Source organism: Triticum urartu, chromosome 7, assembly GCF_003073215.2.
Source record: "Triticum urartu cultivar G1812 chromosome 7, Tu2.1, whole genome shotgun sequence".
NCBI lineage: Eukaryota > Viridiplantae > Streptophyta > Magnoliopsida > Poales > Poaceae > Triticum > Triticum urartu.
This window is the reverse complement of record NC_053028.1, coordinates 603,548,105-603,620,193: the sequence shown is the minus strand read 5'-3', so window position 1 is coordinate 603,620,193 and position 72,089 is coordinate 603,548,105. Positions and strand designations below refer to the sequence as shown.

Sequence of the window (72,089 nt, the reverse complement as noted above, 5' to 3'; positions counted from 1 at the left end):
AGAAAATCCTACCGAGTGGAGAGCAATCCTCCCACTCGGGGGCTTAGCTGCAGTCCAGTACTCGCCTAAGTTCTCTCACTAGGAGGCTTAGCTGCAGTCCGGTACTCGCCTAAGTTTGAAGAAAATCCTACCGAGTGGAGAGCAATCCTCCCATTCGGGGGCTTAGCTGCAGTCCAGTACTCGCCTAAGTTCTCTCACTAGGAGGCTTAGCTGCAGTCCGGTACTCGCCTAAGTTTGAAGAAAATTCTACCGAGTGGAGAGCAATCCTCCCACTCGGGGGCTTAGCTGCAATCCAGTACTCGCCTAAGTTCTCTCACTAGGAGGCTTAGCTGCAGTCCAGTACTCACCTAAGTTTGAAGAAAATCCTACCGAGTGGAGAGCAATCCTCCCACTCGGGGGCTTAGCTGCAGTCCAGTACTCGCCTAAGTTCTCTCACTAGGAGGCTTAGCTGCAGTCTAGTACTCGCCTAAGTTCTCTCACTAGGAGGCTTAGCTGCAGTCCAGTACTCGCCTAAGTTTGAAAAAATCCTACCGAGTGGAGAGCAATCCTCCCACTCGGGGGCTTAGCTGCAGTCCAGTACTCGCCTAAGTTCTCTCACTAGGAGGCTTAGCTGCAGTCCAGTACTCACCTAAGTTTGAAAAAATCCTACCAAGTGGAGAGCAATCCTCCCACTCGGGGGCTTAGCTGCAGTCCAGTACTCGCCTAAGTAAAAAAAATCCTACCGAGTGGAGAGCAATCCTCCCACTCGGGGGCTTAGCTGCAGTCCAGTACTTGCCTAAGTTCTCTCACTAGGAGACTTAGCTGCAGTCCAGTACTCACCTAAGTTTGAAAAAATCTTACCAAGTGGAGAGCAATCCTCCCACTCGGGGGTCTTAGCTGCAGTCCAGTACTCGCCTAAGTCCGAAACATACCCCTATCCGCAAGGACGACGAGGTGCAGGTCGACTTCAACCTTCTCCTTCGGAGCTACGACACAAGTATAATGTACGCTCCATCCCTATCCGCAAGGACGACGAGGTGCAGGTCGACTGCAACCTTCTCCTTAGGAGCTATGGCACAAGTACAACGTACGCTCCATCCCTATCCGCAAGGATGACGAGGTGCAGGTCGACTGCAACCTTCTCCTTCGGAGCTACGGCACAAGTACTGAAGGAAATATGCCCTAGAGGCAATAATAAAGTTATTATTTATTTCCTTATTTCATGATAAATGTTTATTATTCATGCTAGAATTGTATTAACCGGAAACATAATACATGTGTGAATACATAGACAAACAGAGTGTCACTAGTATGCCTCTACTTGACTAGCTCGTTGATCAAATATGGTTAAGTTTCCTAACCATATACTTGAGTTGTCATTTGATTAACGGTATCACATCATTAGGAGAATGATGTGATTGACTTGACCCATTCCGTTAGCTTAGCACTTGATCGTTTAGTTTGTTGCTATTGCTTTCTTCATGACTTATACATGTTCCTATGACTATGAGATTATGCAACTCCCGTTTACCGGAGGAACACTTTGTGTGCCACCAAACGTCACAACGTAACTGGGTGATTATAAAGGTGCTCTACAGGTGTCTCCAAAGGTACTTGTTGGGTTGGCGTATTTCGAGATTAGGATTTGTCACTCCGATTGTCGGAGAGGTATCTCTGGGCCCACTCGGTAATGCACATCACTATAAGCCTTGCAAGCATTGCAACTGATGAGTTAGTTGCGGGATGATGTATTACGGAACGAGTAAAGAGACTTGTCGGTAACGAGATTGAACTAGGTATTGAGATACCGACGATCGAATCTCGGGCAAGTAACATACCAATGACAAAGGGAACAACGTATGTTGTTATGCGGTCTGACCGATAAAGATCTTCGTAGAATATGTAGGAGCCAATATGGGCATCCAGGTCCTGCTATTGGTTATTGACTAGAGAGGTGTCTCGGTCATGTCTACATAGTTCTCGAACCCGTAGGGTCCGCACGCTTAACGTTCGTTGACGATATAGTACTATATGAGTTATGTATGTTGATGACCGAATGTTGCTCGGAGTCCGGGATGAGATCACGGACATGACGAGGAACTCTGGAATGGTCCGGAGATAAAGTTTGATATATGGGATAGTAGTGTTTGATCTCCGGAAGGGTTCCGGAATTCACCGGAAGGGGTTCCGGATGTTTCCCGAAATGTTTGGGCACGAGAACACTCTATCTGGGCCAAAGGGGAAAGCCCACGAGGCTTTTGGAAAGTGCAAAAGGAAGTTTTTCGGAGACCAGAGGCTAGACACCAGGAACCCTGGCGTCTAGGGGGTAGACGCCGGGAACCCTGGCGTCTAGCCCTGGAGTCCGAGAAGGACTCTTGCCTTTCGGGTGAAACCGACTTTGAGGAGGCTTTTACTCCAAGTTTCGACCCTAGGGCTCAACATATAAATAGAGGGGTAGGGCTAGCACCAAAGACACATTAAGAAACACCAAGCCGTGTACCGGCAACCCCGTCCCCTCTAGTTTATCCTCCATCATAGTTTTCGTAGTGCTTAGGCGAAGCCCTGCGGAGATTGTTCTTCACCAACACCGTCACCACGTCGTCGTGCTACCGGAACTCATCTACTACTTTGCCCCTCTTGCTGGATCGAGAAGGCGAGGACGTCACCGAGCCGAACGTGTGCAGAACTCGGAGGTGTCATGCTTTCGGTACTTGGATCGGTCGGACGTGAAGACGTACGACTACATCAACCGTGTTGATATAACGCTTCCGCGAACGGTCTAAGAGGGTACGTAGACAACACTCTCCCCTCTCATTGCTATGCATCACCATGATATTGCGTGTGCGTAGGAATTTTTTTGAAATTACTACGTTCCCCAACAGTGGCATCCGAGCCTAGGTTTTATGCGTTGATGTTGTGCATGAGTAGAACACAAGTGAGCTGTAGGCGATATAAGTCATACTGCTTACCAGCATGTCATACTTTGGTTCAGTGGTATTGTTGGATGAAGCGGCCCGGACCGACATTATGCGTACGCTTATGCGAGACTGGTTCTACCGACATGCTTTGCACACAGGTGGCTGGCGGGTGTCAGTTTCTCCAACTTTAGTTGAACCAAGTGTTGCTACGCCCGGTCCTTGCGAAGGTTAAAACAGCACCAACTGGACAAACTATCGTTGTGGTTTTGATGCATAGGTAAGAACGGTTCTTGCTTAAGCCCGTAGCAGCCACGTAAAACTTGCAACAACAAAGTAGAGGACGTCTAACTTGTTTTTGCAAGGCATGTTGTGATGTGATATGGTCAAGACATGATGCTAAATTTTATTGTATGAGATGATCATGCTTTGTAACCGAGTTATCGGCAACTGGCAGGAGCCATATGATTGTCGCTTTATTGTATGCAATGCAATCGCCCTGTAATGCTTTACTTTATCACTAAGCGGTAGCGATAGTCGTGGAAGCACAAGATTGGCGAGATGACAACGATGCTACGATGAAGATCAAGGTGTCGCGCGGGTGACGATGGTGATCATGACGGTGCTTTGGAGATGGAGATCACAAGCACAAGATGATGATGGCCATATCATATCACTTATATTGATTGCATGTGATGTTTATCTTTTATGCATCTTATCTTGCTTTGATTGACGGTAGCATTATAAGATGATCTCTCACTAAATTTCAAGAAAAAGTGTTCTCCCTGAGTATGCACCGTTGCCAAAGTTCGTCGTGCCCAGACACCACGTGATGATCGGGTGTGATAAGCTCTACGTCCATCTACAACGGGTGCAAGCCAGTTTTTGCACACACAGAATACTCAGGTTAAACTTGACGAGCCTAGCATATGCAGATATGGCCTCGGAACACTGAGACCGAAAGGTCGAGCGTGAATCATATAGTAGATATGATCAACATATTGATGTTCACCATTGAAAGCTACTCCATTTCACGTGACGATCGGTTATGGTTTAGTTGATTTGGATCACGTGATCACTTAGAAGATTAGAGGGATGTCTTTCTAAGTGGGAGTTCTTAAGTAATATGATTAATTGAACTTCAATTTATCATGAACTTAGTACCTGATAGTATTTTGCTTGTCTATGTTGATTGTAGATAGATGGCCCCCTACTGTTGTTCCGTTGAATTTTAACGCGTTCCTTGAGAAAGCAAAGTTGAAAGATGATGGTAGCAATTACACGGACTGGGTCCGTAACTTGAGGATTATCCTCATTGCTGCACAGAAGAATTACGTCCTGGAAGCACCACTAAGTGCCAAGCCTGCTGCAGGAGCAACACCAGATGTTATGAACGTCTGGCAGAGCAAAGCTAATGACTACTCGATAGTTCAGTGTGCCATGCTTTACGGCTTAGAACCGGGTCTTCAACGATGTTTTGAACGTCATGGAGCATATGAGATGTTTCAGGAGTTGAAGTTAATATTTCAAGCAAATGCCCAGATTGAGAGATATGAAGTCTCCAATAAGTTCTGTAGCTGCAAGATGGAGGAGAATAGTTCGGTCAGTGAACATATACTCAAAATGTCTGGGTATCATAATCACTTGACTCAACTGGGAGTTAATCTTCCTGTTGATAGTGTCATTGACAGAGTTCTTCAATCACTGCCACCAAGCTACAAGAGCTTCATGATGAACTATAACATGCAAGGGATGGATAAGACGATTCCCGGGCTCTTCGCAATGCTAAAGGTTGCGGAGGTAGAAATCAAAAAGGAGCATCAAGTGTTGATGGTCAATAAGACGGCCAGTTCCAAGAAAAAGGGCAAAGGGAAGAAGAAGGGGAACTTCAAGAAGAACAACAAACAAGTTGCTGCTCAGGAGAAGAAACCCAAATCTGGACCTAAGCCAGAAACTGAGTGCTTCTACTGCAAGCAGACTGGACACTGGAAGCGGAACTGCCCCAAGTATTTGGCGGATAAGAAGGATGGCAAGGTGAACAAAGGTATATGTGATATACATGTTATTGATGTGTACCTTACTAGAGCTCGCAGTAGCACCTGGGTATTTGATACTGGTTCTGTTGCTAATATTTGCAACTCGAAACAGGGACTACGGATTAAGTGAACACTGGCAAAGGACGAGGTGACGATGCGCGTGGGAAATGGTTCCAAAGTTGATGTGATCGCGGTCGACACGCTACATCTACATCTACCTTCGGGATTATTTTTAGACCTAAATAATTGTTATTTGGTGCCAGCGTTGAGCATGAACATTATATCTGGATCTTGTTTGATGCGAAACGGTTATTCATTTAAATCAGAGAATAATGGTTGTTCTATTTATATGAGTAATATCTTTTATGGTCATGCACCCTTGAAGAGTGGTCTATTTTTGATGAATCTTGATAGTAGTGATACACATATTCATAATGTTGAAACCAAAAGATGCAGAGTTGATAATAATAGTGCAACTTATTTGTGGCACTGCCGTTTAGGTCATATTGGTGTAAAGCGCATGAAGAAACTCCATACTGATGGACTTTTGGAATCACTTGATTATGAAGCACTTGGTACTTGCGAACCGTGCCTCATGGGCAAGATGACCAAAACGCCGTTCTCCGATACTATGGAGAGAGCAACGGATTTGTTGGAAATCATACATACAGATGTATGTGGTCCGATGAATGTTGAGGCTCGTGGCGGATATCGTTATTTTCTCACCTTCATAGATGATTTAAGCAGATATGGGTATATCTACTTAATGAAACATAAATCTAAAATATTTGAAAAGTTCAAAGAATTTCAGAGTGAAGTTGAAAATCATCGTAACAAGAAAATAAAATTTCTACGATCTGATCGTGGAGGAGAATATTTGAGTTACGAGTTTGGTCTACATTTGAAACAAAGCGGAATAGTTTCGCAACTCACGCCACCCGGAACACCACAGCGTAATGGTGTGTCCGAATGTCGTAATCGTACCTTACTAGATATGGTGCGATCTATGATGTCTCTTACTGATTTACCGCTATCTTTTTGGGGTTATGCTTTAGAGACGGCCGCATTCACGTTAAATAGGGCACCATCGAAATCCGTTGAGACGATGCCTTATGAACTGTGGTTTGGCAAGAAACCAAAATTGTTGTTTCTTAAAGTTTGGGGCTGCGATGCTTATGTGAAAAAGCTTCAGCCTGATAAGCTCGAACCCAAATCAGAGAAATGTGTCTTCATAGGATACCCAAAGGAGACTGTTGGGTACACCTTCTATCACAGATCCGAAGGCAAGACATTCATTGCCAAGAATGGATCCTTTCTAGAGAAGGAGTTTCTCTCGAAAGAAGTGAGTGGGAGGAAAGTAGAACTTGATGAGGTAACTGTACCTGCTCCCTTATTGGAAAGTAGTTCATCACAGAAACCGTTTTCTGTGACGCCTGACCAATTAGTGAGGAAGTTAATGATGATGATCATGGAACTTCAGATCAAGTTATTACTGAACCTCGTAGATCAACCAGAGTAAGATCCGCACCAGAGTGGTACGGTAATCCTGTTCTGGAAGTCATGCTACTAGATCATGATGAACCTACGAACTATGAAGAAGTGATGGTGAGCCCAGATTCCGCAAAATGGCTAGAAGCCATGAAATCTGAGATGGGATCCATGTATGAGAACAAAGTGTGGACTTTGGTTGACTTGCCCGTTGATCGGCAAGCAATTGAGAATAAATGGATCTTCAAGAAGAAGACCGACGCTGACGGTAATGTTACTGTCTACGAAGATCGACTTGTTGCAAAAGGTTTTAGACAAGTTCAAGGGATTGACTACGATGAAACCTTCTCACCCGTAGCGATGCTTAAGTCTGTCTGAATCATGTTAGCGATTGCCACATTTCATGATTATGAAATTTGGCAGATGGATGTCAAAACTGCATTCCTGAATGGATTTCTGGAAGAAGAGTTGTATATGATGCAACCGGAAGGTTTTGTCGATCCAAAGGGAGCTAACAAAGTGTGCAAGCTCCAGCGATCCATTTATGGACTGGTGCAAGCCTCTCGGAGTTGGAATAAATGCTTTGATAGTGTGATCAAAGCATTTGGTTTTGTACAGACTTTTGGAGAAGCCTGTATTTACAAGAAAGTGAGTGGGAGCTCTGTAGCATTTCTGATATTATATGTGGATGACATATTACTAATTGGAAATGATATAGAATTTCTGGATAGCATAAAGGGATACTTGAACAAAAGTTTTTCTATGAAAGACCTCGGTGAAGCTGCTTACATATTGGGCATCAAGATCTATAGAGATAGATCAAGACGCTTAATTGGACTTTCACAAAGCACATACCTTGACAAAGTTTTGAAAATGTTCAAAATGGATCAAGCAAAGAAAGGGTTCTTGCCTGTGTTACAAGGTGTGAAGTCGAGTAAGACTCAATGCCCGACCACTGCAGAAGATAGAGAGAAGATGAAAGATGTTCCCTATGCTTCAACCATAGGCTCTATCATGTATGCAATGCTGTGTACCACACCTGATGTGTGCCTTGCTATAAGTCTAGCAGGGAGGTACCAAAGTAATCCAGGAGTGGATCACTGGACAACGGTCAAGAACATCCTGAAATACCTGAAAAGGACTAAGGATATGTTTCTCGTTTATGGAGGTGACAAAGAGCTCATCGTAAATGGTTACGTTGACACAAGCTTTGACACTGATCCGGACGATTCTAAATCACAAACCGGAAACGTGTTTATATTAAACGGTGGAGCTGTCAGTTGGTGCAGTTCTAAACAAAGCGTCGTGGCGGGATCTACGTGTGAAGCGGAGTACATAGCTGCTTCGGAAGCAGCAAATGAAGGAGTCTGGATGAAGGAGTTCATATCCGATCTAGGTGTCATATCTATTGCATCGGGTCCAATGAAAATCTTTTGTGACAATACTGGTGCAATTGCCTTGGCAAAGGAATCCAGATTTCACAAGAGAACCAAGCACATCAAAAGACGCTTCAATTCCATCCAGGATTTAGTCCAGGTGGGAGACATAGAAATTTGCAAGATACATACGGATCTGAATGTTGCAGACACGTTGACTAAGCCTCTTCCATGAGCAAAACATGACCAGCACCAAGGCTCCATGGGTGTTAGAATCATTACTGTGTAATCTAGATTATTGACTCTAGTGCAAATGGGAGACTGAAGGAAATATGCCCTAGAGGCAATAATAAAGTTATTATTTATTTCTTTATTTCATGATAAATGTTTATTATTCATGCTAGAATTGTATTAACCGGAAACATAATACATGTGTGAATACATAGACAAACAGAGTGTCACTAGTATGCCTCTACTTGACTAGCTCATTGATCAAAGATGGTTAAGTTTCCTAACCATATACATGAGTTGTCATTTGATTAATGGGATCACATCATTAGGAGAATGATGTGATTGACTTGACCCATTCCGTTAGCTTAGCACTTGATCGTTTAGTTTGTTGCTATTGCTTTCTGCATGACTTATACATGTTCCTATGACTATGAGATTATGCAACTCCCGTTTACCGGAGGAACACTTTGTGTGCCACCAAACGTCACAACGTAACTGGGTGATTATAAAGGTTCTCTACAGGTGTCTCCAAAGGTACTTGTTGGGTTGGCGTATTTCGAGATTAGGATTTGTCACTCCGATTGTCGGAGAGGTATCTCTGGGCCCACTCGGTAATGCACATCACTATAAGCCTTGCAAGCATTGCAACTAATGAGTTAGTTGCGGGATGATGTATTACGGAATGAGTAAAGAGACTTTCCGGTAACGAGATTGAACTAGGTATTGAGACACCGACGATCGAATCTCGGGCAAGTAACATACCGATGACAAAGGGAACAACGTATGTTGTTATGCGGTCTGACCGATAAAGATCTTCATAGAATATGTAGGAGCCAATATGGGCATCCAGGTCCTGCTATTGGTTATTGACCAGAGAGGTGTCTCGGTCATGTCTACATAGTTCTCGAACCCGTAGGGTCCGCACGCTTAACGTTCGTTGACGATATAGTACTATATGAGTTATGTATGTTGATGACCGAATGTTGTTCGGAGTCCAGGATGAGATCACGGACATGACGAGGAACTCCGGAATGGTCCGGAGATAAAGTTTGATATATGGGATAGTAGTGTTTGATCTCCGGAAGGGGTTCCGGATGTTTCCCGAAATGTTTGGGCACGAGAACACTTTATCTGGGCCAAAGAGGAAAGCCCACGAGGCTTTTGGAAAGTGCAAAAGGAAGTTTTGCGGAGACCAGAGGCTAGATGCCAGGAACCCTGGCGTCTAGGGGGTAGACGCCAGGAACCCTGGCGTCTAGCCCTGGAGTCCGAGAAGGACTCTTGCCTTTTGGGTGAAACCAACTTTGAGGAGGCTTTTACTCCAAGTTTCGACCCCAGGGCTCAACATATAAATAGAGGGGTAGGGCTAGCACCAAAGACACATCAAGAAACACCAAGACGTGTGCCGACAACCCCGTCCCCTCTAGTTTATCCTCCGTCATAGTTTTCGTAGTGCTTAGGCGAAGCCCTGCGGAGATTGTTCTTCACCAACACCGTCACCACGCCGTCATGCTGCCGGAACTCATCTACTACTTTGCCCCTCTTGCTGGATCGAGAAGGCGAGGACGTCACCGAGCCGAACGTGTGCAGAACTCGGAGGTGTTGTGCTTTCGGTACTTGGATCGGTCGGACGTGAAGACGTACGAATACATTAACCGCGTTGATATAACGCTTCCGCGAACGGTCTACGAGGGTACGTAGACAACACTCTCCCCTCTCGTTGCTATGCATCACCATGATCTTGCATGTGCGTAGGAAATTTTTTGAAATTACTACGTTCCCCAACAAGTACAACGTACGCTCCATCCCTATCCGCAAGGACGACGAGGTGCAGGTCGACTGCAATCTACTCCTTCGGAGCTACGGCACAAGTACAACGCCCGCTCCATCCCTATCCGCAAGGATGACGAAGCACAGGTCGACTGGAGCCACCACCTCAGAGCTGTATCTCCAGCGCAAAGACTATTCCGAGCAGTGAGCAAAGTCCATTCGAAGGCAAACGCAAGCACATTCAGAGATAAACCAAATTCGGATAAATCCTAAAAGTTCCAAGCAGCAAATCAAAAGTACTCGAGCATCAAGCCCGAAGGAGTTCAACGGTTACAGCAATCACTCGGCATTCCGAGGCAAATTTAAAGCAGATTCAATTTTCATAAGTTTGTTCACTCGTCCAGAGGAGGGCTGGGAGGCTCCACGAACGAGTCCAGGTCGATCCCATCAGCGATCCGAGTGGCGGCAGCAATGAAAGTCTCCATGAAGGACTGGAAGTCATGCTTTTTGGTGTTAGCGACTTTGATCGCAGCCAGCTTGTCTTCACGAGCCTCCTTGCAATGGACTCGCACCAAGGACAGTGCCACGTCAGCACCACACCGTGCGGAGGATTTATTCCATTCTTGCACTCGGTCAGGGATCTCGCCCAGTCAAATCATCAAGGATTCCAGGTCATTTTGAAGCGTCGCCCTTGGCCAAAGCGATGAGTCGATTCAGGAGACTACCTCCTTCAGGCGCACGAGGTAGCTTGTGGCGCTGGCGATACGGGACTCCAGTCAGAGCACGTTCATTGCAGTTTCGTCGCAGACCAGAGAAGCGATAGGGTCCAGACCCGTCTCGACCCTTCCAGTTTCCTCGTCGAAGTCTTGGCAGAATTCTGCAGCCAAAAAATTAGTGAATCAACCGAGAAAGATCTGATCACAAGCATCAACACAGTCAGTTTAAAAGAAATACCTTCCAGCGTGAGATAGAGTTTCTTGGCAAGAGTCCTTAGATAAGCTTCCGTGTCATTCCTCTTGCGGATCGCAGACTCCAACTTTTCATTCAGGACAACCTTATCCTTCTTCAGACTGGTCACTTCGCGGTTATCTTCATTAAGACAAGATTTCAGTTTGTTCACCTCCCCTTCCAGCGTTCCGATTGAAGCAAGCTTCTGGTCTGCAAAAGCAGTTTTATCTTGGGCTGCTTTTTGCACGGCGGCGAGGTCCGAGTCCTTCTTCTCCAGATCCAACTTCATTTTCTCTGCAAAAGAAGAAATCGAATCAAAGAAGAGATCAAAGAAATATATTGAAAGTCAGTCGACAGTCAGTTACCTTCCATACCAGCGGCTTCACCTTGAGCTTTCTTCAGATTCTGCTGGGCCAATTCCAAGTCGAGGTTGAGTTGCCTCTGCTTCTCCTCAAGTTCAACAAACTTGAAATAAGAGTATAGGACTTCTGCAGAAGGCAAAAGACGGATCAGTCGATAAGATCAAAGGTTGTTTACTTCCAAGTGAATAAAACCTAAAGAAGTTCGCTTAGACCCCAGCCGACTGCACACAGTCGACTGCGGTCTCAGGGGCTACACCCAGCGGGTGCACTTGGCGTGCCCTCGCTGACTAAGACCCAACTCGACCGGTCCGCCCGGACCAAAAAAAAGCTGTTCAGACCATAGTCGACTGCTAGCAGTCGACTGCGGTCTCGGGGACTACACCCAGTGGGTGCACTTGGCGTGCCCCCATCGGTTCGGATCCTACTCGACCGGTCCGCCTGAGTCGAGTGTAAGAAATGAAAAAGAAAGGAAAGTAGAACTCAGACCCCAGTCGACTGCCAGCAGTCGGCCGCGGTCTCGGGGACTACACCCAGTGGGTGCACTTAGCGTGCCCCCACCGGTTCAGATCCCACTCGCCCAGACCGAGTGGAAGAACGAAACTACCAAAAACAAGAAAACACCCAGTGGGTGCCCTAATTTGACGCAAACAACAGGAGATTGTGTAGAAGAAGATTTTTCGGGTAACATATCCTCATAGAGCAAAAGCGTCGGAAAGTCTACTCACCTGGACATTGGCCCGAAGAGCAGCACTGGCGTCGTAGGCAGCCTAGCTGTTCTCATGCACCGTCTTCACCCGCTCCATCATCATGTCAGCCTGTCGGATGGCTTCCGCAGCCGCTTCCGACTGGTTGTCCGGGACGGGATAGCTGGTGAAAAAGTGAGCAGACGACCCAGGTGCGGCGGCTTGGAGCTCCGTGGCGTGGAGTTGGACGACTGAAGGAATCACAGGTGCAGTCGACGGTGCGGGGTGCTCACTCGACAAGGGTGCAGCGAAGGTCACAGAGGCCCTGCCCGCGTCTTTAGGTTGACGGATGGGAGGTGTCGTAGTTGGTTCTTGCCGAGACATCCTGCCAGCTGCTACCTTCTTGCTCTTCCTAGGCTTAAGAGCCACATCTTCATCGTCATCTGGAAGATCGATGACGTTGGGTGGAGCTGCAAGGCGGATCATTCGACCCCAAGTGAACCACTAGAACGCAATCGACCAAGGAATCAACAACAAAATCACAAGAGTTTATACCTGGGTTGGAGGTTACCGCATCTTCCATCTCCTTGTCCCGGTACTGGAGAGAAGAGGTTCCTGACGTAGCAGCACTGCAAAGACCCGCATTCAATCGGTTACGTCCGGTTAATCGAGTCGATGAAAAGGACAAGTCAGATGATTACCCGGAGATAGTAGGGACGGTCACTTTGATCCTGGGCAAAGCCTTTGGCAGTTTGGAGGAGGTGGCTTTCGGTGCTTTCGGCGCTGGAGGCGGCACAACTTTGGACTACTTTGGGGCCTTCTTAGTCGGCGTTGGGGAAGACGTCCTGGGACGCTTCGAAGACTGTCCAATCGGCTCGCCGGGTCATGAGCGTGTTTGGATCTCCTCTCCCTACGAGGAGGCGAGTCGACTTCTTCGTCATCAGTTGATTCGTCGCTCTCCTCGTCCTCCTCGGCATCCGAGTGCCCCTCGCCGCTCTCGCCCGCGCTCGCTTTTTCCTCGACGTCTTGCTCCTGCACTCCGTTTGGCATTGAGTACATGTCGATGAGGGCCTGAAAAGACAATGATCAAAAGAAATTCAGTCGACCATCAACAAGATGTCGCACAGTGAATCGGAAAGATACTTGATAAAATAGAATCATACCTGCTCCGGCTGATGTGAGTGGTCGAATGGAATCACCCTCCTAGACCCCCGAGGGTTGTCTTTGTTGCTGGTGATCCCCATCAGCCACTTCTCCAAGGTGTCCTCACTGACGTCCTCCGGGTGGATCCGAGTGGAATCCTCGAGCCTAAAGTACATCCACATCGGATGATCGCGTGCCTGAAGCGGTTGGATGCGTCGGCCGAGAAAGACCTCCAGCAGGTCCATCCCGGTCACCCCGTCGCGGACGAGTTGGACGACCCGCTCGACCAGCACCTTGACCTATGCCTTCTCTTCTGGAACCACCTTCCGGGGGGTGGGCTTCTCCACTCGAGCCAAAGAAAAGGGAGGAAGTCCGGTCGACTGACCCGGGGTCGGCTGATCCTTGCAGTAGAACCAAGTCGACTACCATCCCCGGACCGAGTCGGGAAGGATCATGGCTGGGAAGGTACTCTTGCTCCTCATCTGGATCCCTAGACCCCCGCACATCTGGATCACTTGTGTCCTCTCGTCACTTGGATTGGCCTTTTTGACCGACTGGGAGCGGCAGGTGAAGATGTGTTTGAAAAGACCCCAGTGCGGTCGACAGCCCAAGAAATTTTCACACATCGACACGAAAGCAGTCAGATAGACTATGATGTATGGAGTGAAATGGTGGAGCTGAGCCCCAAAGAAGTTCAAAAAACCTCGGAAAAAAGGATGGGGAGGCAGTGAGAATCCGCGATCTACGTGGGTGGCGAGGAGAACACACTCACCCTCCCTTGGCTGCGGCTCGGTCTCGTTCCCCGGGAGCCGTGCCGACTTGTGGGGGATCAGTCCCCCTTCCACCAGGTCGTCGAGGTCGTCATGGGTGATTGTCGAGCGGATCCAGTCGCCCTGGATCCAGCCCGGCGGCAGGCCGGATCTCGACGAGGATCCAGCCCGGCGGCAGGCCGGATCTCGACGAGGATCCGCCCCGGCTGGTCCGCTTGCCCTTCGCCTTCGCGGTCGCCTTCTTCGCGTGTTCCAGCGCCACCGTCTTCTCTTTCCCCATGGCGACGGGTCGAGTTCGAGCGAGGGTCCGGCGACGAGAGCGGAAGCGAGCGTGGCAGAGAGATCGGGGGAAGAAGAAGAGAGAATGGGAGCGCACGGGGCAGGGGCCTGGTCCGGTGCCTTTTATAAGGTCGTCCCCCGAGTGACTGACTGATGAACCCAGACGATCTAAACAAGTCCCGCAACAGTCGCGCGCGCAGTACGTGGCGAAAAAGGTGGCGCGGGGATCGAGGAGACTTGCCTAATCCGTCCAGATAACCACGGTTCCGCCCATCTGGCGCACTTCCCAAAATTCGAATCCCGCGAAATCCGCAGAGAGCAGAGCAACTTGCCAGACTGAAGACAAACTTCCTCTACATTATCATTTGGAATTCTACCGCGAAAATTCACTCGACAAAAACCAAGAATGGACCAAGGTGACTGCGAAAGGAGTCGACGGCGTTCCCTCAACTCACTGTTCCAGAACAAGATATACTCATGGCACAAAGAATGGGTCGGAAGTGTCCCCAACTCCTTCCTCACTCAAACCCTGATCCATTCGGGGGCTAATGATGAAGCTATGTACCTAGGGTAGGGTCATGGATCTGTCCAACATACCCTCCCCAAGAACATATCTACAAAGAATCAGAAGCAGTCAAAGAGAAATCATCATCCACTCGACCATGAAGATGTGCTCACTCGACCACCTTGAAGACACTCGACCACCATAAGATAAGAAACCTTCCACTCTGCAACGGTCAGGGTTTAAACCATAGCTTTATGAGCATTTACAACACTTTACTTCAGACGTTACCAGTAACACTCCTCCTTTATGGGCATTGAACCCTGTGTAACGGAGGGGAGCTGGGGTCCTGGCGCACTCTATATAAGCAACCCCCCTCCTCTGGGACAGGGGTTCGCACCTTCTGTAATTCACACGCATATATTCAGTCGACCGCCTCCGGGCTCCGAGACGTAGGGTTGTTACTTCCTCCGAGAAGGGCCTGAACTCGTAAAACTCATGCGTACAACTCCTCCATAGCTAGGATCTTGCCTCTACATTCCTACCCCTCTATTCTACTGTCAGTCTTAGAACGACGACACCCACCCCTCACTAATGTCCAATTAAAGCCTGTCAAATCCTCCATTAAGTAAGGTTCGTAGCATTCTACGATGGCTGCTCGTAGCATCTCCTCCTCGAGTAGTCCAGCTTCATTCGACGGCACCGGTTTCCTTCCTTTTGTGGTATCTGCGCCAAGCCGACTGTATTAAAGCAATCGGCCCAAGTCCTCCATTGTTGTGAGTTGACTCTAATGGCGTTCTGAAGCTATTTTCTATGGAATGTTCTGAACTGGTTTTCCAGATTTGAGAATGTATAACGGAAGATTTGAAATGATGCATGCGGTTTTGAGCAAGAGATTAATGGACTAGAGTGAACAGTATATGTCTTCCGGAAGTAAATAGTTGTTGATTAAATTGGTTGCCCAAGCCATTCCTACCTGTGTGATGAGCGTGTTTCATTTGCCTGCATTGATGTGTGATGATCTGTCACGATTAATGTGGCAATGCCGGTGTAGAGTGGAGAAAGGAAACACAAGATGGCTTGGTTGAGTTGGGATAAGATGAGACTTCCTAAATCTAAAGGGGGTGTGGGATTTCGCAACATGCGGGCCTTCAACCAAGCTTTGCTCGTTCAGCAAGCCTAGCATTTGCTAGATGCACTAGGCATCTTGTGTGCTCGCCTTCTTCGAGCAAAGTATTACCCAAGTGGCAATCCTTTGGACATTGTTTTTCTGGTAACTCGTGGACTGTCTGGAAGAGTATTGAATTGGTCTAGAGCTTGTAAGAGAAGGATCATTTGGAGGGTTGCTCACGGACTATTCAAAACTTGGCGAGGCCCTTGGATCCCGTGTGGACTATCATTCAGGGCTATTATGCTACGCTGAAGCACAATTGTCATTTTAATTAGGTGGCTGATTTCTTGGATGAGCATGATGCTTGTTATACCCTGCGCTTAACGAGTGAGGCGTCGCAGAGGCCAGGCTCCATGGAGCCAGTTTTATCAAAATAAAATCAGAATATACTTAAAAGTTTCAAAAAATATCAAATCTTTTTATACAAATACATATGACTGTTCGTCAAGTTATAAAAAAGTTCCATCAGGTAATTTGATTATTTGCATGCTACCCAAAAAAGATAAATATCTGGCCCAAAAACGACAAAGATAAAGCCCATTTTAATATGTGTATTTATCTTTTTTTGTACATTACATGTTAACATATATGTTCATGAAATTTTATACATGTATACTACAAATAAACATCTATGTATATACTTTTTTTCAGATTTTTTCAATGTGTGGAAATAATATTTTCGCTGAAAAGAAATAACGAGCTATGTGAAGCTCGGTCTCTGCTATGCTTTTTCGGCGCTTAACGCTCTTTTTGGCCCATTGATGTATTCAGAAAATACATACATCAGCAAGACAACGCCGATATTTTTTTTTTGCTTGGCAGCTAGAAGAACAGTATGTTTACCGTTAAGGATGTGTGCATGCTTGCAAGCTCTGATCATGATGATTCTATTGCTGCGGAGCGACCAACAACCACCTTCAAGGGGAAAGATAAGTCTTTTTAAAAAATAAGAAAGACCCCGTCTCTGCATCTGGGCGATGCATACATCCACTTTATTAATTATTCACACAAAACTTTACAAGAAAATACAACAGTAAGTCTGAATCTACCGTCTAGGCAATATCTGTCGCTGCTCATATCCAATTCATGAAGGGATGATGACAGTCCGGGCCTAATACCACAGACCTCGCAGTCAAGCCTAACATCTAAGATTTGAGGCCCCAACCAAGCCACTTGCCGAGTATGGGGCCCGGCACGCTCTCGGAGGACGCCGTCGCCAACTGCTACCCCTCCAACTTCAGAGCTGTACTGATGCATCATCCTTGCCCTGTCTAGCTGTCGTCGAGCCACCACAGCGCCCAACGCCACCACCTCCCTGCGCGCGAACTGCTGAGCACGTCGCGGTCGCCGCCGGTACACCTTAGCACCATGCCGCCAAGTACCACCAGCCGACACAGCTTGAAGTCTCTGGAAGATCTGTCGTGTGTAGCACCTGCCGATCAGGCATGACAAAGCGTAGCACCTGTCGACCAGGCATGACTTGATATCTCCACCGAATCTCCGTGCAAGACGAAGCCGCTCCACCTCCTACCTCCGACTTCCAGCGCTGCTCCACAAACAATACTCCCAAGAGAGAAACGACACCCGCAGTGCCGCCATCGTCTGATCTGGAAAACCAGATCCTGGGGTTTTCCCCGGAGCAACACGAGTGGGTCGACACTAGTTACACGACGATGTCTTCATCAAGGTAACGACACAAAACGCCGCCATCGCCTGCCGTCGGCTCGGTTTTCACCGGCAACTCTGTCTCCCCAACTCACAGCCAGGACTAAATGATAATCTCGAGATCCGACCACCCAACCTCTGGCCGGCCACCTCCGACAGAGAAGATGACCACCACCGCCGGCTCCACTGGCCAGATTAGATCTGACCGGAGGTGCGGCCAAGCAGTCCACCAGGCCCTCGATGTCGCAGCCGATCCAAGGCCGGATGATGCGTCGCCGCAGCATAGACCGCCCGCCGCGAGGCAGGAGTGGCCTCCGCGGCCATCGCCGCCGCTTCGCTAGATCGGCCGCAGCCGTTTCGCTAGATCGGCCGTGCCTCCACGCGCATAGGAGGGGGGGGGCGCACCGCCCCTGAGTCCCGGGAGGGAGGAGAACCCCCGCCACCCTCGTCGTCCACCGGGCACAGGCCGGCGGCGGGAGAAAGGGAGGAAGGGGGTCGGCCCAGGCAGCGGCTAGGGTTGGAGTACCACCCGTGTCGCCCGAGCGAGGGTGAGACGGGGGTCAGGAGCGAGCGTCTCCGGCCTCTGCAACAATTAGAGATGCATACGACCTTTTAGGTATGAGTACTAGGATTTTTAATCTTGATTACGCATCGAGTCTAGTCCTCAATAATGCGTGAGTACCACGTAAGTCGTTTTGGCCATTACCTCCTAATGATCTTTTAATAGGAAATGGAAAGCAACGGATATTGAATGTTTTGTTGGGCTGTTCAGATACCACTCATGACATGCTGATTACGCTTATTTGGCGTATTTGGCAGCATGATAAAGAGATACCCAGCACCGGGAATTCAATTTGGCCCTTCGAAGCATATGCTCCAGCCCACCAAAAATGCTTTTTGCAAATGTCAATTTTTTTAAAAAAAATAGATGTGCCTATTGTACACCAAAATGCTACTTGCAAACTTTTAGGAGAAAAACTTAAGTATTTTGATCTGTGTAAAAAAAATGAACGACAAATGTTACCTTCAAATGTTACACTTATTTTTGGTTTTTCACCTACGAAGCACCGCCATTCTGTCTCGCATGAAAATTGGCAAGCACACTTGTTAACAAAAACATGTGCAAAAAAAGTTCAGATAGAGCCAAAAAACGGCACAAAGTTATTGTTGAGTTCTTAGATAGTTACTTCAAGTCCATTAGTAATTCACGAAGGTATAACACGGACGAGTTGTTGAAGTGGAAGATGCGGTTAATCCCGGCAAAGAAAACACTGACGCCAGCTGCTAGGTGGCCGTCAACGCCGGTGGACCACGTAGAAATTTCGTTAATGGGTCTGCGGATTGTACGACAGCGGAGGGCATGATTTTGAGGAAGCACGACAGCTTCGTTATACTCTCTGGTTTTCAGTTGTAATGATGCCTTGGAAGTGGAGCTACAAGGATCATGCAGGGGGATGGCACTCGCTGCCCAACATAGTACTAATCTTCCAATCATTGTCCAATCATATTCTCTGGAGGCTCTTGATGTGTTACTATCAGGTGATGGATTTTATCTCTGGATCAAGGCATTGATGGTCCATAGAGAGTTTATTCCGTAGAAACTTCGTCAAGAACAAAATGGTGTGGCAAATCATTTTGCAAACTATAGTTGTATTAAGTGTACCATCGCTGTATGACTTCACCAAATACTCCCACCCCCCATGTATTGATCTTTTGCCTCTCTATTGTAACCCTATAATTTTGGAGTTTTAGGATAGTCTCATGCCATAGAAAAAAGGGTACATACATGCACATTGACCCCCTCCCCCCTCCCCATTGCAAAGAATCAGAGTATTTGCTGTTGCCTAGTTAATCTGTACATCTAAAAAGAGTTAAGAAGGCATGCTACAAATTTTTTTTTCTCCTCCCATGAGCGACCCCTAGGCGGCTATGGTTTCTCCACCCGCCGCTAGCATCATCGCCAATCTGTCTCATCTCATGTCGCCTTAGGGACATCGAGGCATGTTAGATCCCGACCAATTGCCAACGGGAGAACTAGTGCTTCGTTTTTAGGTATTTTTGTTTGTTTAGGGCGGCGCCAGCTCCCTGAAGATGAAATAAGGTTCTCCTCGCCTAGCCTCCATCCCAACTATGTGTCTCACATTGTCAGATGGCGTGGCAAGGTGTGTCTTCTATAGATGTTGCGGTATTAGGTCGGTGTTTGTCTTTGGTGGATCTGTTTGGACTCGTTCTTTGTTCGTCTGCATTCATGTGTCTATAGGTAGGATCCCTTCCATCTACGCTTCTTGTCATCGGCGACGGTTTTTGTCTGGTACGCTGGTCCTCTGGGTCATAGCACGATTTTTTTTACTGTCTACCACAATAAGGCTTGTCCGACTCCTACGAGGGAGGGGCGATGACACTAGCACACATTCGGCTTGCTCAATTGTTTGTAGTCATCGCTAGGTGGTCTACGAAAATGGATCACTTCGGGTTTCTTTGTATTGACGTGATATTCGATATGAATAGACCATATATGGAAAGTTTATGTAAGCACGAAACCCAAAGGCTAAAAAACGTTATTCAAAATGTTAGGACTCAAAATGTTGTTCAAACAGAATTAGGCAGCTGACCTCGCAAGGCGTAACCGCTCGCGGTGACCCGAAGTTGGAGGATAACCCAAGATGATCAAAGAATAAAGTATATATAATCGGGCAGCCGAATGCGTAGGCGTAACCACTGAGTGATCATCATGGATACGCCCCCCAAATACCTCGGGCGATAAACTCGCCGAACCCGCATCACGCGGCGAAACCCTGCCGCCATGGTAGCCTCGGCGTCACTCCTCCTCCGTACCGTACGCGCTTGCCGGGTCAACGCGGGAGGAAAGACGCGCGCGCCGGAGAAGCAACCCAACCGCCGCACGGATCGGAAAAACGACCCACATTTCACTCTACCGTCCGAGCCCAGCGAGCCCTCGTGGCCCCGCCCGACGCCGGCCACGCGCCTCCGACGGGTCACCAGCCGTCGCCGCTCCAGCGCCGCACGCTACTCAGGCGCGCACGTGCGAGGCGTCGCCGGAAAGCCGGTGGGCGGCTTACCCGGACCGGAAGGATGGTGACGAAGCAGGGCCGCCTCGTCCCGAGGAGCGGCAGTGGCCATGTGTCCCGAGGCCGGCCATGTGGGCGGGGCGGCGGGTATATATGGGGCGGCCACAGGGGGCCTTCCTCATCGTCTTCCTCAGCCTGCCGCGTGTTCCATCTCGCTAGCTGCCCGCCCCTTCGCTGTACCTGAGCGCCAGCGGCACCCATCGCCATCTTCCTCATCGCAGCCCCACCACCACTCCCCCGAGTCCAAGTCCGTGGAGCTACGCGCGTGCGTGCGTACGTACGTACGTTCCTTCCTCCCTCCCTCCCTCCCTCCCTTCCCCGAAATAAAAAATAGACAGAGAGCCTCATGCTCGGTCGCTCCCTGCCTTTGCCTCCGCCTCCGTCTCCGCGTGCGCTCCCCATCCCCATCCCCTGCCTCCCCCGCCCCCGGACGTGCTCTGCTTCTCCAGATCCGCCGCCGACGCTGCTGCTGCCGCCGCGTCCTGAGGTGAGTGGACGATCCGCCCGCGCACGGGACGGGGAGCTTCTCCCCGCCCCCATTTTCTTTCCTTTACTTTCCTTTCCTCGTACTGCTTTCGTGAGGCGCAGCGGAGCCGAATTGGGTCGCTTCCGGTGCCGGCCGCCGCTAGGATGCTCGTGTCAGGGGCAGCCGGGACGAGTTGCGTCGAAATGCGGCCGATTCGGTCCGATTCGGCGGCGGATTGCAGCGCCCAGCCATGGATTGTGCTGCGCTAGCTGGGGTTGTGGGGGGGAGAGAGGGTGGCTCTGATTCAAAACACACCACTGGGACTGGGTCAGTCAAACAAACAGTGTTAGACAGGCACTGGTGTTAGGTTGAGGATAAAAATTGTGCGGGGGTGCAAATACATGCTGCTGGTAAAGGTCAAGCTCATAAGACTTGGCAAAATTAAAATGGATGAAGGCTTAAGCGCATCGCTCGCGCCATGGTTATGATGAATTGTGTGTGGGGTGGAAACAGAGACTGTTACTACCACGGGGCTAAAAAGTCAAGCTCATAAGACTTGGCAAAATTATATTGGCACCCTAAACTAGTAAGCTTCGTCCTTGTTATTATCCTTCCATTGTTCTCAATTAATAGACAGCTAACTCTATGTTTCCTTTTTCCCCGTAGAAAATGGCGATGATGGTGGATCCACCGAACGGCATGGGAAACCACGGGAAGCACTACTACACCATGTGGCAGACCATGTTCGAGATCGACACCAAGTACGTGCCGATCAAGCCCATCGGAAGAGGAGCCTACGGGATAGTTTGCTCCTCGATCAACCAGGAGACCAACGAGAAGGTCGCCATCAAGAAGATAAACAACGTCTTTGACAACCGCGTGGATGCGCTGAGGACGCTGCGCGAGCTGAAGCTCCTTCGGCACCTGCGCCATGAGAATGTCATTGCCTTGAAGGATATAATGATGCCGATACATAGGAGGAGCTTCAAGGATGTCTACTTGGTCTCCGAGCTCATGGACACGGATCTGCATCAGATTGTCAAGTCGTCTCAGCCGCTGTCCAATGACCACTGTCAGTATTTCCTTTTTCAGGTATGCGCCGGCTCTGTTTTTCATTCTTACCTTTGAATTCCATGTAGTCCTTCATTTGTTCTCACCATTCTACCATAATAATCTGTTCACACCTCAAGTGTATGGCAAGATAATGTTCTTTTTATCGTTCATACTAATTTGCATTAAGTGCATGATCTATCTAAAGTTGTTGAGTTTCAACTAGTTGAGTTGCCAAAGAATGATATGCTAATTTATGGAAGAAGCGCATGCCAGTTTGAATATTTCTAGCAGGAGCTTCTATAGCTGCTCCCCTTGGAAGTGCATTTCTTAAAAGCAACCTAATACACAGCAGATCTGCACATGGTATTTGCATGAACCTGTAACTTAAGCCTCTGTGAATTATTTCAGGATAGCTATATACAAATTGAACTTGAGCATCTTGTATTGGACTGATTCTTAGATGCTTGTCTTATGAATTAGTCTTGTTTGTTACCATGTCACTTTCTCACATTCTTCTGATCCTTTTTCTCCCATATTTGTCAATAACACCTTTTTTTTCTTGACTGTAGCTGCTCCGAGGACTGAAGTACCTTCATTCAGCAGGGATACTCCATAGAGACCTGAAGCCTGGGAACCTTCTGGTCAATGCAAACTGTGACCTGAAGATCTGTGACTTTGGTCTGGCTCGCACAAATAACACTAAAGGTCAGTTTATGACTGAATACGTTGTCACCCGCTGGTACAGAGCTCCCGAGCTGCTGCTCTGCTGCGACAACTATGGCACCTCCATAGATGTCTGGTCTGTTGGCTGCATCTTTGCTGAGCTACTTGGCCGCAAGCCGATCTTTCCAGGAACCGAGTGCCTTAATCAGCTTAAGCTCATAGTCAATGTTCTTGGCACCATGAGCGAGGCTGACCTCGCGTTCATTGACAACCCGAAAGCGCGCAACTACATTAAATCCCTTCCATACACCCCAGGGATTCCCCTCAGTAGCATGTACCCGCAAGCGCACCCTCTTGCCATTGACCTGTTGCAGAAGATGCTTGTCTTTGACCCTTCCAAAAGGATCAGTGTCACCCAGGCTCTGGAGCACCCCTACATGTCCCCGCTGTATGATCCCAGCGCAAACCCTCCTGCGCAGGTGCCCATCGATCTCGACATAGATGAAAACATTGGCACAGATATGATCCGAGAAATGTTGTGGCAGGAGATGCTCCAGTACCACCCCGAGGCCGCCAGGATGGTGAATATGTGACAAGCAGGAATGAACATGTGAGAGCAGTGTGCCACACCAGGGTCTTCACATGTTCGTTCTTGGTATAAAGCTTTAATGCAATTATCGCAATGCCGTCGAGTGACCTGTTTATGTAAATATGTGCACAATAAATGGCGTATGGATTTCTCTAGCTGTGGGTCAGTACTTGGTAGTATATATGGACTGCTGTGTTGTAGAAGCGGAATTCGATTATGAAGAAGCTTGTGTAAGTTGTAATCTTTTTCTTTCCTTGATTGTAAGTTTGTAATCTTAGACACTGCTCTATGTATATGGACTACTGTGTTGTAGAAGCGGAATTCAGTTTATTACGAATTGGGTTATGAAGAAGCTCGTGTAAGTTGTAATCTTCTCTTCTCCCCATGGTTGTAAGTTGTAATTTTAGAAGCTGCTCTATGTATGGAGGTCTAAACTTTCAAGTGACCTTGTTTTGCTTCTACCTTCAAAAGTGTCTTGTTTCTTCAAGAGCTAGGAAATTGCAGTTTGTATGGTATTTTCTGTTTGGCTTAAAATGTATAAACTCTGAAGCCCCCTGTAATCTGCAATGCCGTACCACCATATGCTGATGACCTGATGTACACACTGAATGTGCTGATGCCATGGTGGTCAAAGTTATTACTCCTGTTCCCCTGGGAAAGAACTCATCCGAAGAATTCTGAACTCTCAAGCCCTCAACTGGAGTGGTTGGATCGTTTTCACTTTGTGTTTCTATGTGACTGAACAAATAAGCAAACAAAAGCAGAACTTGCATTGGGTTGACTTAAAATCACAGTACCAGTACTTCAGATATGTGAGAAATATTAACTGACGGAAATCCAAGATGCAGATGGTACACAGTGGGGCATGGTATGGGACTGGTTCACTACTGTCGCCAACATCTTTCTTCTGATGGATTTGTCTTAGAACGTGGTTCCGTTGAAGCCCACATTGTACCCCTGCAGCGCCAAAACGAGGCACATCACAACACACACACAGAGAAAAAACATGGTACATTTCTTGTTGTCAACTTCAGTACAGATTTACTCCCGATGGAAAGAAAGACCGTGTGGCGGCGCGAGTAGTTCTGGGGTGGGGGGTGCGGAGGAGGGTCAATGTGCGTGCGCACCTGGACATCGTCGAACTTGACGTAGAACCTGCTGGCGCTGACGGAGAGCTTGGCCTCGAGGATGTCGGCGAGGGCGGCGCTGAGCTTGCCGTTGACGCCGGGGCCGAGGCCCCCGATGGACATGATCTCCCCGTACGCCGCGGGCTCCTCGCTCCCCGCGAACGACGTCGGCACCGACCCGTCGATCGACACCGTCACGTACTGCGCCACAAAGGGCAGCGGGTCAGCATAGCAACACACTCTGTGCCGGGAAGGCATTCCGTCGAACAGACGGAGCGCGCGCCGGGGAAGGGAGGGGTTTAGGAGGTGGGGGTTACGGATTCTGGCTTGCCGATGATCCTGGCGAGCGCCCTGGAGCAGTCCCGGAGGATGTCGGCGGCGGCGACGGCGTCCACCGGCACGTTGGTGCTCAGGCTCAGCTGCGGCATCGCGTGCTATGGCGGGGGTGTGGAATCTGTGGTGGACAGGGGAACGAGGCACGCCCGCTAGCCGAGACGAGCGGGAAGGAGCAGAGAGGATTGATTACGTGCGGCGATAGCGAGGCAGAGGAGGATTTGGCGCGGGCCCAGGCGGCCCGAGCCCGCCCCGGGGCCGAGCTTCTTTGGTCAAGAGTTGCATTTCCGTTCGCTGGTCAGGAGCCACATTTTACCGTGACAGTGTGTTTGGTGGGAGGAAATCAGTAGTGAACGGAGTGAGAGGGCATCAGTACAGTTTATTGTTTGGATAGATAGCACTAATTGGAGAGGAAAACGAATTTAGGAGGTCAGTTTTCATTAATTTTTTCCATAGAAGGCAAATTTAATTGATCCATAATGTCACATAAAAATATACAAGCATAATAAACACACACTTAACGTATGTACAATTAGAATGCAAATAGTCAACGCCAACGCGTGCACATAGAGGAAAAAAGAAATTGAAAGTGACATCCAAATGCCATTTTGAAGTGAACTCAAGCATGCAGTTACAAGCAACAACATCAACACCGCCGATGATAGAACTCCAAACGGTTAGAGAAGTGCTTCAACGATGATGATTACAAGAAGGGAACAACACGAGAGCACCATCATCGTCATATCCACCCCTAGAGGCTAGATCTTGGTTTTCATCATGAAAGATAACTACTCCATACCACGTGTGGGCCTGCTCGACAAAATGCCTTCCCGACTAAACTGTAACACCCCGGATGTAATTTACCTTATATGTACTCCAACTCTTGTCGTTTCCGGCACTAAGTTATTTTATTTCTCCGTTGTCGGGTTTTGTGTCTCCATGTGTTGTTGTCTTTGTCATGCATCTCATATCATGTCATCATGTGCATTGCATTTGCATACGTGTTCGTCTCATGCATCTGAACATTTTCCCCGTTGTCCGTTTTGCATTCCGGCGCTCATATGTCCTCTGGTGGTCCTTTCTACCTCTTTTCGTGTGCGTGTGTTAAACGTTTTCGGATTGGACCGATACTTGTCATGCGGCCTTGGTTTACTACCGGCAGACCGCCTGTCAAGTTTCGTGCCATTTGGACTTCGTTTGATACTCCAACGGTTAACCGAGGGACCGAAAAGGCCTCGTGTGTGTTGCAGCCCAACACCCTTCCAAACTGGCCCAAAACCCACCTAAACCCCTTCTATCATCTAGAGCGTTCGATCACGATCGCGTGGGCGCAAGCCGTGCTCAATTTGGAGCCTCCTAGCTCCTCCTACCTATAAAACTAGGTCTCCCCCAAAATTTTCGGGTCTTCCCTACCCTAAACCCTAGCCCGCTCCTCTCCGCGCGGCCGGACACGTCCGTCGGCCGTCGGATACACCGCCGCCACCACTCAGCGCGCGCCACCTGTCGCCGCCTCCTTCCTCCCGCCGTCGGCCCGGGCAGGCCCGCACCGGGCCCTCCAAGCCCATCGGGACGCCGCCGCCCTTCGTCCTCCCCCCGCCCGCTCCCGACGCCGCAGGCCACCGCGCCGGCCGCCGCATCCCTCGCTGGCGTCGACGACGGCCACCGCCGCCCGCTCCGGCCGGCCTCATCTCCGGCGCCGCCGCCCCTACAACTCCGGCCGCCGGCGTCGCCCCGCGCCGCCCTTGCCGCCGGCGACCGCGTCCGACGCCGCCGCCTTCCTCTCCGTCGCCGGCGCACCCCGGTGACCTCTCTCCCTCCACCTCGGTCTCCGCCAAACAGTACCCCGACCAACCTCAAGAATCGCGCCCCGATCCAGATCTGATCGCGACGGGTTGACTTTTTCTCCTCTAACCCTAATTTTTTTTGTATTCTTTCACATGCCATAACTCTGCATCCGTAACTCCGATTCGTGTGTGTAGCATATCAAAATATTCGTCTCGACGAGTGCATCATTTCATCTCATTGCATCATTTTCATTTGAGCTCATGTTGATGCCCGAAATGCTGTTGGAAGAGGGCTATGTGAGGAATATTTCAGATCTGTTTCAGCAAATGGCTTTTTGTCATTTTTGCCATGATTAATGTGTGCATGCTATGATCCTGAGCTCTACATGTGTTTTGTTAAATGCCATGCCATCTTTACAGGGGTGTATGCCATGTATTTTTGTGATATTTTGGGTGACTAGTGCATCAAAATGTTCGTCTCGACGAGTGCATCATTTCATCTCATTGCATCATTTTCATTTGAGCTTATGTTGATGCCCGAAATGCTGTTGGAAGAGGGCTATGTGAGGAATATTTCAGATCTGTTTCAGCAAATGGCTTTTTGTCATTTTTGCCATGATTAATATGTGCATGCTATGATCCTGAGCTCTACATGTGTTTTGTTAAATGCCATGCCATCTTTACAGGGGTGTATGCCATGTATTTTTGTGATATTTTGGGTGACTAGCACAAGCATGCAAAGTAGCGTAATCATTGATGCTGTTTTCAGGGACTTAATTTTTCACCAATTCCTTGTTCTGTTTTTGTTTTTATGCCATATGTTCATGTTGTTTTCTAGTGATCCATGCCTCTTTTGAGGATGATCAGTAAGGATGTTTTGTTAATATTGTGGTTCTCTATCCATACATGTCTTTGTTTGCATTTATGGAGCACCCTAAATTGAGTCAATCGAGCTCTACTTTTGCTATAAAATGTTCCTGGCAGATTGTTGACATGTTTAGCGATTTTGCTGAGGATGTTGCTATTGATCCATGCATGCTATGTTGTTGTTGTTCTTGCCATATCTAACTTCTATGCTATGTCTTCTTGATGGTTGTATGCTTAGTTTGTCATGACATGCTCTGTAGTGAGTGCATCGAGTTCGTAAACATGCCTACTCGTTAACTGTTTTGCATGCTCCAGTTTTTCACTAAGTTTGAATCTGTTTGTGTTTTTGCTATGTTCGCATGCTTGCAAATGTATTTTCTGATCCCTTTTGGCTCAAGGTCACTAAGGGAATTTTGTTATATGCTTAGAGTAGCTTCATGCCATGCCTTGCTTTGCCATGATATGTTCCTGTAGCATGTAGTTATCATGCTCTAAAGTGTGCTTCCTGATGATAAATTCCAGACTTATGTTAATTTCACTAAGTCTGAAACCTGTTATCATTTGCACTTTTGCCATGCTTGTTTGAACCTGTTAATGGATGAATTAGCCGTAGCTCAGTGTTCATCTTTTGTCAAGCATCATGAGTGGATCCATGCCATGTATTTTGTTGTCATATTTGAGTGCTGTGGCATGTTGTTCTTGATGCATTTAGATGGCTACTTGCTAATTATCGCAGATCGGTGCCATATTTGTTTTGCTTGCCTTTTCCAAACCGTGCATCTGATTCCGGTGATCTTTATATCGATTTCAACCGAAATCATCTCACCTTTCCAGTGGCACTATTGGATTTCCAAGTTGAGGCCAGGTTCAATCTTTCCTTTGCAAATCTTGCATATGCATCACATATCGCATCCCGCATAGCATACCATGTTTGCATCATGTTGCTTGAGCATTGCATGTGGTTGATTGTGCTCTTTTTGCTTGTTGTTCTTGTTTCGGTAGAGCCGGGAGACGAGTTTGTGAACGAGGAGCCCGTTGAGTTTGCTTACGAGGATCAAGGCAACTCTGAGTACTTTGCAGGCAAGATGACCATACCCTCGAAATCACTTCTATCTTTGCTTGCTAGATGCTCGCTCTTTTGCTATGCCTATGCTACGATACCTACCATTTGCTTATCATGCCTCCCATATTGCCATGTCAAACTTCTAACCCAGCATGTCCTACCAAATCGTTGTTTGGCTATGTTACTGCTTTGCTCAGCCCCTCTTATAGCGTTGCTAGTTGCAGGTGAAGATTGGAGATAGTTCCTTATTGGAACTTGTTTATTGTTGGGATATCACAATATTATCTTGTTTATCTTAATGCACCTATATACTTGGTAAAGGTTGGAAGGCTCGGCCTTATGCCTGGTGTTTTGTTCCACTCTTGCCGCCCTAGTTTCCGTCATATCGGTGTTATGTTCCCGGATTTTGTGTTCCTTACACGGTTGGGTTATAATGGGAACCCCTTAACAGTTCGCCTTGAATAAAACTCCTCCAGCAATGCCCAACCTTGGTTTTACCATTTGCAACCTAGCCTCTTTTTCCCTTGGGTTTCCGGAGCCCAAGGGTCATCTTTATTTAAACCCCCGGGCTAGTGCTCCTCTGAGTGTTGGTCCAAACAGAGCCACTTGCAGTGCCACCTCGGGGAAACTTGAGGGTTGGCTTTAGTTGTACGTAGTGTTCATCTAAGTGTGCCCTGAGAACGAGATATGTGCAGCTCCTATCGGGATTTTTTGGCACATTCGGGCGGTGTTGCTGGACTTGTTTTACCATTGTCGAGGATGTCTTGTAACCGGGATGCCAAGTCTGATCGGATTGTCTTGGGAGAAAGAATATCCTTCGTTGACCGTGAGAGCTTGTGATGGGCTAAGTTGGGACTCCCCTGCAGGGATTTGAACTTTCGAAAGCCGTGCCCGCGGTTATGGGCAGATGGGAATTTATTAATGTCCGATTGTAGTTAACATGAAACTTAACTTAATTAAAATACACCAACCACGTGTGTAACCATGATGGTCTCTTCTCGGCGGAGTCCGGGAAGTGAACACGGTGTTGGAGTAATGCTTGACGTAGGTTGTTCTAGGATCACTTCTTGATCATAGTTGTTCGACCGTGCTCTTGCCTTCTCTTCTCGCTCTCTTTTGCGAATAGGTTAGCCACCATATATGCTAGTCGCTTGCTACAGCTCCACATCATACCTTTACCTTACCTATAAGCTTAAATAGTCTTGATCGCGAGGGTGCGAGATTGCTGAGTCCCCGTGACTCACAGATTACTTCCAAACCAGATGCAGGGACCGATGATACCGTTCCAGATGATATGACCGAGCTCAAGTGGGAGTTCGATGAAGACTCTCGCCATTACTACGTGTCCTTCCCGGATGATCAGTAGTGGTGCCCAGTTGGGGCGATCGGGGACTTTGTCGCATTTGGGGGTTGATTTTTATTTTGGTACCGTAGTCGGACCATGAGTGTATTGGATGAATTTAATGACTTATTTATGTATTTGTGTGACGTGGCAAGTGTAAGCCAACTATGTACTTTATCCATTTATTTATTTACATGGGTTGTTGTGAAGATTACCTCACTTGCGATATTGCTTTCAATGCGGTTATGCCTCTAAGTCGTGCTTCGACACGTAGGAGATATAGCCGCGTCGAGGGAGTTACATAAACATACCAGACGTACCACGTGTGTGTGTGTGGAGCTGACCAGAGCACGTCCGTCAGGATCAACAAGGTCACTGATGCCACCAAGAACCCGTTAAAGGGGCGATCCTGTAGCGGTGTAGCCTCAACTCTTCAGCAATGTTTGGACTCAAGCTGCAAACATAAAGCCACCGGAGCCGCCATAACCCATATCCATCCGGCAGCCCCGGCCCATCTTCACCAAAGTCCTTCTGCGATGGTTCCAGACACAACCCCGAGCATTCAGGTAGCGAACCTGGTAGGGAAGCCTCATCAGAACTCGATCGCCCGCCGTGCACCACTATGTGTGACGCTCGCGTCATCCAACCGCCAACACATGCATCAAGACCATTGTCATCACACAAGGAGCCGAGCATACCACCACTGTAGGCTAGGCATCACAGTGGGCCGAATCTAACAGGTACATCGCCGTCGTCGGTCGGCCACACATGATGCAATCACCACTGCCACCCAATCACTAGTGCAGAACCGGGCAATATCACCGGTTCGTAAGGCCCTTTAGTGCCGGTTCGGTAACCGGCACTAAAGTGTGGGCACTAAAGCCCCCCCCCCTTTAGTACCGGTTCAGCACGAACCGGTGCTAAAGGGCAACCACGTGGCACGAGCCAGCTCCGGGGGCGCGTAGGACATTCGTACCGGTTGGTAACACCAACCGGTACTAAATGTTTGGGTGTGTTTTGGTTTTATTTTTTATTTTTACTTTAATTTTGTGTTTTCAATTTAATTTAGTGATTGTTTTACATTATAATGAGTTGTTAAATCATTAGGTGAAAGTACCGCAGATTAGTTTGACTGGATGCATGTGGATCCTAGCTAAGTCATCAAGTATATGCCATATCCATATTATATATACTTGATCACCTAATTAAGTGATCGAGGTAATATGGATATGGCATATACTTGATCACTTAGCTAGAATCCATCTAGTTGAAACTAATCTGCAGTTTCTTTCATAAATGATATAATAACTCATCATCATCATATTAATATAAAAACTCTTGCATCATATATATCATCACCACCAACAGTTTTCATAGCTAGCTAAAAATCATTATATAATAGTCATCTCATTACCACTACTTAATCATCATATAGTCATTACCGCTATCTAATCACCACCAACACTAGCTTAAAGAAGAAACATTCACTTGTACCAGAAACAAAGATATCATTGAGTTCAACATGGTAATGATATTATAAGCGTTCATAACACCACAAAAGCAAATCACTCTTTGAGATTAAGTTCAGGACGAAGAACACGGACATGAGAGGACATGTACTAAGAGCATGAACTAGCTAATCACTCCTGCTGCTCTCTCAGGTAAAATAGCATAGAACATGTATAGCTTTCCTGATTCATCATATTGGAGCATGCAGATGAACCTGTCTCCTAATCGTGGGTTGCACTTCTGATTGCTGCCCCCTAGTACTTCTCTACGATCGTTCACAATTTTGCTCCAGTCTTTTACTATTAAGCATTCCTCGCTATTAGAAATCCTGAATGCACTAAAGTGCATTGTAGGATATCTTGGCCGTAAGCTAAAAATATTCATGGTACCTTTAGTCTCGATCCAATCAGGCACAACATTCATCGGGAGTCCCTGTTGAAGAACATCGTATAGTAACATACTTAGCAATGAAGTTTAGCTTAAAAAAATAATGTATGCAAAAGATGCACTGAGGAGAAATAGTAGAAATCTTACCATCTTTCCTAAATATATGTGACCGTAGTTCAGTACGAACACCATTGGTCGCACGTTTTGAGTACTAACATTTCTAAGTGCAGGAAAAAAATTTGTCTTGACAGCATCAAGATCCTCAAGCCATGAAACATAATGACTTGTCTCCTCGCAGTTTAGTTCAGCCCCGGGACAGTGGACGGTCCTGTCTACCAAGCGCCGGACATGTTTGCTTGATTGAAAATAAGCTGTCAATATAAATTACTTGTCAACTCTTTTTGAATAAACAATATCGAAGACATAAATATGGTTGAGAAACTCACATAACGGTAGAACTGGAGGCGTCTGCACATCGACCCAGATGTCTCTATTACCTTCAATATCATCTTTCGGACGAATATCAAAAGTGATAACCATATCAGGCTCAAATGCATAAGCCTTGCATAGTGCTTGCCAAGCTTTGCATTCAAAATAGGTGTATGCATGTGTCTGCGTTGTATAATTTGACGTTGAAGGTATAACCATGCTCGGTATTCAAGTAACTTTTTTACCTCCATAGTTTTGTTAGGACTGAAACATATCTTATCCAAGACAAAAATTCTTGCATGACAGGGGATACGCTAGTAGAATAGTGAAAATATTAAAATTAAAAGTTGAAGCAAATGAAGCATAAGTCATGCTTAATTATGAAAAAAGACTTGTCGTTCTGACTTACTGTATCCACTCCGAAGTTCTCATCCAGCTTGATGCTGAAGTGCCTATCATCAACTAGAAAATTTCTGCCGCACAGGCCGCGCTGGTCTTCACAGTATTCGCACATAATGAAATCGTGTTCGTCGTCAGACGACATTCCTATGTTCATATGTGAAACATTAAACACTTATTAGTTCTATTAATTTAACTAATTCAACTAGTTCAAGTAATTAATTCAACTAATTCAACTAAGCACTTACGAAAAATATACCTAAATAAAGTAGCTCAACTAATTCAACTAATTAATTCAACTAATTCAACTAAACTAGTTCTATTAATTTTCTTACTAAAAATAAGGTAGCTAGTTCTATATAGTAAAATGTTAATTAGATAATCAAATCTCATATAACTAAATTAAATATATATCTAACATATAATTTATATCTAATTCATCTAACATTTGACATTAATATCTAACATATGTTCATATATAGGTGAAACATTAAACACTTACTAGTTCTATTAATTCAACTAAATAAACTAGTTCTATTAATTCAACTAAGCATTTACTAAAAATAAACTAGTTCTATTTAATTCGTAGGTAGTTCTATATAGTAATATTTTGATTAGATCATCAAATCTCATATACCTAAATTTTCTTACCAAAAATAACTAGTTCTATTAATTTAACTAAGAATTTACTAAAAATAAACTAGTTCTATTAATTTTCTTACTAAAATATATAAAGTAGCTATATATAGTAATATTTTAATTAGATCATCAAATCTCATATACCTAAATTTTCTTACTAAAAACAAACTAGTACTAATTCAACTAGCTAGATCAACTAAGCATTTACTAAAAATAAACTAGTTATATTAATTCAACTAGTTCAAATAATCTCATATACCTAATTGATTAATATCTAGCTAATTCATCTAATAATTGACATTAATATTTAACTTCTCTATCTAATTCATCTAACATTAACATTCTAACATTCTTATCTAGGTAATTCATCTAATTCGATCATCTAATTAACAATTTGACATGCATTAATCTAAAAAATAGAAACAGAAAATAAGTAAAAAAAATGTGTGTGTGTGTGCGCGCGCGCGCGCGTGTACGTGCTTGTGTGTGTGTGTGTGTGTGTGTGTGTACGATCGAGGGCGGCGGCGTACGGGCGGCGGGGGTGATACGGCAACGACGGGGGCAGCGCGAGACGGCGACGACGGGTGGCGGGGCCGGCGGCGAGCGGCAGGGGCGGCGACAATGACGTACGGCACACGGCGGGGATGGCGACGACGGGCAGCGAGGGCGGCGCGCGATGGGCGATGGCGGCGACGACGACATCGGGCGATGAATCTAGTTGGATAGAAGACGGGCGGCGCGTGGATGAAAACTGGATTTTTCGTAAGTGCCATATATATATGAGGGACCTTTAGTACCAGTTGGTGGCTCCAAACGGTACTAAAGGCCAATTTTGGCCACGTCAAGAGGCGGGAAGCGGACCCCTTTAGTACCGGTTTATGGCTTCAACCGGTACTAAAGGCCCCCCATTAGTACCGGTTGGAGCCACGAACCGGTACTGAAGGTGTTGCGCTGCCTCCCGCGGTGCATAATGTTTAGTCCCACCTCGTCGAGCGAAGGGCAGCCGCGCTGGTTTATAAACCCAGCCGCGGCTGCTCCTTCGAACTCCTCTATATAGCAGGCTTCTGGGCCTAACTATGGCGCGCTGCCCTGTGAGTCTGCCGGACCTTCTGGGCCTGAATTTGCACACCCTAGGTCTGACAGGCCCACTGGGCAGCGCCCCAACAATTTTTTTATAGTTTTTTCTTTTCTGCATTATTTATTTTTGAGTAATTTATATATATTTTTCTTTTCTGCATTATTTATTTTCTTCTATTTATTTTTGAGTAAATTTTTTATATAGTTTTTTCTGCTTTATTTATTTTCTTTTATTTATTTTTGAGTAAAAAAATTATGTATTTAGTTTCTTTGTGACCCTCTCTACTCTTTCACACATGCTATGCGGGTGAAATGATGATACCATGGCAAGTTTCAACATTTTCAGAGTTCATTTTATAGTGATTTTCAATTTCACGATCATTTAGCTCTCTAAACAATTCGGTAAATGACTGAAAAACAGCAAATGATGTCAGAACGTGTTGAAAATTGATGACGTCGCTTTGAATGCTGCATAATGAACGCAAAAGAAGTCGGGATTTCAAATAAGTATAAAAAACATTGAAGTGCCCGTGTAACAGATGAGTTCTCGTCCGAAACCCTGATACTCCGAAAGACATTGTCCAGTTTATACACAAAGTGCGTCCAGTTTTTGCCGTGACCCTCTCTACTCATTGGCACATGCTATGCGGGTGAAATGATGATACCATGGCAAGTTTTAACATTTTCATAGTTCATTTTGTAGTGATTTTCAATTTCACGGTCATTTAGCCCTCTAAACAAATCGGTAAATTACTGAAAAACAACAAATGATGTCAGAACGTGTTGGAAATTGATGATGTCGCTTTGAATGCTGCATACTGAACGCAAAAAAATTCTGGAGTTCAAATAAGTTTAAAATACATTGAAGTGCCCGTGTTAACAGATGAGTTCTTGTCTGAAACCCTGATACTCCGAAAGACATTGTCCAGTTTGTACACGAAGTGCGTCCAGTTTTTGCCGTGACCCTCTCTACTCTTTCGCACATGCTATGCGGGTGAAATGATGATGCCATGCCAAGTTTCAACATTTTCAGAGTTCATTTTGTAGTGATTTTCAATTTCACGGTCATTTAGCTCTAAACAAATCGGTAAATGACTGAAAAACAGCAAATGATGTCAGAACATGTTGAAAATTGATGATGTCGCTTTGAATGCTGCATATTGAACACAAAAAGTCCGGAGTTCAAATAAGTTATTAAAAATAAAAAAAAAGGTGCAATGCTGGTTAATTAGCTTCAAGCCTTTCGGAATAGTGTAGGCTGCACTGCACATAGCTCCGTGCAATCTATGCTATTCCGAAAGGTTTGAAGCTAAACAACGTGCAGGTGAGCATTGCGACTCTCCTTCATCGTCTTTGCACTCACGGCTTATAAACCGTTCATACTGCCTCTTTCTTGGCGAGGTGGGACTAAAAATCAGCTTACTAAGCAACTCTAGTACTGGTTCATGCCATGAACCGGTACTAAAGGTCTTCGTGGGGCCCCAGCCTGACCACAGCCTGACACAGCCTCATTAGTACCGGTTCATGGCATGAACCGGTACTAAAGGTTGCCCACGAACCGGTACTAATGATGTCCGCCCGCCTAGCCGTTTGAACCGGCACTAATGGACACATTAGTGCCGACTCAAATTCAAACCGGCACTAATGTGCTTCACATTTGACCATTTTTCTACTAGTGAATGTTTCCCCACGGCCTATAGAGTGGAGACCAACCTAGTCGCCGATCAGGCATCACCGACCAGAAGGAAGCCAGTGTCATGCCAGATCGAAGTTGCAACTGTTGGAACACTACATGAACTACGGGTAGGCCACAAACCGGCCATGTACAACATCCTACAGCCAGGCCGCATCCACTTGCAGAAGACCGCAAGCAGCCATGCTGCCAACCGCACGGTAGCGAACCCGATCATGCCGAGCATGAAGGGAACGAGATGGGAAAGAGAAGGTAGAGAGAGGGCGGGCGTGATGGGGAGGCCCTCCGCCATGGGCAAACCGACCGAGAAGGCCATCGGCAACGATGGCGAGGTAGGCTGAAGAAACAGGAAGTCGAGGTAGGTGACGGCAAGGAGGCCATCTTCCATGTACCCCCCCCCCCCCTGCGCGTTAATTCAGTAGAGCTAAAAACACGGTGCTTTCTACATGAGAAGATAACCTTCTCCAAAAATCCCACAATTAATTCTCACTACAAACCATACTTGGATTTCACTGTTTGAGACTAAAAGCTAAGTTCTCAAACCCACCCAAAAAACGCATCTCTACAATTACATTCCTTCTTTCTAAGAGCACCTACAACCGGACTTGGCAAAATAGCCCCCCACCCCCTAAACGTCCGCGTATAATGGCTAGTCATCCCTCATTTAGTTGCCTGCCTCTACAGCCTCCCCCCCTCATATTTATCCCCCAAAACCATGCTACACGTGCAATACACTAGCAACTACGTAGATCAACACACTTAGCAACAAACCGACATAGTTTAGACTAACAGACGAACATAGTTCATACAACCAAAAGATATATCAGTTCAATGCTAGATAGGAAAGGGTAAGAAATGACTAGATTCATAAAAAACTAAAGATAAACGAAGATGGAGAAGGACGGAGGAAATCACTATTTCCTCGCTGACCCCTTCCCCTTACGGTTGTTGGTGTGGTTGTACGCCTTCGTGTAGGTGTAGGCGGTGCGAGGGGTGCAGTCATCCTCTTCGGAGACGTCAGAGTCCTCGTCCGAGGAGATGATGCCGACGATCCGACGGACCGCACACGCCTCCTCCTTCACCAGCCGGGTAGTCTTGGCTTTGTCCGCCGCATCCTTCGTCGCCTCGCGCTCCGACTGCTCGATGGCGAGTCGGAGTGCCTTGGCATTCTTGCGACACGTTGTGCGTTGGGTCTTTGCCATGATGAGCGAGCGATGGAGGACCGTCGCGAGGAGCTGGTCGTTCAGATCGACCGACGTGTGCATGCGGGACCGGCGGGAGGACATTGCTTCCGTGTCGCCGCCGCTCTCTCCCTCTCCTGCTACCTCTTGTTGCGTGCGGCGCGCGCCTTAGATTCGAGCGTCCGCATCCGCGGCAACGCTGACGCAGGCATGAGGATCCATCAGTGGTCGGGGAGGCCAGCAGGAGCAGGTAGAGAAGGGCTCGGAGAGGGGCACGATGGACGGACGACCGGGTGGGGTGTGAAGCGCCTGGAGCTGCGCAGAGCTAGCAAATAGTTCATAGCCTTCTCCCTTTGTCCCTTGTTATCGTAGGAGAAGGCTATGAACTATCCATGCACTATTTTGTATCGTAGGAGGAGGCTATGTGACGAACTATCTATCACATTTGTACTATCGGAGCCAAATGTGTATTGAATCATAGTACAACCTTTTCAGCTTCTCTCAGAATCGTCACTCCATATATTTTTGACAATCTTGTTTAGTTAAGGTCTAATTAACTAGAATTGTAAAAAATATATAAAATAACGATTTCATGAGAAACTGAGGAGGAGAGCGATTATACGAGAATCGCCGAAAAGAACTGTCCCTATATACCTGCGGCCTGAGGCCGAAGGCTGCACGCTTCACATTCACTCGATAGTTCTTTTAACGATGGCGTTCTCGGCGGATCCGACCGCACAGCCCTACGTCGTTGAGGATTGCCGCGGGGTGCTGCAGCTTCTCAGCGACGGCACAGTCGTGCGCTCTGCGGCCTTGCCCTTCCCTGTCGACGGCAACGTCGCATATAACGACCACGGCCGTGTCGAGTGGAAGGACGCCGTGTACGACGCCGGCCTCGGCCTCGGCCTTCGCATGTACAAGCCGACGACGAACGCCAGAGAGGAGGGCAAGAAGCTCCCCGTGCTCGTCTACTTCCACGGCGGGGGCTTCTGCATTGGCTCCTGCACGTGGCCCAACTTCCACGCCGCCTGCCTCCGCCTCGCCGCCGAGCTCCCCGCCGTTGTACTCTCCTTCGACTACCGCCTCGCCCCCGAGCACCGCCTTCCCGCTGCCCACGAGGACGCCGCAGCGGCCCTCCTCTGGCTACAGAACCAGCTCGCTTCGGACCCGTGGCTCGCCGACGCGGCCGACCCACGCAGGGTGTTCGTCTCCGGCGAGTCTGCCGGTGGCAACATCGCGCACCACCTTGCCCTCCGGTTCGGCAGGGCAGGACTGGACCCAATGAGGATCGAGGGGTACATCCTGCTCATGCCGGCATTCTGCTCGGAGCAGCCGACGCAGTCCGAGCTTGACTCACCGGCGACGGCGTTCCTGACGAGGGAAACCTGCGACAGGTACTGCCGCCTCTTCCTGCCCGCCGGAGCGAACAAGGACCACCCGCTGGTGAACCCGCTCGGGCCGGACAGCCCAGGCCTTGAGGCGTTGGACGTCGGCCGCGTGCTCGTCGTGGCCGCGGAGGGCGACCTGCTGAGGGACAAGAACGTGGAGTACGCGGAGCGGCTGAGGGCGGCGCGGGGGAAGGAGAAGGATGACGTCGAGCTCGTCGTGTTCGCCGGCGAGGAGCACGCGTTCTTCGGGGTGAAGCCGACGTCAGCGGCCACCGGCGACCTCGTCCGGGTCATCAGGCGGTTCATGGCCACGGAGAGGGAAGCAGCCTGCTGAGAAGACCGATCGAGTGGCTGTCGTGCATGGAGGTTATCTCACTTTCTTTTTTAGAAGAATCGTGGAGGTTATCATTTCTGCGTCGTGTCGTCTACATTTTGTATGTCCTCCTCTTGTCTCATGCCCACAATAATCGCAACGATTTGTCACATTGCCGTTGTCGTGGTTTGCGTTACAGATTCTCATTTGATTGCTACCACAACAATACAGTGGACTACTGCATCCCCTAAAAAAATGTTGGTTATTGCAGAAAAAGGTTAAAAAATATCTGTCGGTCTCTAGAAATTCCACAGTAGAATAAATTCATCAATTTCACAATTTTATAAAATCAAAGAAAGTGAGAGGAGGAAGGCCTTTTTTTTAATAGTGTACGAACCCGTGCGTTGCAACAGACCAAATATTTTTTAAACATATAAGTCGGCCATACGATACAAATCTTGATGCAAAATAAATAGACAAAATTTGAATATATATTGATTATAAAGCATAGATTTTCTGACATTTTCTTAAACAGACAAAATAGGTATGTTCCAATGACCGATCTCCTTTATTGGATTATCAAAGATAAGAGAATGATTAATATTTATATTTGCTTACAACTGTGAATTTATTGACACTTACTAGTTACCAAAGATATCTGTCTGGTAATAGGTTTTTACCATAAGAAACAACTTTGTATGGACCGTGAATTTATTGATATACCCTAGATTGATTTGGTTCATTGGCTTACCAAAGATTGGTCTGATGAAAACCAAATGGGGGTGAAAAACCGGAAAAAAAATCGATGAAGAGCAGAAGGATGGATGAAGAGGTGGTGGGGAGAAAAATTGACGCAAGTTGAAACCTTATATTCCAGAAATTAGTATAGTGAAGAGATTTCTTGTTCTTTCTATCCATTTGTATTATATAGTACTAGAACAATGCCCGTGCGTTGCAACGGGATATAAATATTTTAGTATGTTAGCTTCTGATTTACTTATCAATAATAATGCGATTGTGTAAATAAATGTTCATTGAATTCTGCCCGTGAATTACCTTGTATTTTGATTAGAAGTTTGGTAAGTAAATTAAAGTAGAGTTGGTTTAGAAGGTAAGTAAATTAAGGTGATTGATTATCATATACATGAAAGGTTGAAAAAAAATTATATGAGACTAGGTGTCACGGGCTAGCAGGTGAGACCCACCCTGATGGATGACACGTAGCATTCATAAATCATAAAGCATCTAATCTCCCCCCCCCCCCCCCCCCCCCCCGATTTCAAGTGGGGTGGGGTAGATGCTTTGTGATTTGTAAATGCCACGTGTAATCCATCAAGATGGGTCTCACATGCTAACCCGTGAGACCTGGTCTCGTATAATTCTTTTCCTGAAAGATTGGACGAAGGGGTGATAGAAAGAAAGGTGAAATGAGAACATTACGTTCTTCTTAAGTAGCAGAGAAGTAGTAGAGATATGTTACCATTTACAATTTTTAAGTAGTAGAGAACCTTACAATTTTGTATTGTTATGTATGTGAAAAAATGAATCGAGTTTGATTGTAGTAAATACACGAGAAATATATACAATTGCTCCATTTTCAAGTCATTTAGCAAGGTCCGTGTTGTCGTGTATTCAGTACTTGCATGACATCTTTTGTCCTATCCTCCCATGGCAGCGGGGTCCTATTGGAAATTAAGGGATATTAATGCTTCTTTTTAATAGAGTATCGGACCAAAGCATTAACACATAATGAATACATGAACTCCTCAAACTATTGTCATCGTCGGTAAGTATCCCGATTATTGTCACTTCGAGGTTAATGGATCATAACACATAATAGGTGACTATAGACTTGCAAGATAGGATCAAGAACTCACATATATTCATGAAAACATAATAGATTCAGATCTGAAATCATGACACTCGGACCCTAGTGACAAGCATTAGGCATAGCAAAGTCATAGCAACATCAATCTCAGAACATAGTGGATACTAGGGATCAAACCCTAACAAAACTAACTCGATCACATGATAAATCTCATCCAACCCATCACCGTCTAGCAAGCCTATGATGAAATTACTCACGCACGGCGGTGAGCATCATGAAATTGGTGATGGAAGAAGGTTGATGATAACGATGGCGACGGATTCCCCTCTCCGGAGCCCTGAACGGACTCCAGATCAACCCTCCCGAGAGAGTTTAGGGCTTGGCGGCGGCTCCGTATCGTAAAACGCGATGAATCCTTCTCTCCTATTTTTTCTCCCCAAACACGAATATATAGAGTTGGAATTGAGGTCGGAGGAGCACCAGGGAGTCCACGACGCAGGAGGGCGCGCCCAGGTGGGTAGGCGCGCCCCCCACCCTCGTGGACAGGGTGTGGGCCCCCTAGCCTTGATTCTTTCACCAGTATTTTTTTATATATTCCAAAAATAATCTCCGTTGATTTTCAGGTCATTCCAAGAACTTTTATTTCTTCACAAAAATAACACCATGACAATTCTGCTGAAAACAGCGTCAGTCTGGGTTAGTTCCATTCAAATAATGCAAGTTAGAGTCCAAAATAAGGTCAAAAATGTTTGGAAAAGTAGATACGATGGAGATGTATCACCTGCTATCAGAGGTTTAGACCACTATTCGATCCATTTTGCATCTGGAAAAATGAGGTGTCCACGAATATTAGTCAAGTCAAGAAACTCAGAATGATTGTTAAGATAAAGAAACTTGCGATGAATAACAACAAGATCTTTATTTGCATAATGAAGAAGACATCAGTTAACTATATGATGGTACTAACTCTTTTACCTTGTTTTTTTTTCGCTTGTGCCATTTCAAAATTTAGAACATATACTTATGCATATCTTTGTTTTCAATACTTTCTAAAGCAGTTCACCGATAATTACCTCTCAAACCACCTGCATGGTCAAGATGCGAGGAAGGTATTCATTCAACACCCACGGTACAATATTGAAATCTTTCTCAAGAAGACGAAGGTTGGGCGGGTAATTATCCATAGCCACTAGCCTAAAATTGCAAGGACATTCAACATCCCTGAAGGCTCAATATTTGTCTTCCGCTTCAGCAGTCTCTCAGATGAGATTCATCCGTCTATTTACCGTGTATGATGCTATTTTCAAATGTTTTTGATGGTGTATGTTAAATTGGTGCTATTGTGTAATGGTGTAGCTAGCTATATACCTATATGGTGTAACTAAGTGCTGAAGCTATCTGATGTAATTCAATTATGAAATCCTTGTTGACGTAATACAGATATGAAATATATGGTGTGTTTTATAAGAAATGTCAATTTTATTACTAAATAAATTATCAATAATAGGCCAATTAGCTTGCTTATTGGAGGTTTCAATTGCAGACGGTTTTCTCAGGCAACGCTGTGGGCGATGAACTCAAACAACGCACACAGTTTTTAGAAAAGTAGGCGTGTTGGATCAATGAAGAATCACACATGATTTCGGCCAGAGAACTGTTTGGTTTAGGCCACCTTGCATAAATTTTTACACATAAAAAATTGTGTGTGATATATACATACGAACGGGAAACATTTTTCTGAGATTCACTGTGTGGGATGTATATACGAACGGAAACAATTGGGCATGTATATGTCTTCGATGTCTCGCCCGATCGCACACGAGATCATTTTGCTCCGCGTGTGACCGGAGGACGTATCCCTGATGGTTTCTGAGTCGTGTGAAAAGGACCCCCTATCGCACACACTGACCAGGAGACGTTTTAAAACTCCGTCGTGAAAAGGGATTAAAAACTGTTTGTATAGGACGTCTTTGCACCAGTGTGCACACTCTCTATACACGTACATGTGGATGTCGCTGCACCTCCCGTGACCAGCTAGGGGTAATTATTGTCTAAAGTAGTTCATACACACTACATTATGGAATTCTAGCAACAAACTAAAACACAGTACATATAGGAATGGCCAGGTTCCCCGAGATGTCCTATGTGACACATTCTGCGTCAAGTAGATGCGGCTTCGCACAGAGCAGCTGATTGAGGGGCTTTCTAGGCCACGACGCGTACGTTTCGCTGTTTCTCTGCATGGGCCAGCCAATGAAGGAAACAAATCGGCAGCGAGCATAATAAAAAAAAGGCGCCCTTCGACGGGATCGAACACAGGATTTCACGAAAGAGATCAAGTGCTCCTACCGATTGAGCTACCAAAGGTATTAGAACATGAAGCAGCGTAAATTATTAACATTATTTAAAATTTCGAACAGAGTTTGACAAAATCCCAATTTTTTTCCAAAATTTGAGTAATTTCTTGAACGTATGTCTTTTTCTCAAAAAATGCAAACAAACTCTATGAAAATGAAAAAATATTGAATTTCCCAAACATTTTTCGAAAACATGAACATTTTTTGAATTTGTGAACAATTTTTTAAAGCACGAACTATTTTTGAATCTTGAGAACAAATTTGGAAGCATGGACTATTTTTTAAAAGCACGAACAATTTTTGAATCTTGAGAACAAATTTTGAAAGAGTGAACTAATTTGAAAAATCCCGAACAAGTTTGGAAGCATGAACAATTTTTTGAATCTTTAGAACAAATTTTGAAATGGAGAACAAATTTTGAAGCACAAGCATTTTTTGAATATGTGAACAAAAAATGAAATCCGGTACATTTTCTGAATTTCCAAAGTTTTGAACTTTTTCTGTAACGAGAACAATTTTTGAATTCTGAGAACATTTTTTGGAAACACAAACAAAATTTAAAATTTTCATTTTTTTCAAAAAAGAGAAGAAAAGAAAAATGAATAAAAAATAAAATCCTAAACATTTTGTAAAACTGTGAACATGTTCTGAAAAAGAAAAATAAACTAGAAAAAGAAAAGGAAACAAAAAATGAAAAATGAAAAAGAAACAGAAAACGAAAAAAAGGAAAAGAAAAATAAACAGAAAAGTGGAAAACCAATAAAAGGAAAAAACCGGTTCATGGAACCTTCTAGAAGGTTCACAAAACCGGAGTGGGTAGTTCGTAAGGGGCCGGCCCAAAAGCATCGCTCGGCGCTCGCCACTGTCCAAAGTACCGGCAGTTTGGATTTTCCAGCCCCCCCCCCTCGCGAGGACGTATCTGGTGCACTAGCAGTTCTTGTGCTATCGGTGCAGCGAACGTGTAAACATGTTCAAAAAATCCAAGAAAAAATTGGTGTATCGACAAAACTTCAATCTATGTTGTCACAAAAATTCAAACTAAAATTTAAAACATTGCTTGAGATATAAAAATGACAAATGTGACATCAATGTAATAATTGGCCAAATCTAAAGCCCAACTTGTGTTGTGTACTATTCAATATTGAATTTGTATTTTTGTATCTTGAGCTATGTTCCAAATTTTGATTTGAAATTTTGTGACAACGTACATTAATGTTATGTGAATGTGCTATATTTTTCTTATTTTTTTGGACATTTGTAAGTGTTCTAAGCGAGTGTGGTGCACCGATAGCACAAGAAGCTCTGGTGCACCAGATATGTTCCCCCCATAGGGTCCTTTGATCGCATTCTTTCCCGCTGAAGAGTCTGATCCATCTCCTATCCTTCTTGGGAAAGCTATGGTACTAATGGCTGGCCTAGTTGGCACTTTCTTTATGCTAATCAAACTCCCCCCCCCCCCCCAAAACGCTCGAGCGAACATTAAATATCAACAATTAGTTTGCGTGAATTCTGAAGGGAAAAAGGCCCACATACAGGCCCATTGGATAGTTGTTTTCTAAGTCAAAGTACACGATTGGCCTCCTCCAATCTTCTAGCGTTATGCATTATCTCCCGTGATTAGTGCTTGCGTGGATTAGCGATGTGCCGCCGCTGCCGTCTGCCTTGTCTCTACTCTCCCTCCTTAAGATCCGGTTCATATGACGCCACATGCTGCTGCAATCACTAATTCTTCATGTTGCAGCCACGAACTAATCTCTCTCAATTCTCATCTTTTATGATGTTGAACTTCTACATCAGATTTTAATTATTTTGATTGTGTGATTTGTGATGCGCGCTGCAATCATTCGAAAGCTTCAAACCGACAATGCTTCGTCAAGCATCCATAAACAATGATGGTTATCGCGGGCCTGCCAACGCTGACTAGCGGATCCCTAGTGGCAGAGGGGACTGGGAGGGGCTGGGTTTAATTCACTATGTATGTATTTTCGCAACGCCGATCATTTTTTGCTAAAAGAACAATAGAATTTCCTAATGCAACCAATGATTTTGTCATTGAACAACATATATAAATGCAAGCTAAAAGCCAACCATTTTATTATACATGATTATTCTAGTTCATATTCTTAAATTTTCATATGGAAATGTTTTGTAGCAATGCATTTCATTTCACATTTTAGAGTAGTTAGATTATCAAATTCGTCTTCTTGGTGCGTGTAACCAATATTAGCTATCGCTAGACACGCTCTAGCTGCAAAATAATTTGTTTGTCTAAGCAAAGTTAAATGTGAATGATGCTTGAATACAAAACTATTGGATAGCATGTGGGGCACAAATATTTGTTCGCTTCATTGTTGTTTGGCCTTCCCTGTACCTAAATCCTGGCTCCGCCCCTAGGAACTGAGGGAGTGTCACTTCGTGTGCGCCGTGGTCATTGATCATGGTATTGCACTGGAACCGGATGTGAACAATGGTACCACACACAGCTCATTCCGCTAGGGCTTCGCTAGGAAGTGCTTCACGGATACTACTTTTTTTTTCCGAACCAATGGAAATGCATAATCTTTCGGACAGCAAGAACTAGTGTTTCTCCCTCGATGATGTGTGTGATACACCCGGGAAAGGACAGGACTTCGACGTCAACTTCCTCGCTTTTCTATTTTACATATAGTATTTTTTTTGGAAAATATAGAGTATATTTTTAGGAATGGTTCAAACTGGTTGCGTGGCTCGGTGCCTCACGTAATTTGTTAGTGGCAACCGGCTGCGTACGACAAACACTGCCGATCGGGAAACGATAACTAATGCTACCGCCTACCGGTTCAGGAGGGTTTTTGCCTGATCATTGGCTGGTGCAAGCTGCCACGGAGTAAGGTCACTCGACTTTTTCTTTATCTTTAGTAATAAAGAAAAGAGAGCAAAGGACCCTGCAGAAAAAAGAGCAAGGTGAGTCGAATCTTGACTCGACTATTATGAATTGAATGAACGGGACAACAACCAAAAACAATAGTACCAGTCCCAGTAGAGCTAGCGCAATGCCGGTCGGATTACGTATTATGGCTTTTTATAGTATCGTTCAGTTCGGCCGAACATTCTGTTTCTTTGCCGTAAACCAGTTATTCCAGGATTTAAATACATTTTCTCCCGGCAAAATAACCTTCGCTAGTGAGTAGTGACACGGAGCTGAACGGGGCTCCCAAACCGACCGGGCGGACAGCCCCTTCAGTGCCCGGAAGCTCTGGCTCCGCGTTGTACCCTGTCGCCTGGCGACACGATGCGGACGACCGCGCTCACGCAGCTCCATGCACTTTGTGCCCCCTCCGGTCTGCTGCCCTTGCGCCCCTCTCCAAGCCTTTCTCTCCTTGCTCGCGTTCCCGGCTATCTTAAATCATCGTGCCACATCGATACCATCGTGATGTGGATGCCCGAATTCGAGGTGCGCGCCGCACGCCACGAGAGGCAATGGAAAAGGGAGAGGGTGGTGGTGGAGTTGATGTCCACCGGCCGGCGTGCGTGCACGCGTCGGTAGATTTGGACGACCAAGTCCTCGCGGCGGTCTCTTACTCACCATGGTGGTGACATGCGTCCGGCATCTCCGCCGCAAGAATGCGTAGGCGCTCTGGCTTGCCATCGAGCAGCCGAAGCGCGAGGTGGCGAAGAAGGTGGCAACTGAAGCCAAGGCCGCCTGCTAGCTAAGGAGCAGGCATGCATGGTTCGTCGGATGGTTGACATCATCTCCTCCTCCGACGTCTCTGACTCCGCCACTCTCATCGTTAAATACTACACTGATGCCCAACTCCAAGGACGAAGCCCTTGACAGGGGAAATGACGGCAAGGCAACGCCATCGCCCGATCACACATGATCTATGGTTTTCCCTGAAGCCTGATCCATGTGGGAGGGGTGCTACAACAATGCAGCGATGCCTCCGAGATGGTCTACGATGCCTGCAAACACCGCCATCACCTGCCACAGGGCCAAGGCTGAAACATGGTCTTCACCCAAGCCCCGACACACCAACCTACTCCGACGCCGACAAGTCCACCAAGCACCACGACCATCACGACCTGGACTGCAGACAAAGAAGCCCACTGACGCCGCAAGCAACGACACCTTGAGGAGGCCGCGACAGCCACCCATGAGCACCAACCGCCGACCGAACGCAACACGACCCTCTGAGCCCTACCGAGCACCATGCCAACAGGATCAGAGGAGCGGCACCCGAGGCCAAAAACCAACTTGGTTCATGGCCGCAACTTTGTGTCAGATGCGCTGCCACACGAAGGACGGAGGCACCAGATCCGACATACCCGTGGCATGCCGCTCCATCGCCTTGACGCTACTCCATCGTGGCACCCGATCCACACCCCCCACGCGCACCACCAAACACCTTTTCCCATGGACGGTTGATTCAACACTTCACCGACTAGATTCGCCCCTTGGCCCCCCCTCATGTTCCCTGTGCAGTCGCTCCGCACATGGAGGATGTCGACACCGCGCGGGCTTTGCCGGGCGGCGCACCTTCGATGGCGGCGAGGTGGGTGGAGAGCCAGATGGGAGTGGTGGTTGTGCCGGTAGGGTTGTTCCTGGGCAGGCCCGGGAGCGACACAAGGAAGTCCTGAGAGAAACACTATTAGGGCATCTCCAACGCCACCCCTCAAACCGCATGCAATTGTCCGGACCGCGCGGTCCGGACGCGGTTTGCATCCAACCCGGGCCTCTGTCGGTCTACCGAGTGGTCTGATGATACGTCTCCAACGTATCTATAATTTTTGATTGCTCCATGCTATATTATCTACTGTTTTGGACATTGTTGGACTTTATTATCCACTTTTATATTATTTTTGGGACTAACCTATTAACCGGAGGCCCAGCCCAGAATTGCTGTTTTTTAGCTGTTTTAGGGTTTCGAAGAAAAGGAATACCAAACGGAGTCCAAACGGAATGAAACCTTCAGGAACGTGATTTTCTCAACGAACAAGACCCAGGAGACTTGGACCCTACGTCAAGACACAAAAGAGGAGGCCATGAGGTAGGGGGCACGCCCTACACCCTCGTGGGCCCCCTGTTGCTCCACCGACGTACTCCTTCCTCCTATATATACCTACGTACCCCCAAACGATCAGATACGGAGCCAAAACCTAATTCCACCGCCGTAACTTTCTGTATCCACGAGATCCCATCTTGGGGCCTGTTCTGGAGATTCGCCGGAGGGGGCATCGATCACGGAGGGCTTCTACATCAACACCATAGCCCCTCCGATGAAGTGTGAGTAGTTTACCTCAGACCTACGGGTCCATAGTTAGTAGCTAGATGGCTTCTTCTCTCTTTTTGGATATTAATACAATGTTCTCCCCCTCTCTTGTGGAGAACTATTCGATGTAATCTTCTTTTTGTGGTGTGTTTGTTGAGACCGATGAATTGTGGGTTTATGATCAAGTCTATCTATGAACAATATTTGAATCTTCTCTGAATTCTTTTATGTATGATTGGTTATATTTACAAGTCTCTTCGAATTATCAGTTTGGTTTGGCCTACTAGATTGATCTTTCTTGCAATGGGAGAAGTACTTAGCTTTGGGTTCAATCTTGCAGTGTCCTTTCCCAGTGACAGTAGGGGCAACAAGGCACGTATTGTATTATTGCCATCAAGGATAACAAGATGGGGTTTTCATCATATTGCATGAGTTTATCCCTCTACATCATGTCATCTTGCTTAAGGCATTACTCTGTTTTTAACTTAATACTCTAGATGCATGCTGGATAGCGGTCGATGAGTGGAGTAGTAGTAGTAGATGCATGCAGGAGTCGGTCTACTTGTCTTGGACGTGATGCCTATATACATGATCATACCTAGATATTCTCATAACTATGCTCAATTTTGTCAATTGCTCAACAGTAATTTGTTCACCCACCATAGAATACTCATGCTCTCGAGAGAAGCCACTAGTGAAACCTATGGCCCCCGGGTCTATCTTCATCATATTAATCTCCTACTACTTAGTTATTTCCTTTGCCTTTTACTTTGCCTTTATTTTACTTTGCATCTTTATCATAAAAATACCAAAAATATTATCTTATCATATCTATCAGATCTCACTCTCGTAAGTGGCCGTGTAGGGATTGACAACCCCTATTCGCGTTGGTTGCGAGGATCTATTTGTTTTGTGCAGGTACGCGGGACTCGCGCGTAGCCTCCTACTGGATTGATACCTTGGTTCTCAAAAACTGAGGGAAATACTTACGCTACTTTGCTGCATCATCCCTTCCTCTTCGGGGAAAACCAACGCAGTGCTCAAGAGGTAGCAAGAAGGATTTCTGGCGCCGTTGCCGGGGAGGTCTACACAAAAGTCAATATACCAAGTACCCATCACATACCCTTATCTCCCGCATTACATTATTTGCCATTTGCCTCTCGTTTTCCTCTCCCCCACTTCACCCTTACCGTTTTATTCGCCCTCTCTCTCTATCCTCCCTCTCTTTCTCTATTTGCCTCTTTTTGCCTGCTTGCTTTTTGTTTGCTTGTGTGTTAGTTTGTTTGCTTGTCATTATGGCTAGTCCCTTATCTTCTCCGTTGTCTCCCAAGAGTGAAATTCTAAATTTTAAGCAAAAGGGAGGGAGAAAGTCTAAAAGATGCTTAGTGTAGAATTTGCAATGCTCAAAATAGATCTACCAGGAAGCAATCTACTTCTGTTCTTCTTCGCAATTTTTATGTAGGCATAACTCCCTGGCACAGATATATCCTTGATACTATTACCGGAGGAAACTTCTTGGGTAGCCATACTTTTGATTCTTATAATGCTATGATAGATTTGTTTGGCTCACCCCCTCTTTTGGTTAACGGAACTATATTAACTTTGGAGCATGTAATGAAAAGGCTCAAAATTATTGAAAATAAGGTTTCTACCGTAGAGTTAATTGAAAATTTGGATAAAAAGATCCACAACCGAATATCTCAATATGGATCTAAAGTAGGAGTCACTTTGAAAAATATTAAAGAGAAGGAACCCATAGTTAATGAGAAATTAAATCACGATTCCACTAGGATCGACAAACTTGAGGATATTATTACCAACTTGGGAACCGCCTTTTCTTCCATAAAGAATACTCCAAGTCCTCCCACTAAAATTGCCAAGCTTATGTATGTTCCTAAAAATAAGGGTGAATCCTCTAGTAAGGAAACGGCGGATCTCAAATCTATAAGTATTCATTCCAATCTTTTTGCTATCATTAAGGAACCATTTGTTACAAATGAATTTTTCGATCTTGTGCCTGAAAGTTTGATAATCAATAAAAAGAAAGAAATTCCTAAAGATGGTAGATGCCTCATTGAAGAATTGCCTACCAAAGATGGCAATACCTAGATCTATCCTTACTTATTATGCCTACCTAGGGGTGTTAAACGATAGCGCTTGTTGGGAGACAATCCAATTTTATTTTTATTCCTTACTTTTTGCTCCTGTTTAGTAATAAATAATTTATCTAGCCTCTGTTTTGGTAGTGTTTTGTGTGTTTAATTAGTGTTTGTGCCAAGTAGAACCGTTGGGAAGACTTGGGGAAAGTCTTGTTACACTTGCTGTAAAAAACAGAAACTTTAGCGCTCACGAGAACTGCTGCCATTTTTATTTGGAAAACGATTTTTAGTTAATTCTTTTTTCAGATGATTAATAGATAAATTACTCACGTCCAGAAATTTATTTTAGAATTTTTGGAGTTCCATATATTGTGCTAGTTACAGATTACTACAGACTATTCTGTTTTTGACAGATTCTGTTTTCCGTGTGTTGTTTGCTTATTTTGATGAATCTATGGCTAGTAAAATAGTTTATAAACCATAGAGAAGTTGGAATACAGTAGGTATAACACCAATATAAATAAATAATGAATTAATTACAGTACCTTGAAGTGGTCTTTTGTTTTCTTTCGCTAACGGAGCTCACGAGATTTTCTACTTTAAGTTTTGTGTTGTGAAGTTTTCAAGTTTTGGGTAAAGATTTGATGGATTATGGAAAAAGGAGTGGCAAGAGCCTAAGCTTGGGGATGGAAATGGCACCCCTAAGATAATCTAAGGAAACCTAAAAGCCAAAGCTTGGGGATGCCCCGGAAGGCATCCCCTCTTTCGTCTACTTCTATGGTAACTTTTCTTGGAGCTATATTTTTATTCACCACATGATATGTGTTTTTCTTGGAGCGTCTTGTATGATTTGAGTCTTTGCTTTTTAGTTTACCACAATCATCCTTGCTGTACACTCCTTTTGAGAGAGCCATACATGATTTGGAATTTGTTAGAATACTCTATGTGCTTCACTTATATCATTTGAGTTATATAGTTTTGCTCTAGTACTTCACTTATATCTTTTTAGAGCACGGTGGTGGATTTGTTTTATAGAAACTATTGATCTCTCATGCTTCACTTAGATTATTTTAAGAGTCTTAAATAGCATGGTAATTTTCTTAAATAATCCTAATATGCTTGGAATTCAAGAATAGTAAAAGAACTTTCTTATGAGTGTGTTGAATACTATGAGAAGTTTGATGCTTGATAATTGTTTTGAGACATGAAGATGGTGACATTAAAGTTGTGCTAGTTGAGTAGTTGTGAATTTGAGAAATACTTGTGTTAAAGTTTGTGATTCCCGTAGCATGCACGTATGGTAAACCGTTATGTGATGAAGTCGGAGCATGATTTATTTTTTGATTGTCTTCCTTATGAGTGGCAGTCGGGGACGAGCGATGATCCTTTCCTACCAATCTATCCCCCTAGGATCATGCGCGTAATACTTTGCTTTGATAACTTGTAGATTTTTGCAATAAGTATATGATTTCTTTATGACTAATGTTGAGTCCATGGATTATACGCACTTTTCTCACCCTTCCACCTTTGCTAGCCTCTCTAATACCGCGCACCTTTCGCCGGTATCATACACCCACCATATACCTTCCTCAAAACAGCCACCATACCCACCTATTATGGCATTTCCATAGCCATTCCGAGATATATTTTCATGCAACTTTCCACCGTCCCGTTTATTATGACACAATTCATCATTGTCATATTGCTTAGCATGATCATGTAGTTGACATCGTATTTGTGGCAAAGCCACCATTCATAATTCTTTCATACGTGTCATTCTTGATTAATTGCATATTCCGGTACACCGCCGGAGGCATTCGTATAGAGTCATATTTTGTTCTAAGTATCGAGTTGTAATTGTTGAGTTGTAAGAAAAATAAAAGTGTGATGATCATCATTATTAGAGCATTGTCCCAGTGAGGAAAGGATGATGGAGACTATGATCCCCCACAAGTCGGGATGAGACTCCGGACAAAAAAAAGGAAGAAAAGAGGCCATAAAAAAGGCCCAAATAAAAAAATGAGAGAAAAATAGAGAAGGGACAATGTTCCTATCCTTTTACCACACTTGTGCTTCAAAGTAGCACCATGATATTCATGATAGAGAGTCTCCTATGTTATCACTTTCATATACTAGTGGGAATTTTTCATTATAGAACTTGGCTTGTATATTCCAATGATGGGCTTCCTCAAAATGCCCTAGGTCTTCATGAGCAAGCAAGTTGGATGCACACCCACTTAGTTTCTTTTGTTGAGCTTTCATATACTTATAGCTCTAGTGCATCCGTTGCATGGCAATCCCTACTCACTCACATTGATATCTATTGATGGGCATCTTCATAGCCCGTTGATACGCTTGAAAGCACAAGTGCTCCCTAGGTGGTTTCGGTAATTAATGTCAACATATCTCTTGTTGGACTAACATTTTTATCTAGTATGTTTCAAATAAGTTCAACAGTGAAGTGGCATGGACTAGAGGATGTGAAACCCCTTCAAGATGCTAAGGACAAAGGATTGGCTCAAGCTCAAAGCTCAAGACTCTACATTTTCTATTTTAGTGATCCAATATCACATTGAGTCTATAGGAAAAGCCAATACTATCAAGGAGGGATGAGGTGTTGCTTAATGAGGCTCTTGCTCAAATGCTTAGTGATATGCTCCAAAGCCCTCAACTACTTTCTCACATCCACATATGACCTAAACCAAAAGTCAAACTCGGCCCCACCGATTTTCTATCCGGCGCCACCGAGTTTCAAATGTCATAGCCACTGCCACAAACCCTAGGCAATATCGGTCTCACCGATAGGGATCTCGGTCTCACCGAGATGGGATTGCAAACTCTCTGTTGCCTATTGCAATACTTTCGGTCTCAGCGAAACTTGCGATCGGTCCCACTGAGATTGGAATGTAAACGCTCTATTTTCCTTTTGTAGCATTTTGGTCTCACCGAAATGAGCGAATCGGTCCCACTGAGTTTACCTGACCAACTCTCTGGTTAGCTTATTACCAAAATCGGTCTCATCGAGTTTGTGTAATCGGTCTCACCGAGATTACCACTACAAAAAAGACACATCCGTGACATTTTGGGCCGAACAATTTTTTTTTTCTGTCGTACATATGACACTTCTATGACGATAATTGTGACAAAACCCGGTATCATCATAGATGTGGTGGGCTCCTACTTCTATGACAAAAAATCATGACAGAAAATGGGCTTTTCGTCCTAGGCGGTCCGGAGACGCAGCTGCATGACATTCTTTGGGCCGTCCATGACGGAAAAAACTATGGTAGAAGCGAGGGGAAGGAAAACTTCAGGGAGTTCCCGGTTACGGTGGGAGGTCTGGGTCCGAGCGATGCGCGTTTCTCTCATACACGTACGCGCGTGTGTGCGGGGCGTTGGCTCTAACTGAACCCGAGCGAGGCGTTGGGCTCTAACTGAACCCAAGCGATTGCACTACAGGCTACGCGTTACTGAACCCGAGCGATCGATCGATGGCTGTTAACTGAACCCGATCGAAGCGATTTCCTTCGCTACTACGCTGCTAGCTGAAGCCGATCGATGTTGCCTCTGGGATGAACAGTGAGCGTTGCGGGGGGTTTGGATGAATAGTGAGCGGTGGCGTTGCCTCTGGATGAACAGGACCCCGTGGTGTGGTGGAGGGCTGGATGAACAGTAAACGGTGGAGGGGTGCCCGTGGAGGGGTGCCCGTGGAGGGGTGGTTGAACAGGACCCCATGTGGAGGGCTGGATGAACAGTAGACGGTGGAGGGGTGCCCGTGGAGGGGTGGTTGAACAGTAGCCGGTGGAGTAGCGCGCGGTGGAGGCTGGATGAACAGGAGCCTGTGGAGGCTGGAGGAGGTCGACGGTAGCCCATGGAGGCTGGAGGAGGTCGACGATGGAGATGAACAGTACCCCGTGGAGTCCCGTTTTGTGGTACGCCACACCCCTCCCGATGAACAGGACCCCCGTTTCGACCGTAGCGCTCCAACACAAGTGTGTTTCGTCCGTTTTGCGGTACGCCACACCCTCCCGATCAACATGACCCCCGTTTCGACCGTAGGAGGTCCTTTTCCTCCATTTTGCGGTACGCCAGACCCCTCCCGATTAACAGGACCCCGTTCCGAACGTAGGAGGTCCGTTTCTCCGTTGTGCGGTACGCCAGGCCTCGTTTCCATCGCCTGTTCCGTCCAAGCCCTCCCGATGAACACGACCACGCATTCCACTCCGACCCCGCCGGTTGGCTCCCACGTGTTTTGTTGCCTCCCGATGAACACTACGCATTCCGTTGCCTCCCCATGAACACGGCGCATTCCGTTGCCTCCCCATGAAGACGACGACGATGTTGTTTCTCCGTTCCGACCCAACCATGTACACGAGCCCTGGCCGTACGTATGCGCGAGTAGGCGTTCGAGACCCCGCCTGTATGTACACATACGTGGCCATATTTTCTTTCTTGCACCCTGGCCGCTGTACGTACGTGTACATGCTACGTGCGCGCCTTTACTACGACACGTACGCGCCTCTACTACGACACGTGCGCGCCTCTACATCCACCAGTATATATGTACGTACACGTTCGCGACCAGAATGACAATGCTACGTACGCTTCGACCAGGTGGGTCCCGACTGTCAGGCACTTCCTTGCCTGCGAAGATGTAGCTGGTGGGTCCCAGCAGTCAGGGGGCGAATCGTTTTTTTTTGCTCGGACGCACTTCCTTGCGTGCGAAGATGTAGCTGCTGGGTCCCAGCAGTCAGGGGGAAACATTTTTTTTCGCGAAATACAGTGGCCCGTCCGGTGGGTCCCAGCTGTCAGGTGGAGGAAACATTATTTTTCGTGTAATAAGGAGGCACTTCCTTGCTGCGGCCGTGGACCCAGCTGTCAGCCTCTCCACGTACAGTTCATGTCCGATGGAAGTCGTTCCTTGACCACGTTGACCATGCCGCGCCAAGAGCACCAGGGCGGTGGACGACGGCGAGGCCTAGGAAGGGGACGACCGGGAGCCGGGGAAGACGCGGCAGTGGAAGCCCGCGCGGAGAGGAGTACGAGGGTTCACTGGTTCGATTGTGGTGTGAGGCTGCCGTCGCCGCAGGGCCTGGCCAGCGGTGGGAATAGTAGGGGGCGGTGAGGCCTCCTCGGCAGCACAGGAGGCAGGAGCATGCGGCATGACCGGTGCTGCTTTGGTCGGCTGGAGCAAGAAGACCAGAGGTTGAAGAAGCACTACGGCCGTTGGATGGACATCGTACGGTCACCGAAGCTAGAATCGTTTATATTGACTAAGTTGACAAAGCCCTCCGTCCCCGTCAACTTAGTAGGCCAACAAGTCAGCCTCCTACCAAGGTAGGTCCCAGCTAGCAGGGGGTATTCATTTTTTGTGCGTAATAAGGAGGCACTTCCGGTGGGTCCAAGCTGACAGCAGGGGGAACGTTTTTTTCGCGAAATATGGTGGCCCCTCGGGTGGGTCCCAGCAGTTAGGGGCAAACATTTTTTCACGAAATACTGGCGGGCGTCCGGTGGGTCCCTGTTGTCGGGTGGAGGAATAATTATTTTCCGCGTAATAAGGAGGCACTTCCTTGCGGCTGCCATGGACTCAGCTGTCAGCCTCTCCACGTACAGTATTCTTCCAATGAAATTCGGTCGTTGACCACATTGACCACGCCGCGCCGAGAGCACCACGGCGAGGCCTAGGAAGGGGACGACGTGGAGCCGGGGAAGACGCGGCAGTGGATGCCCACACGGAGAGTAGTATGAGGGTTCACTGGTTCGGCTGCGCTGCCGTCGCCGCAGAATAACAGGGGGTGTGGGTGAGTGGAGTGGAGGGATGGCCTGGCCAGCGGTGGGAGTAGTATGGGGGCGGTGAGGCCTCCGCGGCAGCACAGCCGGTCACGGGAGGCAGGAGTAGGCGACACGACCGGCGCTGCTTTGGGCGGCTAGAGCAAGAAGACCAGAGGTTGAAGAAGCACTACGGCCGTTGGATGGACATCGTACGGTCAGTCGAGCTAGAATCGTGCATATTGACTAAGTTGACAAAGCCCTTCGTCCCCGTCAACTTAGTAGGCCCACTATACTGGGTCCCAGCTAGCAGGGGGGTATTCATTTTTTGTGCGTAATAAGGAGGCACTTCCTTGCGTGCGAAGATATAGTTGGTGGGTCCGAGCTGTCAGCGGCGGTAACATTTTTTTTCACGAAATACAGAGGCCCTTTCGGTGGGTCTCAGATGTCAGGTGGAGGAATCATTATTTTGCGTGTAATAAGGAGGCATTTCCTTGCGTGCGGCCGTGGACCCAGCTGTCAGCCTCTCCACGTACAGTCCACTTCAGATGCATGTCGGTCGTTAACCACGTTGACCACGCCACGCCGAGAGCACCAGGGCGGTGGACGACGGCGAGGCCTAGGAAGGGAACGACACGGAGGCAGAGAAGACTCGGCAGTTGTTTTTGTTTCCCACGCGGAGAGGAGTACGACTATACGAGGGTTTACTAATTCGTTTGCCGTCACCGGAGAATAACAGCAGGTGTGGGTGAGTAGAGGGATGGCTAGGCCAGTGATGGGAGTATGGTGGGGCGGTGAGGCCTGCACCACAGCACAGCCGGCCGCTGGGAGGAGGGAGCAGGCAGTCTCGCCACCGCTTGTTTGAGCGGCTGGAGCAGGAAGACCAGAGATTGAAAAAGCACGACGGCCGTTGGATGGACATCCAATAGTATACAGGCCATCTGCGGAAAGCCTCAAATCTATGGAAAACAGCATACAACTCATCTGTCATTATTTCAAATAATTTATAGCCCATTTGCTAATTTTTACAGGTTTTTTAGAGCTCATATTCTTTTTGTTGGCATTACAACCCATATTGTGGCCACAGTTAAAAAATTATATGAAATTTTGCATATGTCGGTGCGGTCTGAACTGTTTTTAATCCCGAAATTTCGAGTCACATTCAGACTGATTTTAAAAATAAATGTATATCAATATAAAGTCCAATAAATTGTCCACACATAAAAATCAATGCAATTTAAAATCTTGAAATGAAAAAAAAAGATATTTGAAACTAATTGCCGGTTTGATGTGTTATAAAAATGCACAACCCATTTCTCATTACTGATAGGCCATTTTCTCGGCCAACCGAATGAAGCTCTCCTCGTCTTAAAAGATTTATAGCCCAACAGGCCTGATAAAGCGACTTACTTGACAATTCACAAAAAAACTGGTCTAGCCATTTTCAGAAAGAAAAAAAAAACTACTGGGCTGGTCTGTGATAAACATAAAAGAAAAGGTTGTCTAGACAAGCCATAGTGTCCCGAACAGCCCAGTTGACACCCTACTCCCGTCTCAAAAACAAATTAGATAAATGCCACTCCAATTATGGTGATTCATAAAAATGCCACTGCAATTTCCAAACTTTGAAAAATGCCACCGCAATTTTTGCAAACTTTGAAAAACGCCACTGCAGTTTGCAAACTTTGAAAAACGCCACTCCAGACTTCGAAAAATGCCGCTAGAAATGACATGAAATGGCATTTTTCAAAGTTTGGAAATTGCAGTGGCATTTCTCGGATACACCAGATTTGGAGTGGCATTTATCAAATTAACCCAAAACAAAAATAACTGGGCGAGCTGCTAGGTCCCTGGTGTCAGCCGCTCGTTGTGCAATTCTCTTGTCTATTGAGTACATTGACAATGACATGGGACCCAGATGTCAGAAATCCACTAGGAGGAGCCATTTTTTTATTGGCTTGAAATAAGGAGGCACTTGCTTGCGTACTGCCATGATCTTGGCGGGTCCTGTTGTCATCCTCTCCATGTACAATCATCTCCTAATTGTGTACGCGTCAACTTGCTAGGCCCACAAGTCAACCTCTAAACCCATGGAGGACAAATACGACCCATTTAAAAAATAACAGCCTATTCCATACGTTCAAACGGAAAGTTCAACATTCAGAGCAAAGTAACAGGTATGATCCACATATAGAGTACTGAACTTCAACGTTGACAACCATCATAGCCAAGTTAACTATCTACTCCCACTAATACTCTAGTAGCGTACAAGTACTAACTTACTCTTAGCTAACTAGACGATGCCGACCGCCATCTGTGGTAGACGCTAAACGCCGGCACCGGCGTCTTGCGCCTCGCCTCGGACTTGCAAGAGGTGCGATAGGGCGCGTTGCTCGCGCGCGTTGGCCCTTTCCATGCCGGCGTGGTCCACCGAAGCTTCGGCTTCCAAGCGGGAAACCCACTTGACGAGCTGGTAGTAAAAATCGGCGTCGCGAACGTGTGCGTGCCCGACAGCCTCCAGGGCTATTTGCCGGGTGCCGACCTCCACGTAGTCGGCCCAGTTGCGGGTGCTCTGCTCGCGACTCAAAGCGTCGGTGCGCTGCTGCTCCATGTCCCGCTGGCGGCGCAAATCGGCGATACACTGCTCCTCCGCCAGGCAGTCGCGCTCCAACAACTCTTGCTCCTCCGCCATGCGGTCGCGCTCCAACAACTCCTCGATCTCCGCATTGCCATCTAAAGACAGATAGAATAGATAGAATGCCTCCTCTCTCCGTCCGCCTTCCGGTGAAAACCCGAACACTAGTTCCGGCGGTGACCGCCTCCGGCGTCGCCTACCGCAGACGGGCGGGGGCATGGCGGACGTGGCGAGCGACGTCGGGCCGGTGGGGGCTTATGAGGATATGGCGGGGTCACGGTGGCACCGGAGAAGGCCGGAAAGCAGTACTTATAGGCGGAAGGTAGCGCGACGGTCATCAGAATTCAATGCATAATGGCTTAGCGCGCCAGCTTACCGTGGAAAACTAGAGAAACTGAAATTATGACCGTGCCATCCCGTCCTGTCTAGGTCGCACGCCGGCATGGCGGTCAAACGAGTGGACTCGAATCATCTCCCTCCTTGTCAATAATGATTCCACGGATTTAAAAAGCCCGCAACAATTAAAGCGTATCTTTTTTTGCATCAGTTAGCTGCCTTAATTACGGCCGGCTGCATGCAGGCACTCGGAATCGCTCGCAGGCAGTACGCGAAGCAGCATGCAATGAGTCGCAGCTGAGGGAACGCATGCAGCCACTTAAATCGCTGCAATTAATTAGGCTTAAACTTCTGCATGCCGTTAATTATTGCCATGCCTTGGTCTTGCTGCTTTGCTCACGAAATTAATTAGGCTTAAACTTCTTCAGAGGTAGGAATTTTTATCCGTGTAGGATTGATAGTGTAGCTTGTCAGTTTCTTTAGAGGTAGGCATTTTTATTCAAAAAACTGCCACTTCGCATCTTGCGTCGCAAATAAAACTGCCAGGATTGCATTTGTAGGCTAGCTAGTGATTGATCAGTAACTTGTAAAAGCTGAGCGAACAGAAATAAGTAACTATTAATGCATCTCAATGATTCATAGATCATATACAAATATGTAGCTCCAAAAGCAAAGATCAGCCACTTCGGATCTTGCGTCGCAACTAAAACTAACTAGTACGATTCCCATACATAAGATCAACATGTTAATGCATCTCAATGATTCACAGATCATATACAAATATGTAGCTCCAAAAGCAAAGATCTAGAAAAAACATCGGTTCTTCCTACTAACATGGATGCTTCTCTTGGCCAACATTCAGTACAGACTAAAAGACAAATTTGTTTGTGAAGTCTACAATTCCTCTTGCAAACGTAAGTGGTTTCACCAACAGCTGGAACCATGAGAATGAACCACACATGATGGAGGAACATCCACTACAATATGATTTGGTCTTCTCTCGATCACACAGCGAGACTATTTTCGAAATACAAACTTTAACTTAGGCAAAATGATGCCCATTGTACAATCAGACCAAAGCAATGAAGCACATAGTGTTGGCCAATAAATAGTACAATACTAATTTCCTGCAGTCCATGAAGTGACTATCCAATCTTTCTGTGTCTATTTTCAAATGGCACTGCATGCAGTGACTATACTATTCTCTTGTACAGTTCAACCAAAATTGCGGACACTTTGTTTGTTTGCCAAATAGCAACGGGCAGACATCTCTGTCTGCACAAATATCAAGCAGCTAGTAAACATATACCACACCTTGTATTTTTGGTTTAAACATGTCTCTTCCGCTTAGCATCTGTCATGTTCTGCACTGGACAATCTGATACAGTTATGTTTTGCCCTGGACAATTTCATATTGAATTGATTTGCTGGTTCAGAGCAGAAATATAGCACCTATTCTTCATCAGACCAAGGATATCCATGTTCGCAGTGATGGAAGAGGTGAAATCGATACAACCGAAATTGAGCATCCAATCATTGAATCATGTCCTGCACCTCCAATGTAGGTCCACCCTGCCAATAAATTCACATGCAAACCACTAGTATTACTATCTAATGACAGTACAAAAAGAGTAGCAAGGTAGTAGCAAACCATGTACCTTCGTAATGAACAGCTCATAGTGCCACCAATTGGATATAAAGGTTTGGAAAAAAACATGCTCCTAATGTTGAACTAGTTGGACTTTTTGTGCAGTTCCACTAAAATCGAGCATCTCTGTTTGCATAGATATTGAAAGTGTGATTACTCTAAAAGTGGCACTAGTTGAAGCATAGACTCACAAATATAAGCATTCCAATTTCTTAATGGGAAAAGGTAGCAAGACTGTTTCTAACCACCTGTTTGAAGGAATAAATAAAGCAACAGTGGCTGATGTCAGGAAGGCATACGTAGTTTTTTCTGAAAAACTGAGCCATTCCTGACCTTTCCTCTTCTTTTAAGCAAATTTTGTGCAGTTCTACTAAAATAAAATTCCATCACCGCCTTGACAATTCAGTGACACTATACAGAAGGAAATGGCTTAACATTACATCATGATGTCAGGTATGTAGTCGACAGGCATTAGAGACAAACATACATACCTCCTCCCATAACATAATGAACATTAATTTTAACAAAGGTGTGACTAGCTTTATCAGGATAATTTGAGTGAACTCTACACCCTTTGTTCCTTAATATAAGACGTTTTCGTGGTTCAATTTAAAGTACCCAAACGTCTAGTATTTAGAAAAACATGTAGTAGTTTTCTTGAGCACATATCTAGGAAAGCTTGCCACACTTTATTTATGTCCATACGCTAATGCAACACCATTCGAATACTATAAATATACACTAATCTAGTGGCTAGTGCAACAGTAGAGTAGTTAGTTTATTACAGGGTACAGTACAATGGTTTTACTGAACAGATTTCAATAAACTCTAGCACTGGAAGGTTTCTATAAGAATTAACAATACAAAATGTAAAGGTAACAAGTTTCAGCATTGGTATACTAGCTGTGCATGAGCATTAAACCAAATACAAAAGTCTGAAGGTAACTAGCATTATTAACTAATGACAGTATAAAAAAATTGCAAACCATGTACCTCCAAGGTAAATATCATTTCAAACTCGGGGGGACCTTAAAAATTGCTATCCCAATCTTGATAATCGATCAAACATAAAAACTTGATCGAACGAATCAAGAGAACAGCCGGAGGAGGAGGTGCCCACTCTTGACCTTTCCTCTTGTCTTCATAATTGTCTGTGCAGTTTAACCAAAATAAAATGACATCAGCGCCTTGGAATTTTGGTGACACTGTACAAAAAAATTAACTTATCTCATGAAAGTGAGGTATGTAATCTATAAGCATTAACAGTGCAAAAATCTGAAGGTAGTAACAAGTTTCATCATTGGTATACTGGTTGTGCAACAACATAGAATGGCTTAGCTGAAAAGTCTTTAATACATCCATAATCAATAGCTATCCCTGAAATAATCCAGTGACATTAAATGGCATTGCTTAAATTTATCGGTGGCATTAGACTGAGAGCGGCATCAGTTAAATGTGGCATCACTTTAGCAGTAGCATTGCTTGACTTGACTGCTGGTGTTATACTAACAGCAAAAAAAGTGGCAATAAGAGCATGGGAGGCCCATTCGGACAGTGGGCGCACTAGTACGATGTACCTCCACGGACGCAGAGTGGTGAGGGAGGTATGGTTGCCCAGAGCAACAAATATCCAGGCAACATATGTGGATCACGTCCCATTTTTGTTCTCTTTAGCCACCTTTTCCTATGCGAGGACAACAAACCGATCGACCTGGTCATTCTCTATTGCGTTGTCGTGCCTTTCTACCCTTCTTCAACCAAGAGACACGAGACTCGTTCCTTAGCTACTGATTTCCCCCTTTTCAACCTAGATGCGGGTTCGATGCCTACTCTCTTGGACAGTACAGTCTCCCTTCCTTTCCTTATTCAACCCAGACATGGATTAGTCTGCATGAAGTAGGGTTTCCTTTAATAATGCAAATTATGGTTTTTGTCTGCGTGGCCAGCAGAGCAGAGGATAGCAAATTGGGAAGATGGTGGAGTGGAAAAAGATCCACATGCAACGACGTGGCAGATGGGGCAATAGAACAAGGTTATGGTTCAAAAAGAGGTAGCATACCTGAGGGTCGGCGGGAAGTGGCTTCGCTCGTCGTCGTCGTCCTCCGCACACACTACGTCAGTGAGCTTGGGGACGGAGGCCATTCCGCGCGGGCGCTAGGTCTGAGAGGACGGCCTTGTCGTCCGTGCGTGACCTCGCTCGCCGACGACGAGTGCGTCAACGCTGCACATCCTTTTCTTCCCCGGCGGATCTGTGACCACCGGTGAGGAGGGAGAGAGGGGCCGTCTTTTTTAGATCTGGAGAGAGGGTGGTAGTGTGAGAAGCAAGTGGGAAGCCCTTAGCAAGAAAGCGCTCAAGCTCCAGCCTATATATCTTTTTTATACTACTAGTACTGGAGGTGGAGTAGTGGTAGAGTAGTTTATATTTTCTCTGCGTACAGTACCAGTTAGTCGTGCTTCAAAACTGACCGGCACGCCATTAAAAAATAAAGGTTGACAACTAATGCGGCACCTCGAGCCAACGCGGCCAGATTGCATTTTGCACGAGAAATTACACACCATGTTTCGTTGACATGTGCTCCCGTTCCAACATATCAGTGAGACGACGGCGAGTAGTAGGAGTATTTCCGAACGGACGTGTAGGCCGGGGCGCCTCTTCGTGAACCGTGGCAAACTCACAACCGTCCATCTAATCTTCGCCTTTCCCTCTCGATTTGGAACTGCTGTCGCACGCTCTTCCTCTCCCTCCTCCATTTTCCTTCAGCCCTTCACCCTTTCTTCTGCCATTGTTCGATCGTCTTCTCCATGGAGGGAACAGGCCGGAAACGACCCCGTTATTCTTGCCCTGATCTGAAAGATGACGTGGTGGAGGAACTCATTGGTCGGTGCGACGTCATCACCTCGGCTAGCATGGCAGGTTCGTTCAAGCCCATTCTCGACTCAACTAATAACATCATTACAAAGAACCCAAGAGTCAAGGAGTGGTTCGATCTCCCCTATCTTCTTCGCCGTGAGGAGGCCTCGCCCTGTGCCAGTTGATGCCGCTTGATAATGATACGTATGATGTTAAGATGCCATCACTTGAGGGCAAGGCTTGGGTGGGCGCAAATGGAGATTGGGTTGTTTACATTGGGTCCAACTGCGAGTGGGAACTTGTGAATGTGTACACTCGTGACCGGGTTCCACTTCCAGAAATCTCAGCAGACTGCCCAGAGGTTGAGCACACCGGTATTGTACGCACGTTCAAATATGATCATGGTGATTGTCTTCTATGAAAGATAGCAATTTGTCGAGTTCCCAACCGCTCTTGTAATTACAACAACTATCAAGTTGTTGTTATCTTCGACAAGCTTGTTGCCGTCCTTCGTGGTTCGACTCGATGGATATTGCTCAAAAATCAGTTTCTGTACATGGTTGAGTACGGTGATGCAAATCAATACGAGGGCCTTGTGTTTGCTGCTACCACTCATGGCACTGTTTTTGCATGGGATCCTCGTAGTTTAGGTACGTTTGTCTTCCACCGTAATTATAATTGTGTCATCCACATGCATGCGGGTTAGCAAGTTTCCCTTTACTAATTAACCTTCTTCTTGTGTTTCCAAGGTCCTGTGAACATCCCACCACCTATACTTGAAAAATTTTATAACCAAGGGGGAGATGACGATGGTGATGATCACGAGCATGAGGACGAGCAGCGCCCATATACTCTGTGGCGCCTGGCAACTAATTCTGATGGATCACCTCTTCTTGTGTGTATACAGCCCACTGATGATGTTACTACTAAGGAAGCAGGTGTAGTCTCCCATGGTTGCACTCTCTGAACCTATTCCAACACCTGTTGCATGGTATTCGGGATGGATACTAGTGTTCTAGCACCAACTCCTTCTCCCTGGTACAGAATTTATAGTCTTGGAGAAAACTCGCTCTTCCTTGGCTAAAACTATCCGATGGTGGTGAAAGGCGATCCAACTGTTGTTGACACAATGTTAACAGTACCATTTATGACAAGCAACTGTGTCTATACCTCAGACATTTGGGTGGTTCCCTACCCTGGTACTGATATAGTAGGCCGCTTCAGCTTCGATGATCAGTCCTGTGTTGGTTTCCATATTGACAATCGATGGCCCGTCCCAGAGAATCACTTGTGGTTCAAAGCAAGCGTTTCCAACGCCGAGGAATGGTTGAGTTGAAGTTCATTTCATTGCTTGTTATTTGTTGTGTGGTGAAAACTTTAGTATTTATAATGTATCCTCGTTGTCGATGTGGGTTGATGACCTGTTGTATGTAATAAAATGATATGTCTGTGATAAACTTACTAAATTTATGAATGGATTTCGAGTCGCTTCTTTGAGTGAGTGCTGCGACGAGGCAAAAAAATATTTTCTGAATACATTATTGTACGTGCATTGCAACAGGTTATCAGATGAGGCCAATCAACAATAGTAGTACACTATTTGTACTAGCTTCACATGCTTCGCGCGTTTGGCGGGTGTTTTTACTGTAGCCATATGTTAATGTGTTCGATGTACGTAACCAGCACCTCAAATCCTCGATACTAGTACTATATAGTAGGAGTAAGTAGTAGGAGTAGTAGGGTGGCATGGGCCAGAACAAGCATTCACGTCCAGGAGTACGGCACACGCCACCACCACGACATCCATCTGACACCATATTATTTCTTGGACTCCGTGCTAGAGCAATCTCTTCAACTTCGTCGTTTCTCTAACTTCAGCCATCGCATGGCGGGCGAGGTGGAGGTTTGTCAATAGTTGGTTTCCTTAATTATGGTCCCACTTGTAAGGCCAACTCCAACGCACAACCCCAAACAGACCTCCGTTTTGCACGAACTCCAACGATAATTTTAACTAGAAAATCAAGACCAAAGAAAACAAGAACCACAAGAATACATTTTACCACTCCTGTAAGTTGGATTAGTGCCTTCTCGATGCATTCATTGTTGATCTGCGAAGGCTCGATCTTGCGTGCTTCTTTCTTCTTCGAGTGTAAAGAAGTAGACATTGCTTCCTCGCATCTAGTCTCATGTCTAGCCTCTATTCTAGTAGGAGTATCAACAAGTGCACTAATCTCATCTCTAGCCTCTGTGCTAGCTAAAAGTGATAGAACATCTACTAAATTGCACTCTATCAATATATGGATGTACTCTTCTTCCCAATACAAAAACTTGCATCCATTCTACTCCCTCCGTTGCACAATACATGCCTTCTATTTGTCAAAATATATATGTATCTAGACATGTTTTAGTATATAGGTACATCCATTTTTGGACAAATGGAAGTCAAGTATTTTGGAACGGAGGGAGTACACAATAAAAATTTTAAGTTAGCACAACTAGTCTAATCCGAGAGCACAACCGAAGATTTGGTCGGGTTCTTCCTCCTTTTGCCGACACGTGGGACATCCAGCATCCAGGTCGTGTCATGAAAGAAAATAGAGTGGTAGTTGAAGCCACGAGATGTGCATCTTGGGTTAAACTGTAAATAGAATCTTACTACTCTTGAGTAACTCCAAAAGCGGTCACCGAAGATCTCTAGTGAATCTTACTACTCTTGAGTAACTCCAAAAGCGTTTTCACTGACATGTGGGGCCGCATGTGAGCAAATAGACGATGGGCTCCGCGCGTCCGCTGACTGGCTGAGAAGAGAGATAGAGGAGGGCTGAGCACGGACTGCAGGAAATTTGTTCTACGTACCTCGATATAGTGGGGTGGCATGGGCCATAACTAGCATTCACATCTAGCAGTACGACACACGCCACCCACACAAGTCCCATCCGACACCAATTTTCTTGGAGTTCGTGCTACAGCCATCTCTTCTCCCTCCTGTTTTCTCAGCCATCGCACGGTGGGCGGGGTGGGGGTTTGCCGATAGTCGGTTTGCTCAACTGCGGTCACACTTGTAAGTGAAAATGCAACATTGCACGCATTCCCTCTTGAGCGGCGTGCCGGACCAACCGTGTGGGGGTGCGACGTGAACACGGCAGGCTTTTCCTTTTGAACTCGTAACTTGTAAAAGTTGGTTCTGCTCCATGGTGCGACCGATGGATAGAAAATAACGATTTTTCCTAGAGTAATGAGAAGTTTGGTTCTGGCGCCGTTCATGCATGGAGTACGTACGAAAACTATGAAGTTGATGCTAAAGGTAAGATAATTACTGTAGTATCATATACTACTACATGGATTTGACGGAAAGATAAAAATACATACGGATCCATCAACGACATCCTCACGCCCTAGTGCGCCGGGTCACCAACCAACGTGTGAGGAGCAGCGGTGTTGGCGGCGAGCTCAACGTGCTTCTGAACAGTGCCGTACAAGGTTGCCCTGCGGTCCAAGAAGGCCAGCGTCCTATCGTCCTCCTCTTGCATGTAGTAATCCTTGTGGACGATTTGTGCATAGACGTGGGTGATTATGTCGATGGTGTCTTGCTGCGCCAGGCGCTGCGCGGCGAGCGTGACCTCGAGGTGGACATTCTCCGGCGCGACGGCGGGCAGTTGCAGGGCCACCAGTGCATCGAAGAGGTTGTCACCATAGTGGCCGTTGAGGGCGGCGGGCATTGCAGAGCCTGGGCGCGTCGGCTGGAGGCTTACGTCAAAGTCGTCCGCAAGCTTCTTGACGACGGTGAACTTGTCGAGGAAATCGATGAGGACCTCGTCGAACAAGGAGACGAAGCTGTCGTCCAAGCGGCCCCTCGCCTTGGAGGCCTCAAGCAATACTACCTGGAGACGTTCCTCAGTGCCGGGCCGCAGGCCGGCGTCGTGGACCATCTGGCACAGCTGGCTGATGCTCGTGCTCATCGCCTCCATGGGTCTAGCTTAGCTTCTAGTCAACTGATCTTGCGATTCGAGTGATCACTCTTGCCCTTGGTTAGCGTGCGTAGGTGCGTAGGATTTCGTATTACTCCTCGGCCCTCTACTGCACCCGCCTTTGGCTGTATGATAGGTGGGCCAGCCACCCCCTGGGCCCACATGTCATTCACCCAAAGGCAGTTGTCGTAAGTCAATGAAGCTGCGTCCCCCTCCGTGCCGGTGGAGTATAGTCATCTCACCGGACCTCTAGTTGGGGGAAAACGAGAGAAGTTTGATGTTTACTGGTTCATTGGTCCCCTTTGCATTTTGCGTCAAGTTTTGACCTTTGATTTAACTAATAAAATGTTAATGCATGTAAACAAAAATGTTGTGTAAGTCACCTTACGAAAACCAAATAATCCCAAAATACTTAGGCACGGTGCAGTAACTCTCTCCTTGTTTCTTATTTCGTGACATATCAACCAATGAGAGATGTGGGCTGTGCATGCTTTCAATGACTTGAGACTACCAAACATGACATGTAGTGTTTAGTTCATTGCATGTAATCCTATTAGTACTCTAGTTAGCAAAAAAACATTAAATTCTCTCGCCGATAGGAATAAAACACCATGTATTTATTTACAGAGGGAGTAGTACATTTTTTGTGACATGCATTACTAGATATTCCTAGTCAAATACTAAAATCCAGCTGGACGTGGTAGTACTCCTAAATCCAGACGGTGGTGCTACTACTACTAGTAGTAGTACTACCAATGTAGTAGTAGGAGTACTAGCACTGTACTACCTGTTGGTCAAATTATTATGTGCTGCTCCTCACAGTGAAGTGACAAGACCCTGCGCCGGAGATGACACCTGAGTATAGGTGCCATGTTTGGCATACCATAGTCAGCCTCACCGACTGCAGTCACTATCATCATGGTTGTAGAGCTAGCCTGCTTACAACTAGCCCTGTTCGACATAATTTCCCATGCGTGGATGCCCGTGCATTGCAGGGAACACCAAGATTGGGGGTGGACGGCTCCGGCTGCGGCCATCGCGCCAGATTTTTCTACGGCCTTCTAGATGTGGTGGGGAGGAGATAAGGCTGATTGTGAGAGACAAGGAGTTGTTTGTAAATAGGGAACAAGTGCGGGCATCTTTTTGCAAAAATGGAGAAGCTTGGTTTTTATGCGTCAGATCTAGATCCGACAGCTATTGGTGAAAGATGGGAGGCACAACATCATCACCAACTCAGGACCTGTTTGATTCACAGGATTTTGAAAATGCAGGAATAGGACACGGCAATATTACAAGTTTCAAACTGATATTACAAATTTTAGGAGTAATGCTGCACCTACGAAGAGGGAATTACTAGGAAGTTTACGTAAGAACTTTCGTTACTTTAGGTGGATGCAGCATTATCGTACAAACTAAAATCCACCGCCCTGACAAGTCACTAATGGGAAAATAAGTTTTCGAGTCTCTGGCCACTTGATGTTTCGAAAACAAATTCAGCTTCTGCGGAGACTTTGTCATTTAGGCTTAGACGCTTGCGGTGATCAGCACGCCATTCATTGTTGCGCCAGAGAACGCCAAACCTCATTACCTTGAGCACACTTGCCTCTAGAACAAAGAACCTGGCCAATTTAATCTCAGATGTGCTGCCTCGGTAGTCGATCAAATCAATTTCTGCAAGATGGAGATCAAGGCATTCGATGAGATTGTTATAGTGCACACATTTTTCACTTTCGGATCTTTTTTATCTGCAAAAGAAGAGAACATATTAGAGCAGCTGGCTGCATAAGATTGCCGTGTCATCAAGAGGTACCAATATCATTCGCTCATATGATAGGGTTGGATGGCTAGTGATATTTTTTCACTCTCTCTCTCTCTCTCTCTCTCTCTTTTTGTTTCCTCTCATTTAACTAGGAACACGTGAAGAGCTTGGGCATTTGTTGCCTTCCACTATGTGGACGATGCCATATTTCGCAAAAGTATTCCACATAATACGCATCGATGTCAAATCAAAAGATTTTGGCACCGCTCTCGCGATGTGAGAGAGTTGGCACCACTGTGCACACAGACCCACATGTATAAACAAATCAATCAAACCAACTACACCAGCCTCTCACTCTCCCAAACAAGTGTTTTTTTTATTGCCTCAGTCCTCTCTCTCTCCCACGCAGTGTTTTTTCATTGCGTGAGTTAATTTGGCACCGGAGCAAAGTAGGTGATCCAGATTGGGGCACCAGGTGAGCAATGGAGGGGCATTGATGCCAAATGCATCACAAGTGAATTTGGTACATGTTTTGGCCTACATAGCCCACTTTTGTACTCCCTCCGTCCCAAAACTCTTGTCTTAAATTTGTCTAAATATGGATGTATCTAGTTACATTTTAGTGTTAGATACATCTGTATCTAAACAAATGTAAGACAAGAATTTTGGGACGGAGGGAATACTACCTCATATTTAGTATAAAATTTTGACCATAGATTTACCTAAGAAAATGCCAATGCATGTCACTAAAAATTACACCATTTGAAATTATGTTCAAATACAAATCCAACGATATAGTTCTTAGTGACATGCATTAACATTTTGTTAGTTAAATCTATGGTCAAATTTTGATACTACAAAATTGGAAGAGTAAACCAGGACGGAGGTAGTACTTGCTCTTAGGGTAACCATAGAGTTACTGGAGTAGTCTAAGTTACTTTCCACTATGACTAGCCTAGGCTACTATAGTAGTACAGCATAAAAACGATGCAGGTGATCACGTGAGAAAAAATACTAAAAACATTTCTTTCGGTGCAGTGCGTAGATGCAGTTTTGAACACTACACTTGTCATCGTAATTTGGGAAAATTACAAAAAAATTGAGCTACGTTGTGATTACCATTTACTTATAGGAAAGAAGTTTCACCTCGATGAGTAGCTTCTCCGTGCACGGAAAGCATGTAAGGAATCCAACAACTTGATCCAGATTGGGGCCGATAGATTTTAGTGCTAAGATCTTCACTATGCGCATGGACTGGGTCAAGCTTGTGGGAATCATTTTCTGGAAGACGGTCGTAAATACATCAAGAAGAAATTAAAAATGTGAATTTCAAGAAGACGGAGAAGAAGATGAGTGCTGTACCTGAACGATTACGGATCCAATAAAGAGTTAGGAGAATTTGGCAGATGAGTACACCAATGCTGTCAATTTCGGCGCGTCAATGACCCTGATTTTTGTTGGACCTTCTAGATCCGATACAAGCAATCTCTCAAGGAAAGGCGCATTCTCAATGACCATAACGTGGAACAGCTGGAGTGATCTCTTCCTAATTGATGTCTTGTTGCGGGGCCAGCAAGACACATAAATCCATCGGAGATTCGTTGAGGCGATGTGGAGGCTAATGAACCCGTGGATCTGCTCAAGACGAAGGTACTCGAGCGCAGTACAACTGCGGAGCAGGTGCTCCATAGCCTTCTTCGAGATGACAACGTCGAAGAGGTCGAGCTGCTTGATTTGAGGGAGAAGAAGGGCGGGCGCGGCATTAATCTGGGGAAGATAGCAGGAGCTGAAGCTGGCGCGACACAGCGTTGGCGTGAGGCGGAGCGCGGACGGCGGCAGAGAGCGACATCGTCTAGCTTCAAAGTTGAGCTCCTCGAGCTAATCTAGGGAAGGGGATAAGAACCACTCGTCGAACTTGGGTTGGACCTTGCAGTTGGTACTGAACATGCGGATGTCAAGGCGTCTGGCTGGCCCAGGGTGCGATGAAAGGATCTTGGAGACTGCGGCCATGCGTTTGCAATCCCCATCGCAGAGGCAGCTATCGACGATGAGGTTGAGGGGGACGCAGCGCCAGAGGGGGCGCCACCACCGGGAGAGTAGGGCATTCCGCATGGCAGATTTTGTGGGGAGGAGGCCGATGATGACGAGCAGCATGTCGTCGGGGAGGCTGCTGATGAAGTCCAGGCTCGCCGGATGTGGTTTTGGCTCGAGCCGCCTCCGCTTGTTGGCTGCCTCGCCGTCCTTCTCAACCGGCGACGACGCCGGTGCACACGTGTGCTGGTGTGTGTTGTGTGCTAGGTGTGCGCGAGTGCGTCCTTCTGTGCATGCCGCCGCGCAGTGGTGAATTGTGCGCGAGTGCGTCCTTCGCGCGCAAGAAGATTGTCCTCAATGCGCCCTCAATTTACTAGCATGTGGGGTGCTACCCCGAGTGGTTTCAACTTTGTTTACTTCACCGTGTGTCAGATGGGCCTCTAGTTTACTTATTTTCACCCATTGCCACATGGGCCAGCACACGAAGATACAGAACATGAGCTGACAAGGCAGCATGTGGATTGGTTGACCGGTCAACTAAACAACATACGGAGCTATACGCTGACACGGTGAGCCTATAATCCGTTGATATAGAGAGTTCGAGTGAGAGGGGAGGCCCGTGAGAGATAGCAGAGAGAGAGAAAGAGCTACTCCTCTGTTCGATAATGTAGTTCCAACATTTTTTGAAGTCAAACTTTTGAAACTTTGACCAAGTTTATAAAGAAATTACTTATATCTACAATACCAAAGATAAATGATAGTATGAAGTAAGTACATGTTGTGATGAATCTAATGATCGTTCCAGATGTAAATGTTTTTGTCCACAAATACCTGGTCAAACTTTTCTAAGATT

The 72,089-nt window shown here is 46.2% G+C and overlaps 3 protein-coding genes across 4 annotated transcripts; 2 read left to right on the top strand and 1 right to left on the bottom strand.

The window, feature by feature from the left end:
* The first annotated feature begins 20,571 nt into the window (after positions 1 to 20,571).
* Positions 20,572 to 23,616, top strand: LOC125525889 (mitogen-activated protein kinase 4). Of its 2 annotated transcripts, none has more exons than XM_048690894.1 (3): positions 20,572 to 20,891; positions 21,537 to 21,962; positions 22,493 to 23,616. In XM_048690894.1, the coding sequence occupies exons 1-3, from the start codon at positions 20,751 to 20,753 to the stop codon at positions 23,177 to 23,179; spliced, it is 1,254 nt and encodes a 417-aa protein (XP_048546851.1). In that variant the 5' UTR covers positions 20,572 to 20,750; the 3' UTR covers positions 23,180 to 23,616. The 2 variants fall into 2 exon arrangements, with proteins under 2 accessions (XP_048546851.1, XP_048546852.1); XM_048690895.1 differs by lacking the exon at positions 20,572 to 20,891 and adding an exon at positions 21,164 to 21,456.
* Positions 23,617 to 23,922: 306 nt separating this feature from the next.
* LOC125525890 (macrophage migration inhibitory factor homolog) lies at positions 23,923 to 24,838 on the bottom strand. Its single transcript, XM_048690896.1, has 3 exons — positions 24,620 to 24,838; positions 24,303 to 24,503; positions 23,923 to 24,132 (listed from the first exon to the last, which is right to left on the bottom strand). The coding sequence occupies exons 1-3, from the start codon at positions 24,728 to 24,730 to the stop codon at positions 24,097 to 24,099; spliced, it is 348 nt and encodes a 115-aa protein (XP_048546853.1). The 5' UTR covers positions 24,731 to 24,838; the 3' UTR covers positions 23,923 to 24,096.
* A 12,696-nt stretch (positions 24,839 to 37,534) lies between these two features.
* Positions 37,535 to 38,878, top strand: LOC125522099 (probable carboxylesterase 15). Its single transcript, XM_048687176.1, has one exon. The coding sequence runs from the start codon at positions 37,717 to 37,719 to the stop codon at positions 38,725 to 38,727; it is 1,011 nt and encodes a 336-aa protein (XP_048543133.1). The 5' UTR covers positions 37,535 to 37,716; the 3' UTR covers positions 38,728 to 38,878.
* Positions 38,879 to 72,089: the final 33,211 nt, after the last annotated feature.

Coding starts and splice junctions, on each gene's coding strand:
- LOC125525889 (XM_048690894.1), top strand. CDS start 20,751: ATGCTCGGTCGCTCCCTGCCTTTGCCTCCGCCTCCGTCTCCGCGTGCG. Junction 20,892..21,536: donor TGCTGCCGCCGCGTCCTGAG/GTGAGTGGACGA, acceptor TTTTCCCCGTAG/AAAATGGCGATGATGGTGGA. Junction 21,963..22,492: donor GTCAGTATTTCCTTTTTCAG/GTATGCGCCGGC, acceptor TCTTGACTGTAG/CTGCTCCGAGGACTGAAGTA.
- LOC125525890 (XM_048690896.1), bottom strand. CDS start 24,730: ATGCCGCAGCTGAGCCTGAGCACCAACGTGCCGGTGGACGCCGTCGCC. Junction 24,504..24,619: donor TCATCGGCAAGCCAGAATCC/GTAACCCCCACC, acceptor TTTGTGGCGCAG/TACGTGACGGTGTCGATCGA. Junction 24,133..24,302: donor TCAAGTTCGACGATGTCCAG/GTGCGCACGCAC, acceptor TTGGCGCTGCAG/GGGTACAATGTGGGCTTCAA.
- LOC125522099 (XM_048687176.1), top strand. CDS start 37,717: ATGGCGTTCTCGGCGGATCCGACCGCACAGCCCTACGTCGTTGAGGAT.